The following is a 72,089-nucleotide window of genomic DNA, read 5'->3' as shown; positions in this document are numbered from 1 at the left end:
CAAGAATGATTCTGGGAATGAAAGGGGTAATGTACGGGGAGTTTTTGACGGCTCTGGGACTGTACTTGCTTGAGTTTAGAAGAATGAGGGAGATCTCATTGAAACCCATCAAATATTGAAAGAGCTAGAGGATGTGAAAAAGATGTTTCCTAGAGTGGGGGAATCTAGGACCAGAGGGCACAGCCTCAGAATAGAGGGACACCATTTAGAGCAGAGATTTAGCCAGATGGTGGTAATTCTGTGGAATTCACTGCATGGACAGCAGTGGAGGCCAAGTCAATGAGCACATTTAAAGCAGGGGTTGATAGGTTCTTGATTAGTCAAAATTATGGGGAGAAGGCGAGAGAATGAGGTTGAGAGGGATAATAAATTAATCATGATGGAATGGTGGAACAGACTCGATGGGCTGAGTGGTCTATTCTGCTCCTATGTCTCGTGGTCTTATGGTCTTGTCTTGCTGACCTGATATTGGAATCTATTATTTAAAAAGTGGCATCAGAGCACTTTGAAAGTAATAATGGATTGAGGAGAGTCAACGTGACTTTATGGAGAGGAAGTCATATTTGACAACTCCGTTTGAGGTTTCTGAGTGTATAACTAGAGGAAAAGATTGTGTATTGGGGTAGAGGCAATTGATGTAATGTATTTGGTCTTTGGGAAGAACCTTGATACTGTGGACAAAAAAGTTATAATACAAAATCAGAGTGTATAGGATTTGGGTGAAATATGTTGGTGTGGATTGAAAAAAATACATGAAGAGATTACAAGGGAATACACAAAAATCTGTTAAATGGAGTAGATTTTGGGAAATGTTCAATAGTTCCATTTAATATCAGAGTATGTATACAGTATACAACCTGAAATTCTTGTTCTTCACAGACATCAACAAAAGCCGAAGAATATGTTTTATTTAAATTATGAGAGATTCCAGAAATGCCTTGAGATGCAGATCTGATATCCTAGCTAATGCTTTACAAAAGGCTAATCTGCAGGTATAGCAAGTAATTAGGAAAACTAAGAAAATGTTATGATTTATTACAAGGAGAAGGGAAGACAAGAGTAGGAAGGTTTTGCTTGAGTTAAAATCTGATCTGGAGTATGTTAGTATGAATACAGTGTCAGTCTCTATATTTAAGGATGGATATAATTGTGTTGGAAGCAGTTTGGGTGAGTTGCATTATGATGAAATGTTGGATAAGCTAGACTTGTATCTGTTGGTGTTAAGAGTGAGATGGGACAATTGAAAAATGTGGATTCCCGTGGAATGTGCACAACATGTTAGAGACCATGATCCTTCCCCTTATAGGAGGATCTTCATCAGGAATTCTCAATCTGGGGTTCACGGACACTTTGGTTATTGGTAGGGGTCCATGGCACAAAAAAAGGTTGTGAACCCCTGATCTAAATCAACAATTCTCTTTAAGCAGGAGTCACTCATTTAAGAAAGAGATGAAACAACTTTTTTTTTCTCGCAAAGTGTTATGAGATATTTTGCCCTCCCTTCTTCAAAGTTTAGTGGGAGCAGAATCTTTGAATATTTTTGAAGGTTGAGGTAAATAGACTCCTGATAAACAAAGGAAAGAAAGGTTACTGGGGCAACAAGAACATAGAACTGAGGTTGCATTACAATCAGCCATGATATTATTGAATGGCAGAGCAAGCTTGAGTGACTGAATGATGAGTACCTGTTCCTATTTAATATGTTTGTAAAAGCATGTTGCATACAGGTGAACATAAGACTCAGAAGAAAGAATTTATTTTCTTAAAAGGTTGTGAATCTTTGAATGTAAGTGTTTAGTTATTAAACATAATCAAGACTAAGGTAGATGCCTATTCAGACTAGGGATGTCAAAGGAAATGGAGGGCTAATAATCAATCTTCCATGATCTATATTATGCGGCAGAGATAGCTCAAGCTTCCTGATGACCTTCTTTTGTTTATGAGTTACCTCGTGCTCAGCATTCCTTCACAAAGCTATTTTCAGTTTGCTGATGGAATCTTCGCAAAAATTCCTCACTAATCTCATTTATAGCACTGGAAAAGCTCCACAGTTGCCTGGATGAGACAGAATAAGGCACTGCCATTAGAAAGTTTTCAGTAATGAAGAAAACCACAATACTTGATAAAGATCTCTTCCTCAATGCCCTTTCTCATTTGCTATGAATAATGTGGCTGCTCTGGCGTCTACATGAATAATTTGGCTTGCAAATATAATTTGTGAGCCGTTTACTGAACAGTAAAAGCACTTTTAAGATAAGCTGTGCACTTAATTGCATAATTTTCTTGTGCGCAAATCTGAAGTATCAACTATTTATTCTCCTCTGTAGGTGCTGCCTGACCTGCTGAGTTCCTGCAGCATTTTGTGTGGATTTCCAACATCTGCAGAATCCTTTGTGTAAAGAATAGATATTGAATAACACTTGCAGACCAAGAGAAGTGCTTGGGTATTTTGCATGAACATTGCTCACAAATGAGAATTCTTAACCAAAAGGGTTATTCATGAGCTGAAAATCTATTGTGGTTAAAGCAAATATTTTCTTTCCTAGTCCTATACTGTATATATAAAACATAACTTCCCATTTTTGAAACTAATTCACTGAGCAATAGATGATGACATCTTGTTAGCTTTCCTAATTTGCTGACCTGCATACCAGCCAATTATGAATCACACACTAGGATTGCAAAATTCCCTTCTATTGAAGAACTTTAGAACATCTCATCATTGAGATAACATGTTTCTTGCTCTTTTTTTGTCCAAAATGTACTATTTTACATGTTTCCCACTTTGTATTCCAGTTGCCAAATCATTGCCCATGCATTTAACCTGTCTAAACCCTTCACAGCTTGCTTTTCTTTCTTTCTTTGCACCATCAGCAAATTAGCAAACATTTTTTAATGTCTTCAACCAAATCATTTACATAAATTGTAAAAAATAAAGAAATTGTCTGTGCGTATCACTTTGGCACAATGTTGGTAACATTACAACCATTGCAATGTTATAACCAACATACAACGCTGAGGTTTATGACGCATTGATCAGACTTCACTCAGAGTATTGTGAGTAGCTTTGGGCCCCTTATCTAAGAAAAGATATGCTAACATTGGAGAGGGTCCAGAGAAGATCCATGAAAATGCTCCCTGGAATGAAAGAGTTAACATGCAAGGAGCGTTTGATAGCTCTGGATGTGTACTCACTGAAGTTTTGAGGAATGCGGGGGATCTCATTGAATGCTACCATAATGGATAGAATGGATATGGAGAGAATATTTCCTACAGCGAGAGTGGGGTAGGGGTGTCTAGGACCAGAAGATACAGCTTCAGAGTACAAGGCTATTCCTTTACAACAGAGATGAAGAGGAATTTCTTTAGCCAGAGGGTGGTGAATCTAGGGAATTTTGGAAGACTAAAATGAATACATGAATTCTCTCATTGACTCTCCATTTGGGACCCAAGGATGAGGACCATCATGATCCTTGGACCAGTCAACCTACCACTCCAACGATTTCCTCACTACTAACTTAAGATTATAATTTTCCCAAATTCCTTCCTCCCTTTCATCTCCTGATTTATACCTATTTCTGGGATACTACTTAACTCTCGATACAGAGAAGGATGGAAAATATTGAACTCTGAAAGGAGTGGTGGTGGATGTTCTGCCATCTCCTTGTTTTCCACCATTAATTCTTCAAATGCACTTACTAAAGGACGATAGATCAATATGTTAAATTGTTTTTGTTTTTAAATACACCCAGAAACTCAAACAACTTTTTCATTTCTGGCTAGTTTTATCAAATATATTTATTTATCCAGAACAAAGGTAAGACCAATCAATAAGGTTGAACCATAATAATGTCAAGCATCCATTTTGTGTTTCAGAGTTTCCTGGAAAATCACAATGTATTATGGAAGGTTTTTTCTTAACAATCAATTGGAAACTGATTTATGAGTGGGCGGGGGAGTATTAGTGTATGGGATAGGATTGTTAGAAGTGCAATGGCCATCTTGGAATATAATAATCAGCTGTATTGGAGTCTTAACAGAGGATGGGACTACAGCAGGTCAGGGGGTTAGATCAATTCTGTTTGACAGAGCATTGGCTTAGAGGGTCAAGTGGTGGGAGTTCAAATCTTTGCAGCTTGGTAGATCAGTGAGTATGAGTATTGGGGTAGGCTGCTGCAGTCTGGATTAGGCTAGGATCTTCTGCTTGTTGGAGAGGGATGGGTTTAAACCTGGTCAAGTAAACAGTGAAGAACCAAAGGGAGAGTTAGGTAACTACAATAGATAAAGAGGCCCAACTGAATTAGGTCCTCTTTAGGCAATGCTAAAGTATGCCTAACAAGTCCTGCTTCTTTAGAAGCAGTGGTTTGTACATGCATGGGTGCAATTCCTGCGTTGTACCAATTGTGAGTTGCACCACATCATATACTAAGTCTCTGATTTTCTACTATTTTTCCCTCTTTATTGTAAGATTGAGTATCTTCACCTACAAAAGTATGGCACCCTAGGCATTAGGGTTTGTGGTCTTAAGTCAGAGATTTTTATACATATATATATTTATTTAGAGATAAATAACTACTGGAGGTATAATAATTGAACAGTACTCAAATATCCAAGCAGACCCTCTTGTACAGGATTGATGGGATGCTTCCTTTCAGAAGAGGTGTTAAACTGATGCCCAATACTTTTATACTTTATAGTCGCCAAACAGTTGGTACTAGAATGTACAATCATCACAGCGATATTTGATTCTGCGCTTCACACTCCTTGGATTACAAATATTAAATATTAAAAATATTAAAAATAGTTAAAATTAGTAAATATTAAAAATTTAAATTATAAACCATAAATAGAAAATAGAAAAATGGGAAGTAAGGTAGTGCAAAAAAACCGAGAGGCAGGTCCGGATATTTGGAGGGTACAGCCCAGATCCGGGTCAGGATCCCTTCAGTAGTCTTATCACAGTTGGAAAAAAGCTGTTCCCAAATCTGGCCATACGAGTCTCCAAGCTCCTGAACCTTCTCCCAGAGGGAAGAGGGACGAAAAGTGTGTTGGCTGGGTGGGTCGTGTCCTTGAATATCCTGGCAGCACCGCTCCGACAGCGTGCGGTGTAAAGTGAGTCCACGGACGGAAGATTGGTTTGTGTGATGTGCTGCGCCGTGTTCACGATCTTCTGCAGCTTCTTTCAGTCTTGGACAGGACAACTTCCATACCAGGTTATGATGCACCCTAGAAGAATGCTTTCTATGGTGTATCTATAAAAATTAGTGAGGGTTTTAGGGGACAGGCCAAATTTCTTTAGTTTTCTCAGGAAGTAAAGGCGCTGGTGGGCCTTCTTGGCAGTGAACTCTGCTTGGTTGGACCAAGTCAGGTTATTTGTGATATTGACCCCGAGGAACTTAAAAGCTTTTGACCTGTTCCACTTGCGCACCACCGATGTAAATTGGGTCGTGCGGTCCGCTACCCCTTCTGAAGTCAACAACCAATTCCTTCATCTTGCTGACGTTGGGGGATAGATTATTGTCTTTGCATCATGCCACCAGGTTCTTAATTTCCTCTCTGTGCTCAAACTCATCGTTACCCGAGATACGGCCCGCAATTATTGTGTCATCAGCAAACTTACATATTGAGTTTGATGGAAACTTGGCTACAGAATCATGGGTGTATAGTGAGTACAGCAGGGGGCTGAGTACACAGCCTTGTGGGGCACTGGTGCTCAGAGTGATTGTAGAGGAGAATTGTCCTCTATTTAAACAGCCTGGGTCCTGCCTGTGAAGAAGTTGAAGATCCAGCTGCAGATCTCACTACTAAGGCCCAGGTTCCAGAGCTTAGGAGTCAGTTTATTTGGAATGATGTTATTAAAGGCAGAGCTGTAGTCAATGAAAAGGAGCCTTACGTATGCATCTTTATTCTCCAGGTGTTCTAAGGAGGAATGAGGGGCCAGAGAGATGGCATTTGCTATTGACCTGTTGCTCCGGTAGGCGAATTACAAAGCATTGAGGTTGACCAGTAGGCTGTGGTTGATGTGTGCCATAACCAATCGCTCGAAGCACTTCATAGCAATTGATGTCAGAGCCACCGGTCGATAGCCATTCAGGCATGCACCTTGCTCTTCTTCGGCACTGGGATTATTGTTGCCTTCTTAAAACACGAGGGGATCTTAGACTGAAACAAGGAGCAGTTGAAGATATCAGCAAACACTCCAGCTAGCTCGCTTGCACAGGCCCGGAGAACCCGTCCGGGGACGCCATCTGGGCCCGTCGCCTTCCTTGGATTTATCTTCAGGAAGGCCCTTCTAATGTCCTCCTCAGTGACGATGAATCTCGATGCCACCAGGTCTGGTTCATCCGGAGGGAGCGGGACACTCCTCTTCTGTTCAAATCTTGCGTAAAATATGTTAAGTTCATTAGGAAGAGAAGCGCCACAGTTATTGATATTCCCAGCCTTTTCTTTGCACCCAGTGATCTCACTTGGACCCTGCCATATTCTACTGGCATCCCTTTGGTTAGCCTGGGCTTCCAACTTGGCTCAATATTGCCTCTTGGCGCCCTTAATGGCTTTCCGGAGTTCACGCCTGGATTCCGTGTAGCCACTGGTATCCCTGGACCTAAAAGCCGTAGCTCTAGCCTTTAAAAGGGACTTGACCTCATAATTCATCCACTATGTCATTGACTTCATTGTGACTGTAGAGCAGATTAATAACTCACTTGGGGATGAGATTGAAGTCATAGAAAAGTACAGTACAGAAGCAGGCCTTTCTACCCATCTAGCTTAAGTAGAAACCTCCAAAACCCATCAACATCCTTGTATATTTCCTAGAAAATCTCTGCATTGCATCCCATTTACCATTTTTTCAGCTGATCTAGATCCCTCTGCAAGCCATGATAGCCTTCCTCATTGTCCACTATACCCCCAATCTTGATGTCATCCACAAACTTGCTGATCTTATAATTTCCTGGTTTATGTTAGAGCCTTTCTTAAAAAGCAGAACAACATTGGCTAACCTCCAATCCTCTGGTACCTCTCCTGTCACTAAGAATGATTTAAAATATCTCTGCTAGAGCCCCAGCAATTTCCATACTTGCCTTCCATTGGGCTGAGCGAACACCTTATCAGGCCCTGTGGATTTATCCACCCTGATTTGCCTCAGGACAGCAAACACCTCCTTCTCTGTAATCTGCACAGGATCCATGAAGTTGATGCTGCCTTGCCTCATTTCTACAGACAGTGTGTCTGTCTCCTGAGTAAATACAGATGCAAGAACAATTATTTAAGATCTGCCCTAATCTCTTTTGGCTCCACACATGGATTACCATTCTGATTTTCTGGAGGACCCATTTTGTCCCTTATAATCATTTTGCTCTTTATGTATCTGTAGAATCCCTTAGGATTCTCCTTCACCTTTTCTGCTAGGGCAACCTCATGCCTTCCTTTAGCCCTGGTTTCTTTCAAAGTGTTCTCTTGCATTTCTTATACTCCATGAGAACCTCATTTGTTCCTGCTTCCATATACCTGCTAGGCACCTCCTCTTTTTTCTTAACCAGGGCCTCAGGTTCCCCACACTTATTATCTTTACTTTTTATTCTGACAGGCAGATACAAGCTTTGTACTCTCAAAATTTTACTTCTGAAGGCTTCCCACTTATGAAAGACGCCTTTGCCAGAAAAACGGCCTGTCACAATCCACACTTGCCAGATCATTTCTGATACCATCAAAATTGGCCTTTCTGTAATTTAGAATTTCAACCTGTGGACCAGGTCTATCTTTTTGCATATTTACTTTGAAACTAATGGCATTATGATCACTAGATGAGAAGTGTTCCCCTACACAAACTTTTGTTGCCTGGCCTGTCTCATTCCCAAGTAGAAGATCAAGAATCACACCCCCTTTCACCGAGAATTCTACGTACTAATTAAGGAAATTTTCCTGGACACATTTGACAAACTCTATCCCATCTAGTCCTTTTACAGTTTAGAGGTCCCATTCAATATGTGAAAAATTAAAATCACCTACTATAACAACATTATATTTCTTGCAACTGTCTGCAAGCTCCTTACAAATTTGTTCCCCTAATTCCCACGGATTGTTCAGTGACCTGAAATATAGCCCCTTTAATGAGGTCATATCTTTTTAATTTCTTGATTTATTTATTTATTGATTCCTGGGATGGCAGGACTTTCATATGATGAAAGACTGTATTGACTAGGCTTATACCCGTTGGAATTTAGAAGATTGAGGGGGGACCTTATTGAAACGTATAAAATCCTAAAGGGATTGGACAGGCTAGATGCAGGAGGGTTGTTCCCGATGTTGGTGAAGTCCAGAACGAGGGGTCACAGTTTGAGGATAAAGGGGAAGCCTTTTAGGACCGAGATTAGGAAAAACTTCTTCACACGGAGAGTGGTGAATCTGTGGAATTCTCTGCCACAGGAAACAGTTGAGGCCAGTTCATTGGCTGTATTTAAGAGGGAGTTAGCTATGGACCTTGTGGCTAAAGGGATCAGGGGATATGGAGGGAAGGCTGGTACAGGGTTCTGAGTTGGATGATCAGCCATGATCATACTGAATGGCGGTGCGGGCTCGAAGGGCTGAATGGCCTACTCCTGCACCTATTTTCTATGTTTCTATGTTTCTCAGTTGCACCCATAACACCTCAACAGATGAGTTCTCCAGTCTGTCCTGGCAGACATGTCCATGACATTTTCCCTCACTAGTAATGCCACCCCTCCTCCTTTAATCACTCCTGCTTTGTTGTTTCTAAACAACGGAACCCCGGAAGATTGAGCTGCCAGTTTTTCCCCTCCTTCAACCAAGTCTCACTAATAGCTACAATATCATAATTCTAGGTGTTGTTCCATGCCGGGAGCTCATTCACCTTTCCTACGATACTTCTTGCATTGAAATGTGTGCAGCTCAGGACATTTGTTGCACCATGCTCAACCTTTTGCTTCCTGACTTTATCTGAGTTCTTACCAACATCTGTCTCCACAACCTCTCCACTAACTGTTCTGGCACGCTGGTTCCAATTTCCCTGGAACTCTAGGGATTTTGGACACTTGTTTCTAAAAGTCCTAACTGTTAACTAGTTATTCCACAGAGTTACTGAAGGTGGCAGTAAACCACACTGTTTCACCCAAAAGAACCTTCAATGAAAATGATAATTCAAAGTGCAAAAATGATTACAAAAAAAAAATTTTCCTTTGTTAAAGAACAAATTAAGTTACACACAGATGATGCTTAAGTAGAAACTATGGCAAGGCAAGGGTTAAGATTGAGTGCAATTGCTCCTTGGAAAAATAAACTCCATTTGGAATAACATCTTTGGAACAATATTCTTGGAACAATAAGTGTCCAGCATGAAATACAGAGGGCATGGGCAGCTCAAACAGGGAAAGAGGATAATAAAGAATCTGAGAATGACACATTAACAGTGGACAATAACTCTTCACTAAAAAAAAAGTTATAATTGGCTGATTTTGATAAATTAAATGCAAATGGAAGATTGAATTGCACGTAGTTTTTTTTTATTGGTTGTTAATGCCTGTAAGAATGTATCTTGATTGGTGATTTTTATTCTATGCATGAAATTATGGATCAGATTTAGGCACACAAGATTTCAATTAGTCCACAACTATATAAAACTAACAATTCTGAGCAGAAATTTTAGAGCAGTTTGGTGATGGGCACTGCTGTTCTTCTGCACAAATAAATAGAATGTGATTGGAGATAAAAAATGTTGGATGCCAAAGTCCAACTGAATAGCAATGACACCGATTCTACCTTAGATATGCTACATGTTTTTGCATTTGTAGGAAATTGCTGTTGAAAAGCACGTTTGTCACAATTGTGTTTATATGGTCAATAAAATATGACTTGTGACAGATACAGAGAATTGTATATGCATCCATTACGTTTTAGATATCATAATTCAACCTCTCAAAAGTATGAAAGGAAGCGAAAGCCAATAACTACCTGCATTTAGAAACTGCTAGCTAATCCAGGGAAAGATTGAGGGATTTTAGAACTAGCTATTAATACATCAATGCACTCTAATCAAACTTGAATATTTATTAATTTTATCAACTTTATGTTAAGCCCCAGGGTCCCAGAATAGGATAGATATGTAAACATCAAAACTATGCTTTAGACTTCATCCACATCACCCAAGCACATTGCCACAGGATATAAAATTAAAGAAATGCACTCCACTGACCACATCCAACAGCTAAAAGTGGGTTAAGTCAATCCCACATCCTTTGTCTTGACCCATGCTGTTGAAGGTAACAGGTCTCCAAGAGCTCATCCAGGTATTTTGTAAGTATGGTGAAGGTTTCTTCCTCCACACTCCACTAAGCCCCACCACTCATCTAGAAAATTAATATTTTATCATCTCTCTTCTAAGTCTTTTTACTTAATTAACATTTATGTCCTTTGTTTACCAAGCTTTCTGCTAAGGAAAATATTTTCTTTCTATTTGCCCCTCTAAGTCTGCCATAATTTTCTTCATCTCAATTCAATCTCCCCTCAGCACCCTTGTAAAACTCCCAACCCATTCCGTTTCTCCTCATTAGCCTAATTCTTCAGCCTGGCAAAATTCATGGGTAACACTGTGTGAGATGTGATGCTATCACAGGTGTGATAGAACCACTATATTCAATGACACAGCAACGACAGAAATCAATATACTAAAAAATATGAATTGTTCTTAATTATTTTGGCCAAAAATAGTTAGGAGATAGGTAGTACAATAAAGTATAACACTGGAAGAACATGCAGAACTGTAATTCTTTCATCATTATTGTCATAAAATGTTCTTTTCACATAAAACACTGGATATCATAATTGACAATATGCAACATGATATAATTGTATTGTACAAAATGCAAAGTAAATTTATTATCAAAGTATATATATGTCACCATATACAACCCTGAGATTCATTTTCTTGCAGACATACTCACTAAATTTATTATAGGATAATAACTATAATGGAATCAATGAAAGACTGCTCCAACGTGGGCATTTAATCAGTGTGCAAAAGACAACAAACTGTGAAAATATAAAGGGAAAGAAATAGTAATGAAAAAAACAATAAATATTGAGAATGTGAGATGAAAAGTCTTTGAAAGTGAGTCCATAGATGGTGGGAACGTTTCAAAGATGGGGCAAATGAAATGGTTCAAAAGCCTGATGGTTGAGTGGTAGTAACTGTTCCTGAACTTGGTGATGTGAGTTCTGATGCTCCTGTACCTTCTTCCTGATGGCAGCAATGAGAAGAAAGCATATCCTGGGTGGTGGGGCTCCCTGATGATCGATGCTGCTTTCCTGCGACAATGCTTTATGTAAATGTGCTCAGTGGTGTAGAGGGCTTTACCTGTGATGGACTGGGCCGCATCCACTAATTTTTGTAGGATTTTCCATTCAAGGGTTTTGGCATTTCCATACCAGGTTGTGATGCAGCCAGTCAATATAGTCGTCACCAGCTATAGCTATAGAAGTTTATCAAAGGTTAAGATGTCATTCCAAACCTTTACAAACTCTTAAGGAAGTGGAAGCCATGCCTCTACATTGTACTCTGTAAAAACTACTTCTATTTCCATTAAAAAAAATGTTCCCATCAAAATCCAAATGCATACTTCAAGTGACACCTCAAGTGTCTTATATCAAAAGCTATCCAATAATTAAAGACATCATAGCATATTTTACTGCTTTTAATCTAACATTGAGAATAAACTGGCCAAGAATGAGAACCATGTAATAGCCAATGTAAAACGTTTCCAATTTTTAAAAAAATGAGCTTTTTATTGATTTCAGCGACTGTTTTGATCATTTCCCTACAAGTAGGTATCAAAGTAGTGAATTTAAAGAGACAGGGTAGATTAGCACCTAATCATTACAACCATTCTGCAGACTCCAGACAACCTACTAGTGAGGTCAGATGGCAGTTATAAATTATCATTATCTTACAACTTTATTGATTTAATTTGGGTTGAATTGTAAAGTGTTTTCTATTATAAAACTATATCCAATGCCAGTTTCTGCTATAAGGAATTTTCTACTTTTTATGTATTCTGTGTTTCTTTTAGCCTTCATTTGCCTAAGAACGGCCAGAATCTTGGTAAGAATTGATGATGTGCTCAATACCACAAGTAGAAAATCTTCCTTAAGTTTTCTAGGCAACTGTTTTTCCTTGTGTTTTATTATGGAACAAAGCATGAAACCCCTTTATAACATGAATTGAAATGCATTGAAAACCAGTAGATAAAGAAAATAATGAGGAAACTTTAGCTCCTTTAAATGAGAAACTAACAAACAGCTTATTTTTTTTTGCCAAATTGTATTAAGTTTGCAGGAAAATACCATCATGTTTGTAACTCAAAGGTCAATATGGAAGCTGTTAACTTGCAATTTCCCAACTGCACACTGTGCTTACATTGGGTTATCTCCCCACCAAACCCATACGATAACTACGTGGGAATATTGACTCTGTTCGTTTGAGGGGAATAGCTACTGAGGAGGAAGATCAGACACATTTCTACTATTATTTGAACTCACTAAATTTTTTTTGATGCTGCATCACTTTATGGTGCAGAAACTGCACTGCAGAAGACAGCAAGGCTCTGCAATGGGTAATTCAAACTGCTCAGTGAATGACCGGAACCAGCCTGTCCTCCATCAAAGAATGCTAGTAAATTTATATTTACTGTGTTCTTTATAGTTATTATGTTTTTTCATGTTGCATTGGATCTAGAGTAACAATCCTTCCCTCTTGCACTAAAGAATGACCATAAATAATCTTTCTTCCATGGCCTTCTGTTCTCTCCTATCTGACTTCCCCTTCTCCAGCCCTGTATCTCTTTCACCCAATTAACTTCCCAGCTCTTTACTTCATCTCTCCCCCTCCCAGTTGCACCTATCATCGTGTGCTTCTCTCTCTCCTTCCCCACCTTTTAAATCTACTCCTCATCATTTTTTCTCCAGTCCTGGTGAAGGATCTCAGCCCAAAACGTCGAATGTACTTTTTTCCATAGATGCTGCCTGATCTGCTGAGTTCCTCCAGCACTTTATGCGTTGCTTGGATTTCCAGTATCTACAGATTTTCGCTTGTTTATGATAAACATTTGGAATGTTGAGTCTTCAATCTGGACTGATTGTTTTAATGTTTTCTTAAATACCTTTGTGCTTTAGTCTGTTTCATTATTTTAATTGCTTGGAGTAATCACTTTTCAATATTTGTTAATGTCTGAATGACTGAGACATTCTTCAACCTGAGATGCAAGAAGTTTTGCCAATACTGGATACCTTAAACAACACACACACAAAATGCTAGAAGAATTCAGCAGGTCAGGCAGCATCTATTGGAGGGAAATTAACAGTTGATGTTTTGGGCTAAGACCAACTCAGGACCTAGGGTTGCCAACTGTCCCGTATTAGGCGGGACATTCTGTATATTGCGCTAAATTGGTTTGTTCCATATGGGACCGCCCTTGTCCCGTATTTCCCCCGCTAAGGTAGAGCGTTCCAATGAAACCGTTCGTAAGCCGAAATGGCGCAAAGCGAAGAAGCAATTACCATTAACTTATATGGGAAAAATTTTTGGGTGTTCCCAGACCCAAAAAATCACCTACTAAATCATACCAAATAACACATAAAACCTAAAATAACCCTAACATTTAGTAAAAGCAGAATCGGGAAGATTATGCCAAAACCAATTTGTAGAGAAAAAAAATTGGCACGTACACACATGCGCATGTCACGCATGTGCACACAGGTGCCCGTGCAAGGATTCATGGTCATGGTAGTCGTTCTTGGTGTAAACACAAGTGTCCTGTATTTGACTGCTACTTTTGTCCCTTATTTGGGAGCGAGAAAGTTGGCAACCCTATCAGGACCAGACAAGAAGAGGGCAGAAGCCAGAACTAAAAAGATAGGGGAGGGGAGGACCACAAACTAGCAGGTAACAGGCGGGTCCAGGAGACAGTCTGGTGGGGCAGGGCAAATGAGAGGGCCATAGAAATGAGGAAAAGCAAAGGGAAGTGGATGCCAGAATTTGGGCCTCCTCAACATCAGTGAGACATGACACAGTTTTGGGGACTGCTTCATTGATCATCTTCTCTCCACTGGCTGCAACGTCTGGGATCTTATGGTGGCCACCTATTTCCCATTGCCACACTGGCATGTCTGTTCACAGCCTCCTGCCTCCTGTACTACCACAAGGAGACCAGACTCAGGCTGGAAGTGCAACACCTCATATTCCATCTTGGCAGCCTCCATCCTGGCAACATCAACGTCAAATTCTCTAACTTGCCGTAACCATATTATATATAAAACTCTTTGTTTTCTCTCATTCAGGAATAGAATGGATTTTGTCTTGAATAAAGTCAAAGTCAAGTTTATTGTTACATGCGCGAGTGTAATGAAAAATTCACTTGCAGCAGCATGATAGGCATGTAGCATCGTACTCTGTAAGTGGTATTCACAAGAAGAATATAAATTAATCATAACACAATTTTTACAAAATGGGTAATTTCAAGAGAGCAATCTAAAGCCAGGAATGTACAATATACAAGCAAAGGCAGAAGTTTTTATTTTCCTAGTGAGCAGTTTGCTTCTGGAACAGAACACCTTAACATGTGTTTCCTGGCAACCTTCTGAAGGCAGCTGGACAATTTCCTGTGTCTGAACTACAGAACATGAGTTGTGGAGTAACTGAGATTTGTGATATATTCATGAGGTCCTGCAACTTTGCAGAACTATCCTAATTGACTCCGAGTTGTGGAGAACAATTTCCCTAAAATGCTTGGATGGGATTTTTCACCATCCCCTGCAAAGATTCTGTGAGAGGTCTCAGCCAGTGATGAAGTATGGGATAAAGGAAGACCTCTTGGCACTTTTGTCTGCTGTCCAATGAGGTCTAATGGAGACTAAGATGTGCAACGTCAGGTAACTAAGTGGTACCATTCAACTACCATTCCTTACAAAGTCCATTCTTACTAGGAGGTGTACTGGTGAGCAATTGGTGTTGGCATGTGGTCTTAATAAGGTCTTCTGCAGAGGTGGGGAGATGGAGAAGTATTTTCAATTTCATGCCTAAAGATTCCTAGTTCTTAATTACACATCCTTCAACAATTTAAAATAAACATTGTCATTTGTGGCTCCGGGTGGGAGGACATGAATATCAAAGCTTTCTACAATAACCACTTGATTAAAAACATGCTTGCTGTTCCACTCCTCCATCAACTCTGTACACTAATATTCAAATGGGTCAATATAACCTGAGCTGACTGATTAATTATGTATTAACTTCCCTGGGAAAATTTAAGATACTCTTATGATTAATTACTATCTAAATGACCTAATGATAAATAATTAAGCAGCTGTCCTTTCTTCTGAAAACCTGTCTGTAAAAGAAAAAACAAGATAGGTTGTTGTTACAAAATATTCTTGCATTAAGTGGGAATGATTCCATTCAGTCAAAGTGGAATATAACAAGTATGTGCTATAGATTATGAAAATGTTAACTTAATTTATTTCATTTGAAAATAACTTGTTCTTACTAATTGAATAGTAACAATTGCACTAGCTTTTTAATGGTAAGATCCAGTAGCGTCAATTTAGGTCTTTAATTTTGGATAACTAGTCTAGGAGGGGAGAAAATAGCCTTCCTTATCTCTAAGCACAAGAGATTCTGCAGATGCTGGAAATCCAGAGTAACAACATACACACAAAATGCTGGAGGAACTCAGCAAGTCAGGAAGCATTTATGAAAATGAATAAATAGTCAACATTTCGGGCCAAGACTCTTCATCAGTATTGGAAAGGGAGGGGGAAGATGCCAGAATAAAAATTTGGGGGGAGGAGAAGGAGGATAAGCTGGAAGGTGATGGATGAAGCCAGCTGGGTGGGAAAGGTAAAGGGCTGGAGAGGAAGGAAGCTGATAGGAGATGAGGGTGGACCATGGGAGAAGGGGAAGATGGTGTACCAGGGGAAAGCGTTAGGAAGCTGAGGGGAAGTGGTAAGACAACAGAGTGGGGAACAGAAGAAGAGGCAAGGGGGAGGAGAAAAGTGAAAAACAAATTACCAGGAGAAATTGATCCTCATGCCATCAAGTTGGAGGCGATACAAATGGAATATGATGTCTCCTCCACCCTGAGAGTGGCCTCATCATAGCAGAAGAGACGGCCATGGACTTACATGTTGGAATGGGAATGAGGGTAGGAATTAAAATGGTTGACCATTGGGAAATTTCGTTTTTGGCAGATGGAGCAGAAGTGCTCAACAAAGCAGTCCCACCAATGTAGAGGAAGGCGCCTCAGGATTACTGGATACAATAGACGACAATTGGGATCATGAGCTGAAAAGCCCTTGAAAGCGAGTTCATTGGTTGTGGGAACATTCCAATGATGGGGCAAATGAAGTTGAGTGAAGTTATCCTCTTTGGTTCAAGAGCCTGATAATTGAGGGGTAATAACCATTCTTGCACCTGGTGGTGTTGTAGTGAGGTACCCGGAAAATGAGTACTGCTTTCCTGCAACAGCATTACATGTAAATGTGCTCAAAAGTTGGGAGGGCTTTACCTGTGATGTTCTGTGTCATATCCACTACTTTTCGTAGGATTTTCCATTCAAGGACATTGGCATTTCCATAATCTCATAAAATCACATTTACCAGCATTTATCAGCATCAAGATCTAATCCAATATGTATATCAGGCCATCAGGTGCTTAGCTTCCCAATATGTTGATGACTGTTAGTCTGACATCAACAAAAGGAAAGGAAAATCATTTGTACAGCATCTTCCACGAATGTGGTCTCAAAGCACCTTACTATAAATTTTCAGGGAAATGTGGTGAATGGTTAATGCAAGGCAACAGTTCATGAACAACAGTGTGGTAAGTGATCAAATGGAGACAAGAGACTAGATGCTCGAATCTTGAGCCACACACATGATGCTGAAGGAACTCCTAGCTCCTGGCACCATTTCCTCTGTACTCTATCAGCCTGTCACCCCAGCTCACCTGGATCCAGCTGTTGCCTGCCACCTCTTGCTCCACTTTTTCCCTTTGCCTCTTTATATTGGCTATCTCCCATCTATCTCTCGTCAAGATGAAAAGTCTCAACTCAAAACGTTGATTGTCCATGTCCCTTCATAAATGCTGTCCGATGCACTGAGTTCCTCCACCACCTTGTGTATTGATCAGTGATCAAATGCATTGGCATATTTGTGTACGCTGGGGGATTCTAGCAGAATCAAATCTTAAATGGGCTGAATGGCCTAATTGTGCTCCGCTGTCTTACTCCTTATGGTCTAATGTTCCTTTTCCATATCTTAGTGCTTGCACAGATTGCATTCCTCCAACCTCTTAATGTCCATTAATCACTAATGGCTCAGCTCATTGCCACTTCTGTTTAACACCCAATTCGTCTATGATCCGTTTTCCGCACAATGTCATACATATATTGGTCTCAGCTTTGGATAATTCTCTGGTTCCTTATGTCTTGGTAAAGCAATCAGAATTTTTTTTTTACCTGGTGAAGAACTTAGTCAAATGATTCATTAGAAAGATTCCCAGCTCCTGATGGTGTGAGTGAAAACATTCCCATTTATGGCCGACTTGTGCTTAGCCCACTGCCCTACACTCTCTACACTCATAACCGAGTGACTATGCACAGCTCAAACACCATCCATGGATTCACAGATGACACCAGTATTGTTAGTAAAATCTCAGATGGCAATGTGGTGGTTTAAAGGAATGAAATAGATTGGCTGGCTGAGTGATTTTGCAAAAGCAGCTTTGCACTCAGCAAAATCAAGGAGTTGATTGTGGACTTGTGTTAAAGTCAAAGTCAGCATGGTTTCTATGAAGGGAAATCTCGCCTGACAAATCTGTTAGAGTTCTTCAAGGAAGTAACAAGCAACATGGATAAAGGAGAGGTAGTGGATGTAATTTACTTAGATTTTCAGAAAGCATTTGATAAGCTGCCTCACATGAGGCTGCTTAGCAAGATAAAATCCTATGGTGTTGCAGGAAATATACTGGCATGGACAGAGGAATGGGTGACAGACAGGAGGCAGTGAGTGGGAATAAAAGGGACCTTTACTGGTTGGTTGCCGGTGGCTAGTGGTGTTCCTCGGGGGTCAGTATTGGGACTGCTACTTTTCACATTGCTTGTCAATAATTTAGATAGTGGAATTGGAGGCTTTGTGGCAAAGTTTGTGGATGATATGAAGATAGGTGGAGGGGTAGGTAGTGCTGAGGAAGCAATGTGATTGCAGCAGGACTTAGAGAAACTAGACCAATGGGCAAATAAGTGGCTGATGGAATACAGTGTTGGGAAATGTATGATAATGCATTTTGGTAAAAGGAACAATAGTGTAAACTATTATCTAAATGGGGAGAAAATTCAAACATCAGCGGTGCAAAGGGACTTAGGAGTCCTCATGCAAGACTTCCAGAAGGTTAATTCATAGTTTGAATCTGTGGTAAAAAAGGCAAATGCAATGTTGGCATTTATTTCAAGGGCAATAAAATATAAAAGCAAGGGGATAGTGCTGAAGCTTTAGAAGACAGCAGTCAGGCTGTACTTGGAGAATTATCACTAGTTTTAGGCCCCATATCTCAGAAAAGATATGTTGTCATTGGAGAGAGTCTAGATGAGGTTCACGAGGATGATTTCGGGAATGAAAGGGTTAACATATGAGGAGCGTTTGGTAGCTTTGGGACTGTACTTACTAGAATTTAGGAGAATGCGTAGGGATCTCATTGAAACTTATCAAATGTTGAAAGGACTAGATAAGGTGGATGTGGAGAGGATGTTTCCTCTGGTGGGGGTATCCAGAACTAGAAGGCACAGGCTCAAAATTGAGGGGCGACCTTCTAGAACAGAAGTATGGTGGAATTTTTTTTTTAGCCAAAGAATGGTGAATCTGTGGAATGCTCTACTACAGACTGCGGTAGAGGCCAAGTCCGTTGGTATATTCAAAGCGGAAGGTGATGGATTCCTGATTGGAAGAGGCAATGAGGGATATCGTGGGAGGGCAGTTGTATGGGATTGAATAGGATCCGGGATCAGCCATGATGAAATGGCAGAGCAGACTCGATGGGCTGGATGGCCCAATTTTGCCCCAATGTCTTATGGACTTCAGTAAGAAGTTAGAACACACACCAGCCCTCATTGAGGGGTCAGTGGTGGATAAAGTGAGTAAATTTAAATTCCTGGTGTTAATGTTTTGTAACTTCAAAACATTAAATTAATTCAAAGAAAACATGGGAGTCTGGGAACGCAGGTCTGGCTTCGAGTCTACTTTAAGCAAAGTGTGCACATATAACATGCTGGTGTAATAATGTAGACAATTAAGATATTTTTACATAAAACTCAATTATTTGTTTAAACAAACAAGAATGCTTGATCAACATTTACAAAATTACTCAAACGTTACTGTAATATTAAATACACAACACTGGGTGTCAACATCTCTGAGGACCTGTCAAGGGCATAACTCACTGATGCAATATCGAAGAATGCATGCCAGTGGCTCTACTTTGTTCAGAGTTACAGGAGGTTAGCAAGTTTCTATTGATGGACAGAGCAGAGCATTCTGACTGGTTGCATCATTGCCTGGTATGGAGACTCCAATGCACTGGCTCACAGAAGGCTGTAGAACAAGGGTTCCAAATCGTTTTCATGCCATGGAGTCTTACCATTAACCGTGGACCTCAGGTTGGGAACTCCTGATGTAGGAGATGGTGGACTCAGCAAGCTTCATCACTAAGGACCATCACCAAACAGAAGATACCTTCTTCTCATTACTACCGTGGTGGAGGAGATACAGGAGCTTGAAAATCCACACTCAGTAACTGAGAAACAACTTCTTCCCCTCCATTATCAGATTTCTAAAAAGGTGCATGACCACCACCTCACTATTCCTTTGTTTTGTACTACTTCTGTACTTTGTAGATTTTTAATAGTTTTATGTCTTTGCATTGTATCGGTGCTGCAAACAACACATTTCCCATTATATAAGACAGTGATAATAAATCTGATTCTGATTTGTCCTCTCTGCTGACACCAGATTATAAATATTAAAATATATAAAATACTTTCAAAGTAATGTTATGACTAGGTTAAATGTATTGCTACTTGAAACAGGGCATGAAATTTGAAGCTAGAAAGGTTTACGTTCCTCTAAAATACAGTGCATTCTATCAGCAATCCTTGTCCATAAATCACAACAGTCTGGGTGCCCCGAATTCTATTGCCTGAATAGAAGCTGAATCACTATCAATTTGATCTCTGTAAAATGCTTGCATGTTCTTATTTCCCTATAAATCAGTTTTGACACTCTGCCTCCCTAACTTCTGAATCTGTTTTAACTTTATATCTGCCTACATGCCCTTTGCTCCTCTCACATTGGCCTAAATTTTATTTTTTTATGCTTTACTTGTTTCTGTATTGGTATTGCCTTCAGTAACTATAATCACACCGTACTGGACTCCTCTCCTGCCTTTAAAGGCTTATATACAACCATCCAGTTCATCACCATTATCTCCTCCCAAATCTCCTATCTACCTCCTTTGTCAATCATCCTACCCATCTCCCTTTTATGCAGTGTCCACTTCTTCAACATCTGGCAAAATGGTCTGAGTTGTTTTGATTAAGTGCCATAGAAATATTATATGTGATCAAATAAATCTTGTACTAAGTATTAACTCTATAATGAATTCATCTATGTTGAAGAATTTCCACAGGCAATCTCTAATACAGTTTTTCAGCTGAACTATCGATCATGGACGACGATGTAGAACAGGAGGGTTAGACTGTGAAGGGTTAGGTTAAAAGGTCGGCACAACATTGGGGCTGAAAGGCCTGTATTGTGTTGCAGTTTTCTGCATTCTATGTTCTATGTTCTAAAAATACTTCCCCATTGCTGGATTTGTTTTGAAGCATAACAACTCATTGTGCTCTTTGAAACAGATTGACTCTTAATATGTCACAATTATCCCTTTAATCTATTCAGTAAACACACGATATTCATTCTTAAAACTGCAGTGCTTTTAAATGACACATGGTGGCTCCCGGGCTCCATTATAATATAATTTACAGCTTCAATGGTTTTGAAAGAAATACTAAATGAAATGTACAAAATGTCAAAATCATACACGGAACACCAAGCAATGTTCATATTCAAAGAGAAAGCAGAAATGAATCCCAAAGCTTCATGAATCTTCAAACAAAATGTAATCATTCTATTTTTAGTAGTACTGTTTCTTAATGCAACATCTTCATTTTCCTGTAAAACAAGACAATCCCGTAAACTGATTTTATAAATCTGCGCTGCTAAACTGGGTGGTGGGAGAAGACAAGATAGAATGGAATGATAGTTTCATGGGGTCAGGTAGTTTCAATCAGTGCTGTGTATACAATCAGGCGTGTATAATACAGTATTGGATATGTCACATCCATGCCAGGACTACCAGACTTAAAAACTGTTACTGTCCCCAAGCAGTAAGGCTGATTATCACCTCCACCCATTAACTCCACCACTACTTTATTATTCTCTGTTGGTCACCTTATGTACAGCCCAGTGTTACTTTATGGACATACAATCAATTTATATAAGCTATGTATGTATTTATATTTACTGTGTTATTTGTCATTTGTATTTTTGTGCTGCATCGGATCTTGCGTAACAATTGCTTCATTCTCCTTTACATTGTGTACAGGAAATGACATTGAACACTCTTGAAACCTGAATAAATTATTTGTTTTTACAAGAGCAGCATATAGCTGTGTTTGTTCAGCGCTGTTAGTTTTATTTTGTGCATCCCTGAATTTCCCGGCCTGATGAGTATCTGTGAAATTACAGCCTTAACTTGCAGACTCAGCTTCCACACAGAGTAGACACATACACTTACTTAAACCAGAATTAACCGCGTTAGGCCGGCAGTATCCTCACCTACAACTGCAGGGAATGGTGAGAATTTTACGTCTGAACCTGAGATACAAGTAGCTCTGAGATAAAGGAAGATATTGTTAATAAAAATGTTAATAATGAAATCTTCACTGTATAGTTTTATTTAAAATGATCTGTTTAGGAGCCTATGCATTCTGCAATAGAAGTACATTATCATACAATATATTTAGGAAATGCAGCAATTGACTCAATATTATATTCTTTTAGGTTTAAACAATGATATCCAAACTATTTTGGGTTACCATCCCCTTGGCTCCCAGACCACAATCCCACTGCACCTCTTTCCCTTTCTGACTATATCGTACAAACTCTTAAAAATAATTGATTTATGATGCACAGTGAAAGAAAATAGGAACTGCAAATTCAAAGCAATGACAAATAATTGGAAAAACCATTCAAATCAATTTAAACCTATAAATGTATCTTTAATTACAGTAAAATCAATTTTCACCTACAATTTTAATGCTTGCAGTACATTAGTAGTCTAATTATTCACTACGTTAATTTTTCACCTCTTAATGAGGTGGACGGGCTTGGTGCAGTGATATCAGCTTCTCAAGGTCAGGGTGAACGTCACTCAGAAGGAGTCTCAGATCCCCAGGTTCAGTAATTTGCAGACTGTTTCATTGCTTTGAATGAAGTTGGGTGACTGCAGTGAAACCACGCTCCACTAATTATGGTGTTGAAAAGTCAATAAAGGATACCTTGGCCATTGTGAACTCAAAAAAAGCACTATTAAGAACTGGTGCCCTCTCCTCTTGATGGGCAGCACATTTGAAGCACTCTGGGGGGGGGGGGGCAAGAACTTTACTGAACTAGATACAAACCACCAGAGAGTGAGTGGAAGACAGCATTCATAACGCCCACTGACCACAGTGAATACCAGGTGACGACTTTCCAACAGTCTAGCCGTTTTCCAAGCCTTCATCAATGAGATCCTCTAAGACACGCTGCACAGATATGTCTACCTACCGACGACATCTTCATCTTCTCCAAGGACCCCCAAGACCATGTCTGCCATTTCCGTTTAGTCCTTCAGCTTCTCCTTGAAAACCAACCCTACTGTAAGTTAGAGAAATGCCAGTTCCACAGCCCAGTCATTTCCTTCTTGGGTTACGTCCTTTCACCCCAAGGCATAACCGTGGACCTAGAGGAAGTGTGCTAGGTTGTTGAATGGCCCTGACTGCATTCCTTCAAACAATTACAATGCTACTCGGGCTTCTCCAAGTTCTACCATCGTTTAAACAGGAACTAAAGCCAAATTGATGCCCTTCTCACCTCCTTCACCTCCCTCACCAAATAATCTACCTGATGGATTAGCTGGTTTGTTGCCGCAGACCACATTTTCAAGCAGCCCAAGAGATCCTTCACCACTTTCCCCATTCTCCGCTATCCAGACCCTTCCGGACACTTAGTCGTAGAGGTGGACACATCTGATGAGGGTGCCATGGCTGTCCTCTCTCAGCAAGGACCAGGCAGGAAGACACACCCTTGTGCCTTCTTCTCACGCAAGTTCAATGCTACACGGCCATTATAGAGTAGGAGATGGAGAGCTACTCGCCAATAAATGGGCCTTGGAGGAATGGAGGCATTGCCTGATGAGAAACACCAAGCTCTTTCTGATCTGGACTGACCACCAGAACTTTGTATTCATTCTACAATCCCATCAACTCAAAACCCATGCCATCTTCACTGGGCCCTCTTCCTCAAGCAATTCAGCTTCATCATCTCCTACTGACCCAGCTCCGAGAACTAAGGCGGATGGCCTGTCATGACAGTTTGACCCAGGTGAAATGTAGATCGACCCTCAATCCATCATTCCATCCTCTCAGATCCTCGCCCCGATCATCTGGGACCTTGAGAACCCGATCTGCCCGAACCTTTAGCAAGAGCTTGCACCAGCCGGCTCACCTGACAGTTGCATGTACTTGCCGGCATGCACTCTAAAGCACTACAGAGGGCCTGCTCCTCACTCCTCTCCAGCCATTCAGGCACACAATGGACCCTGGAGTTTCTGCAATGCTTGTTCTGGGGGCCCACCATGATCGCAGATGGTCATCAGTTCATCACTGCCAGCCTTCAACGTGCCCAGTCCAATTCACTGTCTGCCCTCTGGGCTCCTGTGGTCCCTGCTGGACCCTTCACCCTCACGGTCCCAATACGTCACTTCTGAAAGGGCCATGGTGACCGTGACAATGGTGGACCAGTTCTCCAAGGCTGCCCACTTCATTGCTCTCTGCAAACTTCCGTCAGCTGTTGAGTTAGTGGACCTGGCTCTCCAACATGTTGTTCGTCTCCTCAAGGACATTTTGTTGGACTGGGACCACAATTTGTCTCCTGGAAAGCCCTTTGCTCCCCCCTCTGCACTTCAGTGAGTTTGCCCTCTGGCATTCATCTGCAGACCAATGCTTAGTCAGAAAGAGCCAATCCAGCAACTGGAGAAGTTTCTGTGATGCTTCACTGCCTCTAACTCTTCCACGTGGAAGAAACACCTGCTCTGGGCCTAACCGCCCTCCACAATCAACACACCGCCTCTGCGAGGTATGTCACCCTTTGAAGTACTTCAACCTCCATTGGCTCCTCGGTGGGAAACCACAATGGAAGTCCTACCTGCCAGGGCCCTGGTTTGATGATGCTGGAATGCTTGGAAGGGAGCATGGAGGGCCATCCAAGCTACCAACCATGCTCTCTACTGCCAGGCTAACTACAGTCAGTGCCCAGGCAGATTACTCTGGCCTGGGGAGTGTGTCTGGATGTCCACTCAAGTTCTATCCCTGCACACTGTTTCAGTGGTCCCTCAAAAATTACCTAGTCACCTAGCATCTCCAGCTGCCACCATCGCCCAGGGTCACACCTACCTTCAACATATTCTGCCTGAAGCCTGGTGCCCACGGACCATTCAACCCACCTGAGCCTGCACCTCCTGAACCAAGAATGGTGGAAAGTGATCCAATGTACATGATGAATGGTGGATTCACATCATTGTAGGCAGGGTGTGTAGTATCTGGTGGACTGGGAAGGGAATGGCCAAGAAGATAGGTCTTGTGTGCCATCCAGTTTCATCTTGGATCTATCGCTCATTGATGAGTTCCCCTAATCCCGTCCAGATCACCCTGGGCTGTCGGATGCCGGCTGTGGGAGAAGGGTTCTGTTAGACCTGCACAGGCAGGCACCTCTCAGTTCCCACCCAGCTAACAGGAATCACCTGCCTCTTGTTCCTAACTCATCATTTAAACCCAACTCTCATCCACAATCTTTGTTCAATCATACGATTGTAGTTCCTAGCCTCCTGTTACCTTGTTGCCTTGTCGTGTCAAGCATCTGCTTTCTCTAACTTTGTGGCCCCTTGTGGCTTCTTATTCTGCAGTTTATTAGTAAAATGTCAAGCCTCCTCTACATTTCCTGACAGAACCTTGCCAAATCCATAAACACCACATCCACAGCTCTGACTTCCTCAAAGAATTCAATCAAGTTCATGGGGCATGACTTGCCCCACTCAAAGTACCATGGTGACTGTCCCTAATCAGACTATGCTTTTCCAAATGCTCGTAAATCCAGTTTCTAAGAATTGTCTTCAACAGTTTGCCCACTTGAGGAAAGACTTGCTGGTGTATAATTCCCAGAGTTATCTTTATTATATTTCTCGAACAAAGGAAGAACATTCACCACCCTCCATCTTCTAGTACAACCCCTGTGACTAGTCAGGATGCAAAGATTGTCACCAAAGTTGAGGCATCACTTTTCTCACTTCCTGTAGTGACCTAGGTTACATAGTGGAAGCTGTGATAAAGATGGAGACAATGGATTTGTCAAACCTTATCATGCAAGTTCTAACAACTTGCAGTGTTTTATTTTAGTGTCATGATCTGTCATTTTGGACGAATGCAAGATTATTATTTCTAGTTAGATGGTAAAAGATGGCAAACATTGATAAAATGTCTTTGACTCTATGCATGAAGCCAAATCACAATTGGCTGTCAGTGTATTAAGGATGCTGTATGACCTGGAAAAATATTAATATCATTTAAGTACCATGTGGGAGGTGATAAGAAATATTATGCAGAGGAAAAAGGCAAAGCATCAGCATATACACAAATATTTGCCATACTATTACATCATAAGACTGTAATCAATACTTCTTTCTTTGGCAGTTTTCTGGTCAGTCAGCAACCCGATCTTTTAGAAATCAGCAGTCATGTCAACAGATGTTGGAGCATAACAATTTGCTCTGGCAATGACAGGCTGAACACTATAATTAACTACGAACATCTTGTATTTTGGGGATCAGTACCACAAGTGAATAATGCAGTGGACCTCGTTCCTCAGTGATATGAGATGTAGTTTTCCAACAAAATATTGAAGGAGGAGAAGTCCGAGATCATATTATCTCTACACCAAGTAATGGTATAAAGGGACAGAACTGCAGTTGATACAATAAAATGAATTCTCATTGGCAATCTCAGATACAAAATATCACAAGATAACTGAAAAAAATACAGGAAAGTCTTCCTCTCTCTGGCAAATTATTTTTTCTAACTAGTATTAGTGAACGAAGATTATTTGATCATTATCTCTTTACACTTTGTGATAGATTACTATTACAATCTGGGAGCTGTATTTCCTAAATTAAAAAATTTCCAGACTCCAAAACGTTAAGTTGGTTGGAAAATACTTTGCAAAAATCATAAAAAGCTCTATGTAAATTTGGGGTTCCCAATCTTTATTATGCCCTGGACCCTTACCATTAATCAAGGGGTCCACATCATCACTGACCTTTCATTCACATAGCATATCTGACAATCTGGTCTCTTCCTTTTGTCTGATGTGTCTGAATTGCAGGAGAGTTGAGGAATGGGATGGTAGAGTGCTTTAGTACTGGTATATGCCTTGTGAAACAAAAATAAAAGCAAATAATGCAAAGAGCATATATATCCTGGAGAACCATGTATAGTGTGCCTTACTTGTGGTCAAGTCTGTAGATATAATGGCTATGGTTTAAATAAATTGAATAGTGGTTAATTAATATTGAATGTAATGGGTCTGTGATAAATACAGGCAATATTATAAACAAATAACACCTGGAACTTTCAACCAGTTTGTAAATTTATATTTGGAGCAGACTGAATTGATAAATGTCTTTAGTAGTGTTGTATTCTATGTATGTTGTTGTAGCACTGAAAATATATCTTTTGAGGTAGTCCCCTGGCATTGAGGAAGGTTGGCTTCCATTGTAGTTCTGCAGGCACCAAGATCCGATGCTGGATCCTTAGGCCTGGCTGGTGGTGGTTCAGTGAATGGTGAACGTTGTCAATGAAACTATTGTCCTCTCCTACCATCCCCATGTGTTCTCATCATAGAAACCTGGGGTCGTCTGAGACTTCCTGCATGTTCCTTTTCCAGTTTGAGTGGACAGGGCCAACAATTTCCATGCATCAATGAAGGTTGATTTTCTTGTTAAGGGAGGTTTTTTCTTTGTTTACCTGGAGATCTGGCATGACAATGCTCAGATTAGGGTATTTGCTTCAGCAGTCTGGTGTCAGAGATGCAGACCAAAAAACTATGTTCAACAATAGTCAATTTTGTTTTGTCACTGTGGTACTTGCACTGTGGAATGCCAAGGAGTTTTAGCTTTAGGCACAGAAGATAAGTAGAATGAACAAGAATCTATTGATCACTTCATTCATTGGATCAATGAAGCCAGGAGAAAATATTGGCTTATTTTCACCTGCAACGTTAGGCAAACAGCATTTGGCCAACAAAAAATATTCAAAGTCAGATATGTACTAATTCAAAACACTTCACTAAATGTATTTTTTTTTAAGTTTATCTTTGTTCCTTTCCTTATCTTGAATGTGCTGGGATCAGTAAAAAGTAAGGGCATCACAGCTTCATTTATGGGTTATACAACCAGTGGGTATTGGGTTAATAATCAGAAGCATGGATCCCAATTAATTCTCTCTCCCCTAAGCTATTTGCAACTCCAATCCTATTGCCTTGGCTGAGATTAGTTAATACAGCACAGACTTTTGATTGAACTGGGACATTTGTCATCTGTGCCCTTTAACTATTCGTTAAACAACCCTGCATTGAAGAGGAAGCTTGACTGACACTTCAGGAACACTGAGTTTCTGGAGGTGCCACTTTTGGGCTCCGATGCTACAAAGAGACACCATCTGCCTGCATTTCTGAGCATCCAAGGATAAGTGCAAGCCTCCTTCAGCTCATAATCTCAGGTTGCAATCTGCATGACACAGATCACACCACCAGCTTAAGTAAAAGGGGGATGCATTTCAAGCAAACTATAAAATTACAGTACAAATCCAATGATGCTGCCTCCTGATATGACTTGAAACAAGAGCATTATTTCTCCTGGCTCTGAAAAGGAGGAAGGCTCATTATTTACCTTTCTAAACCATTGTGAGTCAGCACTGAATGAAGTTGGCACTATCATTGCCAATTTAACATGACTTTTTTTTTAAAAAGATTCTATTATCTTTATTCCCTTCAGGCTGAATTAATTGTCATGTTTTACATTGTCAGTCAGGAAGTGTAGTTTGCAGTTCTTCACATCGGATCCCTTCCTATCATGGTAAAAGTGTTATCGTCTTGGAACTGCTGGCTACCAAAGCCATGAAGGCAAAGATGAACACACATCTCCCTTGGCTGGTAGCCAAGATGTAACGCAGCAGGGAAGCTAGATTTAACATTTTAATCTTGAGAAGGATTAAAGAGTCTTGTACTTCATCATAATCAAGAGCAGCTGCGACAGATTGTGGGATGCCAGATAGATTTTTTGTCAGATACTTAATCGGTCATCTCCACAATATCATCATGGTAAAGATTATGAAACGACCCTTGTCAGCAAGATGCTCTTAAAACATCTGCTTGTATGTACCTAGGCTGGTCTGAACTTGAGCACTTCCTGCTCTAAGAAAGAAATTAATACTTAAATATCTTAAAGCAATAATTACAGCTATTCACGTAACATCGTATTCTTTTGATTGGCTTTTTTTTCAATTTTTTGCTATTATTTCAGGAGGATTTAGATCACATGTCTTTTCAGTACTACTCCTAGGCAACAAAAATGATTTAGGAGAATGTAACTAATATTTCCCTTCTCTGGTTGAAGACACTTGCTACCTCATGATGGAAACAAGCTTGAAAGGAGAGGAAGCTTTGGCTATGAGTTTGTTAGTCAGTGTCTCAGTGTCCCCAGGATTGGGTAGACCCCTGTATTGTAACAGTAATGGAGCTGCTTATCAGGAAGTGCAGCAAGTTATAGAGGAAATCTCTTTAATAATACAACCAGGAAGGTACTCCCATGGTGTTTTTTTGGGGAAGGATATTCAGAATTTAGATTCAGTGATAATGAAGGAATGCTGATATATTTCTGAGTCAGGATCACTGTTCCCTAGAAGCTGTGTAGGTGTGTGGCCGCACAGCAACCAAAATGCTCCCACGCACATAGTCTTTGTTGCCACCTAGGTGGAATTGGATGCAGCTAGAAAAAGTTTATGAAACATTAAAGATTTTTTGTTGTATTGTATTTCATACTACCCTCCAATTAATAAAATCAGAATCATGAGATTTTTAAAATTTCCTTTCTAAATATTCATAGTATGCATATTACAAAAACAAACATTCAGAATGCCGTGTGGTTTTCAGGCTGTGTAAAAATTTCCGGCTCAGATCAATGGTTGGTCCACACAGCTCTTTAAATGACAATTAGAGGGAACATTGGGCAAGATATTGTTCAGCTTGGAAGAGAACCTGTAGATGATGTTGCTCCCATGTACATGAAGCCCTTTTTCCTCTCGCAAGACAAACATAGATATAAAACATTACAGGCCTTTAGGTTCATAATGTTGTGCGAACCTTTACACCTACTCGAAGATTGATCACAACAAAGAGAAAATCTGCAGGTGCCTTCATCAGAGACCCTTCATCAAAACTGGAGAAAAATAGATGAGAAGTCATGGTAAGAAGATGGGGGGGGGGGGAGGGAGGGAGGAAGGGAGGAAGAGATACAAAGTAGTAGGTGACAGGAGAAACTGGGAGAAGGAGGGGGGGAATTAAAGAGCTGAGAAATCAATTGGTAAAAGAGATAAAGGGCTAGAGAAGGGAGAATCTGATAGGAGAGGACAGAAGACCATGGAAGAAAGTGAATGAGGAGGAGCACCAGAGGGAAGTAATGGGCATGTAAGGAGATAAGGCGAGAGAGGGAAATGGGAATGTGAAATAGTGTCCCTTTGTACCCACACATCAGTGAGGCCATGACGCATAGCTCTTCTTCTGCCACCTCTGCCTCTGTGCCTACTTCTCTGGCAAGGACCCTCCAGCCCACACCCATGACCCTTTCTCCCATCTTCAATCCTCCTCCTCTTCCTTCAATAGGTCTCACAAACAACAGATTAGACCAAAAGCTCTGGTCTTCTGCCTGCTCTTTGATATGTGAACCGATGATGAATGGCTTCTGTAGTATTGAGGCTCTCTGCACAAAGCTGGAATAGATCAGCCACTTGGCACTATTGTTGGAACAAGTCTGTGAACAATTCAGCTTTGTCTTCAGCATTCACTGCCAGGCCTCACAATTATTAAGGATAGTGATGTCCTTTTAACCTCTTCCTCCCATTGGCAGTTTAATTATCCACTGTTGTTCATGACTAGATGTGGCAGTGCAGCAGAGCTTTCAGTCTAATCTGTTGTTTGTGAAATCTATTGATAGCATGCATGCCACTGCTGTCTTTAACACACATTGTTTCCATGTAGCCTCTTCTGCAGTCTGGCATCACAGTTTAGGTGTGCCTCATGCTGTTCCTGGCATATACTTCTCCATCCCTCACTGAACCAGGATTGATAGTAATGCCAGAATGTGTGTTAAGAAATGGAAAAGTTTTTAAGCCTCAGGCCATTCCCAAGGGTCTTTCTTCAGTCGATGAAGTAGTCACTGCAAAAGTTACAGCAATCTCCCAGGAACAACAATGTGATAATGGCCAAGTAATTAATTTAAGTTATTTCAGTTGTGTGATAAATCAGAGCAGATATTTACAGGAATTTGACATTGGTGTTCTGCACGGGAGGTTGAATAGAAGAGATAAAACAAAGAAATAAATAACAGATTAGGACTATAGAGTAATTGAATCGTTATGGCAAGTAAGGCATTTTAGTCCTTTGTGTCTATGGCAGCAATTTGTCACTAGTGATGTTAACAGCGATATATTCAATTTTCATGAAAGCTCATAAAAAGCAAAATATGTTGTAAGTTTGAAATAACAGCAGCAATTGCAGGAAATACTAAGCGAATCGGGCTGTATCTGTGGAGAAAGACACGGAGTTGATATTCAGCTTGAAAACCTTTCATTCTGTCATTGTTCTGATTTAAAGCTATTAACGTAAAGCACTATTCTCTCTGCACACATGCTGCCTGACACAGCATTTTCTGTTGATGTTCTGGAAGGTCATCTTCTGTTGGATGAAGTAGCCAGGTTTGGACTGACTGGGAATTTATTATAATGTTGTTGTATAATCAGCGTTCACATTTGATTTGAAGAGAAAACCCAACCCTCCCAAAAAATGTGAAGTGTTTGGGAAATCTTAGACTCCTTAATGATGTCAACAGCTTATTTATAATTGAAGGGAATGGGATCTAACATTTATTCTATCAGTACAAGGGCAGATAAAAACATCTCAATGTTTTCATTAATTGTGTACTGATTCCTATGTATGTTTAGGACTCCCATACCACAATAACAGAATTTGTAATGCTATAAATCTTATTCCAAAGCAGAAATGTTATTAATATATTCCAGAGAAGGAATTGGATTAATATTAAAATATTTTTTCTGCTGATACTTCAGATGGTGTGTAAGAAGTTACCAGCTCCCTTTTTCATATTGAACAAAAGATTTCTATATTAAATAAGTAGGGGCTGCCTTCGTTAGGCTTGTACTTCCTCTGATGGACAGGTTGATTGGCCAATGCCTGAGAAAGAATTACTGATATAAAATTAATAATCAAATCTATCAAGAAGAAAAATAATTCAATAATATGGAACTAAGGAGGAGGTTACTTTGTATGTTAACTTTCAGTTAAAGATTTAACTGAAAGTTAAGTATACTTCACCTGATAAAGAGATGCATGTCGTACTACTTTTTGTGTTATCTGTAGTGTTAGTTAACATAAGTAAGTTTAGTATAAACATTGTTCTTCATATTATGCACATAAATATTCCTGTTTTATCCTGTTCAGAAATATTTGTGAGAAAACAAAAACATACTCAGGGTCAGGCAAAAGGGAAACATAATTTTGCTGACAATTAATAATCACAATTCTGTATATTGTTACAGAAGATAAACTGAACAAAGGAAATATGAGATCAGTGAGGTCAGTGTAACTGCAAAGAGAGATAGTCACTAAACACACAGAGATTCTTTTACTTTCAGCTAGGATATAGTGCCAAATGTTTAGAGACCAATAATAGATCAGCCTTGCTCTTACCTCTTCATAATCCAATAAAGCATTTGACTGGAGCTGTCAATAGTACCAATACCCTGTTAAAGCGACATAACAGCCATTTGAAATCAGATCACAGATGTCGCAATTATAGTTTGTCTGGAAGCAGGGGAGTATTCTATTATAAATGATGCTCACATAGCTGAAACATTTTAACTCTTTCATGACCTGAACCAACTATTATACACTCATAGAGTTAATTGAGAGACTAAACTCACTGTGTTGTGGAATTACTATGGCACAGAAGGAGTTTATTTGACCCATTAAATATAATCTGGCCCTGTTGAGTAATCCAATCACTTCTACTCCTCTGTTGGTTTCTGTCAGGTGCCTTGCATTCCCGTTTACAAGCTCTGATTAACCCTGTTTCCACCATGCTTTCAAATGGATGCTTCCAGATCATTTGCACTCTCTGCAAGATTAAAAGAAAATTCTTCTTTAAAAAGTTGAGTTCTTCATTTTGCTCATTTAAGCATAATAGAGGGGAGATACTTTAGTAAATTAAGACCATAAGATATAGGAGCAGAATTAGGACATTTGGCCCATCAAGTCTGCTCTGCCATTTCATCACAATGATCCATTTTCCCTCTCAGCCCCAGTCTCCCGCCTTCTTCCCCCATCCCTTCATGCCCTGACTAATCATCAATCTATCACCCTCTGCCTTAAATAGACCCAATAACTTGGCCTCCACAGCCACCTGTGGCAACAAATTCCACAGATTCTCCACTCACTGGATAAAGAAATTCCTCCTCATCTCCATTCTAAAAGGACACCCCTCCATTCTGTGGCTGAGTCCTCTGGTCTTAGACTCTCCAACCAGAGGAAACATTCTCTCCACATCCATGCTATTGAGGCCTTGAGGTGAAGATGATTAATTTTTACTTCATAATTTGAAAAATTTGATTTTGACTATCAAGTAAAATCAATTGTCTTGATTTTCCATTAAAGTAAGTGAGTTTATAAAGTAAATTACATGGATCAGGAAATCCACACCAGAAGTTTAACCAGTGTGGCAAACGCAGACAGGAGTGCACATTAAAACAGTTCTGGTTGATAGCTGTTAAGTGTTGCTCTCATTCCTTAATCACATTTTTATTGTCTCACATTGACTGATGATTGAAAGCTTATGAGAGGTTATTGAAAATTTGACAGCAGCATCAAAAGATAAAGGTGGGGTTAGTTTAATACCTCTGGCAGGATAAAATGAGACAAAACAGAATCTTGCCTATTTTCACACAAGTCATTGTAGTGTGAGAAAATAATTTATCTTGTTTATTTTTTTGTTTTGTGATCAGCAAAATAACTTTGACATTTTCTACATTTAAAGCAATTTTATTGTCTATTTCTGGACACCAAACATCAGTCAGAATCCTTTAAGAACTTTAATAAACCAGACTTATTTAACTGAAATTCAGCAACATCTATCGTCATTTTTTTTTTCTGGTACTAGCAACACTTCACAGAGGTGGGACCTGAACTCACAACATATAAGTTTCTGGCCAAAGGTGTAGCCAGCGGGATGTTAACCCCGATAAACAAACCCACAAATGTAAGTCTACAAATGTTGATTGCTACTTTAAATTTATTTAGGAGCTATTTGCTTTCCCCACCCATGACACAGTTTTCCCCTCCCTGTCACTGAAACGCTAATGAATGGTTTCTTACCTCAAGAGTTCAGCATACAAAATCAATTGCCGTCAACAAATTCCCATTCAACCATTACTCAAGTTCTTGCCATGGAACACGTCCAAACAATTTGCCAATGGAACAAATTTGTAATTCCCAGCACTTCTTTGCCTGTCTTGTGATGTAAACAAAGTCACCAGAGAGACACTGAAGCTAGTGGATATGGAAGTGATTTATTCAGCAAAACGAGCAACAGGCATCATATTGAGACACTCTTGGAGGAAGAGGGCTGCTCAACCTAATATTACATGACATTTTAATATGCTAACAATCAAAGGTAACAACAGGACAATTCTATAGTCACAATGTATCTACAATGCTTCGTTTGGATTACATATAGTTTTCAAACACCTCCTTCTCCACGTCCTCACTCCAGACACCCAAAATGAATCTTAACCTCCACTGACTCTAGGCTGCATTCATATATATGCAGGAATTGTTCTGAGCTATGTTTTAAATTCAATCTACCATCCACTTTCAAATCTGAAGATTGGGGGCTGGTGAAGTTAATATTTGCCTTATACCTGAATACACCCTAACATCCTGTAAACTTGGCATACCATTAATTCACTTTCTTCCCCAGCAATTCCTGCCCTCAATAACTCATTGACAATAAACACCCTGCACCTTAGACTCAGGCCCCTCAGGAAACTTCACACTTATACTCATCAACAGTAGTTGTGCTTCCAGGCAATGTATCTAATGCTTTGAAACTTCTTCCCCAAACAACGCCTCTTTACATTCTTAAGACTTCCTGCTTAAGTTCCCTCATATCTCCTCTCATGGCTCAGTATATTTTTTATATAATACAACGGTATAGGTCAGAAGTTCACCTTTTTTTTTGCTATGGAGCCTTACCATTAACTGGACCCCAGGTTAGGAATCCCTGTTATAGATATTTTCAGACATTTTCTTAGTTAAAAAACACCATGTAAATCATGTTTATTTCTGTTTTTAAGCATGTAGAACCCTTGAATTTGTACTTGGAGAGTAATTAATATAGGTTAAATCAAATGGAGGTTCATGTGAAGGACAGCTATAATGTAACTTAGAATACCAAACATTCAATTTATTCTAACTTGGCTATTATTCCTTCCATTGCTCTATATCTTAATGATGCCACAAGAGGCAACTTTGTACTTTAATGTATTGGTGCGTATTTCATGTGTGTTCTTTTGTTGCGCAAAGCCATTTTGAAGCATTTCTAATTTTGCAATTGGTTTATCTTTGTAACATCTTCTTCAGCTATCATTATGATCCTGGTGTGTTCCTCTCTTCAGTCTGTCTCTCAGCAGCTTTTATTCAAGGCTCTTGACTCCAATAGTGATGCATTCTGCTTCCCTTGATTTGATGTTCAGTTCAATTCATGCTGCTTTCATGTTGAGGGTTTGATCTTCCCATTTGCCGCCCATGAGGTTACTCTACTAAAAACATACCATCTACATAATCTATCTCACTTTCATCTCACCACTTTAGACTCTGTTGATTTTCACCTAGTGATCCTTTTACTTCTAGAAACTAAGAACAAAATTCAAACAATTCTGCCTCTTTCCAATTTGCATCAAAGAATTCAATAGTCTGTCCTATGCTTCACAATTTTATACGAATATTTTATACTTTTCAATACTTTAATAACATTAGTGATAGTGTATATATATAATCCAAGAATTTTCATGCACTCTTATGCCATCAAAGATACTCATTGAAAGTCAACAGATCTTTTACTTGTTCGCTCGACTACGAATATAAATCTTAAATTGATCTACTTGGATTGAAATATTGCAGCTTTTTCCCTGAGAAGCTGAGTATTCGCTCAGTTACCACACATATAATGGACTATATTATCATAGCAGTGCAATGGATTTGAAATATTTATTAAGAAGTATACTCGCCTTCCAAATTTCTCTTGCATATCTGATATATGACTGGCCTTAAGCAATTCTGAGTTTGGCTATCTATATGAATTGAATGCTTTATCATTTTACAAGACTTCATACGATTCCAACGATCCAATATTTCTGCCTTATTTTCATTTTAATTGCTTGCTATAACATTACTCTGCGATGATGGCTACACTTTTATGGGCAGCATCTGACTGGCTAATGCTGATCGTTTGATTTAATCATTTAAACAACAGTGAATCTGGGATGTGCCTGGAAGTACTGTCAAATGAGGCAACCCTATCTCTGGATTCCACATGGACAATGGAAACCAGCCTTCCTGGAATTCTTCAGCAGAACAATGAGGAAATCACCTCTTGGAACCTGTGGGTCTTTGGATTTAGAGAAAGAGGAAGTTATCAGAACATAATTAAATAATTTGAAGTCTTTAGTTGGCTTTTAATAAAAAAATCTTTTCTAGGTGTTTGCAAATAAAATGATGGGGCATTTTATGTATAAAAAAACTGTAACAACTTATTTATTGTACTCCAAACACTGAATACAAAAACTGTGGTAACAGAACTTAACGTAATACGTCATCACATTAGACCAGCCTCTTAACGTGAACCCCAATTTAATGTTGGTGGTTGTAAATTATGTACGTTTCCGCCAAATACATTACCCAACACAGGCATGCCGCCCCCCCCCCCCCCCAGAATTCACTAAAACTGGCATTGTGAGCCCATACAGAGCTCAGATGAACCACCTGGCTCGGGTCCTATGTTCCATGGGTGTTCCTTCACCCAAAAGTCGGCAGTTTCAAAGTGACTGCGTTGGTCGATATGTTCAATAAATCTGGAATTGTCCCAGAGCATTAGGGTCATCAGTGCAGGTTTTCACAAATAAAATGGCATGAGGCATTTCATGTTTAAGAAAAACCATAACAACTCATTCATTGTACTCCAAACCCAGAACACAAAAAGACCACATCAGACCAGCTTCTTAAAGTGAACCTCAACTCAAAGTCGGTGGTTGTGAATTACGTACATTACCCTACAGTTTCATCATTCTTACTTCAATATCACAACATCATCATGAAGATCTTTGAGAAGCTGGTCATGGCACACATCAGCTCCAGCCTCCCAGACAACCATGACCCCCAGTAGTTCATCTACTACTGAAAAAAGTCCACAGTGATCTCACTAGCCCTAAACTCATCCCTGGATCAGCGGGAAACAAAGACACTGACATCAGATTCCTATTTATTGACTAAAGCCCTGCCTTTCATACCATAATTCCAAACAAATTTATCTCCAAGCTCCTAGATCCAGGAATCATCAATTCCCTCTGCATCTGGATCCTGGACTTCCTGACCAACCGAATACAATTAGTAATGTTATAAACCAGCAGCAACAGAGATGAATTTGAGTCAAGTTTTTTATAAAATAAACAATGACATTCATTAAACTATACTCAAATAAACATGGAACAGTTAATGAATGACTAACTTAAACAGATGTTAACAGTGCTATGCCTCTATAGTTATCTAACAGTCGAACTTAATGACAATTCTTAACAGATCTTATTGAAACACAGTCTTAAGGTGGTAATTTAATAAGTCCAAATGATTCCTGAAATATTCAAGAGGAGAGACTTCCCAAACCAGCTTTGGACCAGTCCCTGAAGTAAAGACGTCACTGCTGATGCTGCTCCCAGCCGAAATGCCTTATTCGAAGTTATGACGCAGAATACGATTTCTCAAAGTAACTGACCTTTTAACAAAATGATCATCACACAACCCAAACCGTGTCAGGGTTAACGAAACGTGCGTGCCACATATGGACGGTTCCAAATGTCAGTCACCCCCGTAATGCGCCAAATGCCGCTGGTTAACCCCAATCCTTTTGGGGTTCGTTCGGAGCTGGGGATTCTTCACTCTCACTCTTTCTTCTTCTCCGATGGCGTAACTACCAATGGTGAACTCCCAACAAAATGAACTATGCAACAACTGGGGTTTTCCCTTATATACCAGTTGGAACATGCCATCACATCACCCCACTATCACAAGACAATTACATCATTCCAAGGGCACGAGACCATTACATCATTTCAATAGCATAAAACAATTACATCATATTCACAAGATACTCATGGGACAGGTAACAGTAAGGACAGGCATAAGCACCTCTTCCATTATTGTCCGCAACACCGGTGCCTTGCAAGGCTGCATCTTTAAAGCTATATTTAACTTCCTGTTCACTCATAATTGTGGGGCCAGATTCTGCTTGAACTATTTTCAGGTTTGCAGAGGATTTCTCTGAAGTGGGAGTATGGGAAGGAGATAGAGAGTCTAATGGCATGGTGTAATGAAAACAACCTCTCTCAAAGTTAGCTAAACAAAAGAGCTAATCACTGACTTCAGGAAATGGGATAATGTGCACACCGCTACTTTTATCAGTGGTGCTGAGGTGGAGATTATCGGGAATATAAATATCACCAACACTTTGTCCTGGTGCAGCCATATAGATTTGGTGGCCAAGAGAGCATAGCAGAGCCTCTACTTCCTCAGAAAGCTAAAGAAGTTCAGCATGTTGCTAATGATCCCCAACAATTTTTACAGCTCCACAGAAAGCATCCTATCCAGATGAAAGGCAGCAAGAAAGTACAGAGAGTTGGAAATCATGAAAGCCAGTCTACCATCTGTTAACCCTGCCTACACTTCCTGCTGCCTTGGGAAACAGCCAACATAACGAAAGACACAAAGCATTCTGCAGATGCTGGCAATCTTGAGCAATGCTCACAAGATGCTGGAGGAAGTCAGCAGGCTAAGCTTCATCTATGGAAGGAAATAAACAGTTGATGTTTTGGGCTAGACCCAATTGATCGACCTGAATTTCCCCTTCCATCAGGCAGAAGGCATGAAATCAGGCACCACAAGGCTCAAGGGCGGCTTCTATGTGGCTGTTATAAGACCCTTGAAAAGACCTCTTAAATGATAAAGTTGAACTGTTGATCTCTCAATCTACCTCAACATGACCCTTACACCTTATTTAACAACATTGCACTTTCTCTGTAACTGTAACACAATATTCTGATTTTTCTTGTTGCTTTCCTTCTGTGCCATCTCGATGTACTTATTATGGAGTGATCTGTCCATGTGGCATGCAAACAATAGCTTTACGCTCTATCTCAGTATGTATAACAATAACAAAACAATTGCCAATAACATGCAAGCTTCCAATTTTTTATTTATTGATTTATTGAGATGCAGCACTTCTGGCCCTTTGAGCTGCACCACCAAGCAACCTCAATTTAACCCTAGCCTAATCATGGGACAGTTTACAATGACAATTAACTTACCTACTGGTACGTCTTTGAACCGTGGGGAACAGCTCATTTGAATGGAATGAGAATACATCTGACCCAAATTAAGTGGATTCAAATGTTGGCATGGAAAACTAAATGGATAATAGGAATCTTTTAAGTTGGACATACTACAATTATCCTCAAATGCATTTCTACAAGAGGTATTGCTGCCAAGTTTCTAAAAAGATCCATAGATTCTGATCTGGAAACACAAGTGAGAGTTGGAGTACAACAAAAACAATCTTTTATTTAGTAAGTTGATCCAATTTTTGTCTGTTGGTTATCTTATCTTTTGATTATTTAGAATAATTAAACCATGATAGTAAACTGTCCATATTTAATCTGGAATTTAATAAAGCGTGAATCCAAACTTAACACCTAGCAAGCATTTATCAGTTCCAGCTATGTACCATTGGTCTATACAGCAAATACCTTCACATGTAAATCCTTAGACCTCCAGCTTGGTAAAAGCTATGAAATATACCATTCTGTCCACTTGGCAAACAAATTTACATTGTTCTTTGTTTTTCTAATGAAACACGATTTAGAGATATGCAGAATTTGTGCTTGTAAGTATGGGTCTCAGAGTAAAAATAAATAATTTCTCAAACACTGAACAGAGGATATTCATATTGCTTGTCAATCAATGCAGGTATAATCAACATCAAAGATTAATAACAAAAGCATCAGAGTGAATGTAGCTTTCTTATTTGGTGAGCATATCTGGAACCCATTTTAAACTTTACTCATAGAAGAGTATAAAGGACGTGAACTTGAGAATGTGAAAACAAAGTGGCTAATTTAGTGGAATGAAAAGTCAAATGGCCATTGAAGTTCAACCTAGAGATGTTATAGGATAATGCACATGGGAAGGACAAACAACAAATGGGATTGTAAAATTACTTTGAAGATCATGGATGAACAAAGAGATCCAGAATGAGTAACAAAACTCATTGGTAGTCCTGAAGAGCAAAATTGATGAAGATCCAATAATTTCTGTGGCATGAACCTCCATTCTTCTGGAGTGAACTATTATTGGTAGTCAGTTGAAGTAAAACCCTAACATTAAGTACTAATGATACAAGCATGCCACCTAAGAAGTATGACATTGGGAGGAATCTCAGAAGTGGACAAAATAATGTTTCACTAAAGTTCAAACAATTTACAGAAATCATAAAGTAGAAGCTGAGATACAATTAAAAAAAACATTTTACAAATGATTTCTTATTACTTTATATTTTAATGGCCAGAACATGTTGATTTCTTTGTCTGCCTGACAGTATCTTCCATGCCAATCCCATAACTGTATTAACTTTCTCTGCCTTATCTTGTTTTGTTCCTCAAAGGTCGCAGATAATTTTATAAACACCAATGTACAATTATTGTCATGGAGTAGATGAACAACCTCAGATTAACAGAGAAATGATACAATTTTGATTTTGACATGTACACAACACTTCACACATACATTTCGTGAGTTGAGTCCAGCTCAGGGAATGTTAACTGAAATTATTGGAAGCATATTGCCCCTGTTATTTTAACTTCTCTGTTTCACCATCATTATTTTGAATTATGCAATAAGTATCCCATTTTCAGGGACTTTGAAGAAACTTTTAAACATCACAAAGCAAATTCAGAGGAAGTGAAAATGTCAACAATATTCAAAGTATGTGCCGTGCATTAAAAATAATCAATTTCAGCTGCACTTACCTACACTACAATTTAGTATATATAATAGATGACTAAGAATAGATACTGAGCAGTAAGCCTGACTTTCCATTAATAAATGAATGGCTGAAAGTAATTCAGAGGATCATGGAACATACAGTAGGTGGTCTGCCTGCACAGGTGAGAGTTCAGCTATTTATCCTGATCTTATTGCCTAGGCCAATTCTTATGTAATCTTAGACATTAATTTGATAGACTTTAACTGCACCTTATCCACTTTTTCCCAGTTGCATAATCAGCAGATTATCTTTTGGAATAATGCCAATTCTCATGCTAAGGAATTGCACTGAATTTCTTGGTGCATTCTTTACAGCTCTGAAGGGCAGACTTGGATCTGTGTGATAGATTTATGGTGAATCTTAATTCCTACCGCTGACAGGAGTTTGAACTGGAATTCCATTAGATTTCAAGTATTTCAGAGCCTATTTACAAACAAGTTCTTACAGAGTGCAAATTTACATCAGGTTGGAGCGTGGTTATATTACAACCCTTGTGAGACTTCAATATATTCCAACAAAAATATTAGATGTTAGAAATATTTGTTGTTAGTAGAAGTTGCTTTGAGTAAAATGGAAACTTGTGAGCTGACTGAGTTCGAGCTTCCCATATTATCACAGGGGAGCCAGAGGTGCTGATAAGAATGATTTGTGGACATTTTTCACATTAACGAAAGATTCCAGTTCCTGGACGCAAGATAAAAAGTAAGCTATTACCATTCAAATAGAAAGTTCAGGTAGAATTATTTCATTTCAATTTACAATTAAATACTATGAGTTTTGAATGAATAGATTGAAAGGAAGCATTGTCTATTCTCAACAGAGCTGGGTAACAAGGGTCAATAATTTAATGTAATTGGCAAAACAAATCAAGGAGAGTTTTTTTCACTGAATTAACTTGTACCATCTAGAATGCACTGGTTGTGAATGTAGCAGCAACAAATTCAATAGTAAAGTTTAAAAGGGAACTGGATATGTGATTGTAAAGAAAATGTTTACAGTGCAAAAGGGAAGGACTGGATTTAATTAAAGAACTCCTTTAAAGAGTCAGAATATGTTGAATTGCTTCATTTAATGTTGTCTTTTTCAGTAAAGTTAATATATTGAACAAACAATTGATGGCGGCACCAACACCAACTGTACAAGCAATGCTAAAGCACTAGAAGTATTTCCAGACAATATGACAATGAAAGGCATGTAACTGAAATAAGTCTTTGTCTGAAGCAGAGGTTGCCAACCAGGGGTTCAGAGATCCCTCAGTTAATGGTAGAGGTCCATGGCATAAAAAGACTGGGAACCCCTGGTCAGAAGTGTCTATCTTGGTTATACATAAGAACTTCCCTGATTCTCAACATTTCTGATCAGTTTCGTTCCACCTGAAATCCTCGATTACAGTTCTAGTTGATTCTACTGAAATACTGATGTCTAAAGAAGCTATGCCCCAGCTAGTCCAACTGCCATTGCTGTTAAGGAGCTTAAACACTGGTGAAAGCTTCTGGTGCCATAAACCATTCAAGAACTATTAAAATTAGCAATTTCATACAATTAAAAATGTACTGGGAAAAATACACAGATCAACCAAAAACTCATTAAAATGTCCTAATTATTTTAAATTAATCAAAATTAAAATAATACAAACCATTTATAATTCACCTTTCCTCTTCTTCGTTGTTATCTTTAAGTGAAATGAAAGGAATTGCTGAATTTGAAGTAGATCCAGTCTGGTGCAGGTTCAACAGATGATCTCTTGGAGCAATTAAAAGTCATGCAAGTTTCACAGGGGATTGTTAGAATTTCAGTGGAAATATTGGACTAATTTTGAAGAAAGAATCCAATTTGGATCAGTAAAGAAGCAGAATCTAATTAATTTCATAGAATAAAATATAAGTTTTGGCAGAAAGCCATGTTTTGTTGTTTTTTTTGCTCAATTCCATTAGATATGTTTTCAACTTTAAAGAGACGCATTATTTTCTTAACTACAATTTGAAAGTGTCACGTTATTTTCTTAACTGAAGTTAACCTGTGTGAGTTAATAGTGAAATACATCATGTGGTTCACCCATGACCGAAGTATTTCTGATTGTACTGTATTTGATTGGTTGTCTCCACAGCAACCTACACCTTCAAGGACTAACCTTTTCTTAGTCAGAACATTGCTTATTTTCACCACTTGAGGAAACTGCTTTGAACGTCTTGAAACAGGATGATAACACTTAACGTGTAGCTTTCAAAAACAGATGAGAGTTGAAGCTGTTCAGTAACCATGGTAACAGCTTCTAAATGATGCTGTCTCTTCTGGCTAAAATTAATAGAAAGCTCTCATCATCATTGCCTTCTGCCACTTGCTCCTTAATAAGATGAATTAGTGAAGTAAGCCTGTAAAAAAAATTTTGCAAAATCTGACATTATTGTCTCTTTAGATGTCTCATAATCCTCCATGTCCTCTTCCATGTCAGAAAATGGAATGGTATGCAGATACAATTTCAGTTTGCTTTAGATCTAATAAAGAAGCATCACATGTGATGTAATTCCAGCAGAATTTTTGTAAGAAAAATTCTGGATTTGGAAAAAAAATTGGGCTTATGATATAAGGCATAAGAACTGAGTAACAAAAACAGGGAATAATGCATTTTTCAGTCATATAAATTTTAATAAGGCCTGTATTCTTAAGGGAATCTTGATTCTTGGGGTTTAACAGAGCATTGGTTGTCTCCATCTAGTTTTACTTTTGTAAAGAAACGTGATTGTCTTGACTGGAATTTGGCACAACTATAGGTGAAGAGTTGATAAGAATGAAAGTAACAGCTAAAGAAATTATGAGAATCGGAAGTCAAAATAGAATTTTTAAAAACGGAAGCTTTCTGTTCTGGTGTGTCTCAAGTTGCTGAAAGGTCTTCAGTGTCAGAGCACCACAGAAGTATTGCTCTTGGATCCCATTTTAGCTTACACCTGACACAAGAGCTGCAACCCCACTGATTTCAATGCGGTTTTAAGCCTCTGAAGAAGAGAGCACTGGTGAAGACAAGTTTCATTTTATTTATTGCAATTTTATATCAAGCAAAGCCTCTTCTCTTGGGTGCCCTTGCTGTCAACTACATAAACCAATTTTTAAAATGAAGTGAATCATCAAAAGAAAATAAAATATGTTTGTTTTCACTGAAAACTGTTATAAATAGTTAAAAGTATTGAATAAAATAGAAATAATTAAAATGAAACTTGCCTTCCCAATGCCTTTCCTCTCAAAACACCTACAGGTTGTATTGAAATCAATGGAGTTGCAGACTCTGTGCCAGGTCTAACCTGCTGTAAAATCTAAGAACAATTTCAAGTTTAACTAATGCAAAATCTCAATACACCTGAGTTCTGCTGCTAGATTCAATTAGAAATAGAGATACAAATAGAGCAAATTGACAAAGGTGACATCCTGAATCTCAGTAAGTTCAGGAGTGTACTTATTAAAAACTTTTGGAAATACTATTACTCAAACAATTGAATTAGAACTTTTCCTGTCACAACTATTAGTATTTACCAAGAAAGTCCTTGCTAACATTAGTTTTAATAGCAGAATTGTTTCTTGCAGTCCCCTAAAAAGTTTTCTAACTTCATATGAAGATAAAAATTCTGCACAATAAGTAAGGAAAAAATATGAAAGTGCAGATACTGTATGATGGAAAAATATTAATATAGATATCTGGGTCCAGGCTCATAACTCCCAGAAGACAGTACTACAGATTCAAAGTGCTTTTATTATCAAAGAATGTATAAATTATACACCTTGAGATTTGTTTGCTAGACAGGCAGCCATAAAGCAAGAAACTCGAAGAACTCGATTTTAAAATAAAAGGAAGACTGTATTCACTGTACAGAGAAAGAAGAAAAAAGCACACACATCATGCAAATAATAGAAGCAAACAACAGCATTCCCAACGAGATGGTTAGGATGCTGAAGGTGCCTTGCTTGCTTGCTTTCATAGGGACAGTACTGATTTGGACATTATGGAACAGCTGCACAAAACATTGGTTACTGCACACAAGGAATATTGTGTGCAGTTTTGGTTAACATACTACAGAGAGGATGTGGCAGCATGATAAACTATGCAGAGGAGGTTTACCAGGACGGAAGACTTTACTTACAAGAAGAGATTGGACAGGCTGGCATTGTTCTCACTGGAGTGCAGGAGGCCTAGGGGTGACCTTACAGAGGTTTATAAAATTATGAGGGGCAAAAATAGGGTAGATCATCACAGTTAAAGTTGGGAAATCTGTCACTTGCACATTGCTTCAGCTTCCAGAATATTGAGTTCTTTTTACAACTCTGATACTAATGCAACGAACCTAAAAGTACTTTTAGTGCAGAAGTACTTAAAATTTAAAATACTCCTGAAGAGTTTGATGGATCAATGCCACTGCACTGTGCAATATGTGAGTTGCAGGCTGAACTGAAATTTATGGAATTTTTGAGCATTGCAGCAGGACGTTTAAATGCTTGAGATACCAGTATCTCGCATTGAGATTGAGGTATATAAGTTTTATATATTTTGACGTGGGGTAAAATTCAATGTTTAGAATTCTGGATTGTACATTGAAAAATGAACAGGAACCTCTTTAGCAGCGGTTGGAAATGAGTGATTATGTAAACTAGGACTTTTTCACTCTCTAAATGTATACCGATTACAATGATGAAAAGCAACTGACTGGGAACACGACCTGTTTATAATGTTGCTTTTCACTTTTGTGTTGTACAAGAATGAATGAGCGTCAAGGCGGTGTAAAGGGCTCAGAGGACTTATTGTTGACCAAAATAAAATCAATGGGAAGGTAGCCAAGTTCTCATTCGGGTGTTTGGGGTGAGTTTGCTTTCCATTTAGCATTCAATTTCATAACATAAGCCTTTGTAACTACTGAGTTATGGCCAAGGCACTTAATAAAAATGAAACCTCATGAGGAAAAAACAAACTGGAAGAGGAACTCAATGGGCCAGGCAACATCTGTTGAGGGAAATGGACGGTTGAAATTTGAAATTGATACCCTTCAATCCAAATGAAAAATCTTGATCCATGATGTTGTCTGTTCATTTCCCTTCACAAAGGCTGATCTCAATGTGCAATGCCTCCAGACTGATTGCAGCTGTTAAGTGACCGGCCAGTAGAATACTCCGCACACAATTCTTTCCTTGGCTGTTGTTTACCATCGTTGTTCACCTGAGGGCTGTAACTGCCACTGCATTGGGCACTTCTTCAAGGAAATGATAGCTCAGTCAATTTTTTTGAACTCGTGTTATTTGTTGCATGTGTAGGTGATGTGGATTATAATTTTGAAAGTCGTGATATAGACTATTTTCTAGAGTGTGGGAGTCAATGGACAATAGGTGCAGGAGTAGGCCATTCGGCCCTTCGAGCCAGCACCACCATTCACTGTGATCATGGCTGATCATCCACAATCAGTATCCAGTTCCTGCCTTATCCCCATAACCTTTGATTCCACTATCTTTAAGAGCTCTATCCATCTCTTTCTTGAAAGCATCCAGAGACTTGGCCTCCACAGCCTTCTGGGGCAGAGCATTCCATGTATCCCCCACTCTCTGGTTGAAAAAGTTCTTCCTCAACTCCGTTCTAAATGGCCTACCCCTTATTCTTAAACTGTGGCCCCTGGTTCTGGACTCACCCATCAGCGGGAACGTGCTTCCTGCCTCCAGCGTGTCCAATCCCTGTACTCACCCATTAGCGGGAACATGCTTCTTGCCTCCCGCAAGTCATCTGAGGTAAGAACCAGCTTTGCAATTCAGCACTAAAGAAATTGTAAAATACCTTCAGAAATATAAACATTGTTATACATATGTGAACCTCCCACAACTTTCAATGGTTTCACTGACAATGTCATCAGATGCTAATTCTACACCCCTGAAAGTTATTACTTGCATACAATATTGTTCCAGATCATAATCTGGGAACTAATAACTATATAGCTTATCGAATTAAGTATAAAAAATTTAAAAAGTATAAAGTATTATTTTGGGTAGATGGGGCTCATCAGCAATGGTTGGCAGCTCATCGAGGAGAAGGAAAGCTCCGATCTCAAACCTTTGTTGCCTTGGGGCTATACCCACTCATAGTAAACGCCGAGGAAAACTCCTGAGCTGTAATCCCCACCTTGAGTTCAATGCTGACTAGCAACCCCTGTGACACTGTTGGTACCAAACTGTGTAGGTCTCTGCCGTTCCTTTGGATTCATCAGCGATGTGGAGAGGGAGAGCCTGCTGCATGGGCAACAGCTTGCCCTCTATATTGTACTGTTCTGGCTTGCACATCACGTAGCTAGCTAGGACGTAACATCCATGGTTGACCCAGACCAATGGAGGGCCTTATTGAATTATAATGGGTATCATGACTTCAAATGTAATTTCAGTTACTCCATCTAAGGCAAACTGATTCTGATCAATAGTTACTCTACGAAGGCTAAATGTGGTAAAATTTGGAACATTTTAAAATATCTCCACTGTTACCTATTACAGACACAGGAGATTCTGCAGATGCTGGAAATAAAGAGCAGCACACGAACTGCTGGAGGAACTCAGCAGATCAGGCAGCACCTACGCAGTGGAATAAACAGTCGATATTTTGGGCCGAGAATCCTCATCAGGACTCCTGGGTCTCAGTCCAAAACGGTGACTGCTTGTTCCCCTCCGTAGATGCTGCCTGACCTGCTGAGTTCCTCCAGCACTTTTTGTGTTGTTCCGCTGTTACCTTATGCTATTTTTAATCTAAAACTGTGGTGTCTTTTACATAGAAAAATGTTCTAAGGTGCTTCATTGAACATTTTTAAATGTTACTTGATCATTATTTAAACATTATTTTTAAACAACTTTGAACATTATTTTTAATAAAGTTAAAACAAATATCTGACAGCGATTAAAATGGAGATATTAGAGAAAATGACAAAACAATCTGATAATATAGGTTGGTTTGTAATAAATAAGTAATTAATAAATACGGGAAACCAACAAGAAGAATGTGGAACAGTCAAACGGGAGAAGAAAGTTGAAAAGAGGGTTCATTAAGTGTTTTCATAATAATTGAGCTGAGGCTTGGCAATGTTACAAAGGTGAAAACGGGAAATAAATTGCCTTATTTATTCTAGATTTTATTCTGTGATACATTTGAGGTTAAAATGTAAACCACTTCCTCATAACCACATCTGCAGACTTCTTTCTTTGTGGTTTATGGCATGATTCTTCATTGGATTTGGTTCCTCAGAATGTCTGATGACATCATTAAATACCATAGATGGCTCTGAACTGTCAGGATGAATATAACATTGGGATTCACAAATTAAAATTAACAAGGGAAATCCCATACCCAAATGAATCACTAGATCTTCGTGGACTGTTTTCTTTCAGATTCCTTCCAAATAATTGAAGAATCATACCACTTAGAGTCTTAGAATCATACAACATGAGCCAGGCTCTTTGGCGCAAATGGTCCATCTGAGATGCCCATCCAAGCTGGTCCCATTTTCCAGCATTTTGCCCATTAATTCGTAAACCTTTTCTGTCCATATAGCTGCCCAAATGTCTATTAGAATTTGTTACTGTACCTGCTTTAACCTCTTCCTTTGGCGGCTTATCCCACATACGTTAAAAATGCTGCCCCACAAGTTCCTGTCAAATTTTTTCTTAAAATCAGTCCCTGAGTTATTAATTTCCCAATCCTGGTTAAAAGACGAAGTGCATTCACCATATCTGCGCCCCTCAGGAGTTCTTATATGCTTAAGTAGATATGTGTTGAAAGAATTCAGATGTTTTGCAGAAGGTTTGCCCCAACAAAGCAATGAACTCCCTGCTACTTACAGCAAGTTTGGCAGCAGGGAATCATGCTAATTGATATGCTAATACAGAGACTTAAACAAACAGATCTTTTCTCATAGCCACCTAGTTTAAGGATGTTCATAATACAGTACTGATCCAGCTAATACTTCAGATTGCAGGCTGCCAGTTGCTTAGAAAGCTTATTTGATTTATGAGGTTGTTAAGTACTAAATCCTTCTGTATTTCACAGCAGTCTTCACGATGTAGTTGAATAAGACCCATTTAAACATCTTTTACTGACATTGACTGACAGTTTTCATTGACTAATTAACCAAATCCTTAATTGTTTGGATTGGAAGTGAAATGGTGCTCAGAGAAATTTAATGGAAGCAAATAAAGAGGAAAATATAATTATATTAATCATAAATGGTACTTAATCTTCAACATGTTCAAACATATCATTGAACATGCTTGCTATTCCAATACTGTGAGGCGTGATTAAGTAAATACACACATCTAATTTGCCTTCAGGGCTTGAATTTGTAGCCAAGGATAAATATACTAATATCATAGATATTTGTAGTGCAAGTGGCCTTTTTGGTAAACTGTGTGAGATAATTGCCATTAGCTTCAAATAAGGTCCTGAACATTGCTAAAACATTTGTTAAAACAGTTGAAGTGGAATAGGCATGTGGCTACAGAAGAGCTGAGCTCGCCTCAACATGACAACAATTGCAGCTGTGAAATTCTGCCAGAATAATTCTTATTGAAAGCAATTCAGTGTGTGAACATATGTTCCCAGCACATTGAAATTCTAAGTATTTGAATTCATAAAGCATCTGAAGGGCAGGATGGGAGTGAATACTTATTATTTTCCCCCAACAGTTTAAAAATATGTAGCAGAAAATTATAATAACATTCATAAATCATTGAGGTTGCATTATGCATGTTTCTAGCTGGCTATCACCTCCTAAGATGTAGTACATTAGAACAGATAAAAAGAATTTTCAATCTAAAAAAGAGGGGATTTAAAGCAAAGCAACTCGTGACAACTTTAATGTAAGAATATAAGATTGGACAATAACAACTAACCTTTATCTAGCTACTTGAACATAGTTAAACACTGCTTGCTGAGCAATTATCAAACAAATTTTGACACTGGGCCACATCAAGAGACATGGGAAAGAAGTAGATATGAAGGGACATTGCAGAGCTAAGGCTGCTGGTTGTGGAGCTCAGGCAGAACTGGAGGGATGTCAGCGATCACAGATGGTTTTGAAGATGTTGAATTTGACACAGGTAAAGATGAGAGAGATGACAGAAAAAGTTGAAAGCAAAGCCAATGATTTTAAAATCAGCAAGCAACAATCTTTTGTTGAAACTCAGTACATTGAGCAGCATTTGTGGGAAAAAAGGAATTGGTGTCATTCTGGGTCGAAATCTTCCATCAGGACCAGCTGCCAGTAGTCAGTCAAGCCCAGTGAGCCTTTCTGGAGGGTCTTAACCCAAAATATTGACAATTCCTTTCCTTCCACAGATGTTGCTTGACACACTGAGATTTTTTTTTTCCCAGTAGGTTGTGTTTTACTTTAGATTCCAGAATCTACAGTCTTTTGTTGTTTCAATTTTCAAATGAGGCCTTCTCCTGTTAGATTTAACTGTACAATTGTTGTTTTCTTTACTAATCAATTGGGAATGTCAAGTGTGCAATAAACGGCAAAAACATTATGAAATAGACAGTTAAGGAAGAGCAAATCTCTGCATTAACTGAATGAGCAGAAGTTAAGTTCAAATTTAATTAACATTCAACCATACATGAATACAGACAGTGTTCCTCTGGGTCCAAGGTGCAAAACCACCTCAGTTCTCAGCAGTCCCCCAGACGAATGTATGCACGCATGCATGCATTCCAGCTTGTCTTCCACCAGTATTTGCAGTATTTTACATTGCTAGAGTCCTACAGGGTCTTTTAATCGCAAGAAAAATGTCCAAGACAATTACCCACAGTCAGACTGCATACTGCCGTTGTGCAACAACTCTGATGTCTTTCTGTAGCAGGCAGCAACACAGACCGCACCTAATCCAGTGCCTCCAGCTCCTCCACCAACGAGCTATTTTCCAGTGGGGTGGACTTGCAGTACTTGAAGTTCTTAATGTCCAGCATTGCCTGTAATTGTAAAAAAGATATATTTAAAAAAGACACAACACCTTTGGTTGGTCCCGGAGAGGCCGCTGCATCCTAGCAACCGGAATGGGAAGAACAACATGATAGTTGAATTGAAGTGAGGTGTAGGGAGCTTCAAAGAAGACTGAAACAAAAATCAAAAGGCTCTGCAGGGATTTCATTGAGGTGGTCCTGCTAGTGACATTTCTGATGACACTGCCAGAGATGCTTTTGGTGATGCTGCCAATGATACTTCTCCTTGGGAAACACCCCTGTATCAGACAGTCCTCCAAGACAGTGACACCATCTGAACTCCGAGGAACTGCAGGATGGACATGACTCTATAGCAGCCGCTAGTGACTAGAGTGAGGATGACAATGATGAAGCAATAAGATTGGCAGCTATGTCACAGTTTGCTTCAATGAAGACCAAGGGAGTAATGATACACTGGAAACAAAGAGGATTTCTTATGGCTCTAGGAACACCAATCAAGAACAGCCAACTAGTACAAGCACTTTGGATGCCTACAATTGCCATCAGAAGTTGCTTTATTAAAATGTAAAAGCCTCTTCAATATGCCTACAATGGAAATCATGGAACAGGCAGCACGGAAAGAAGTAAAAGAAGTTAAAAAGTTTAGAGGATTGAAAGAAGCACCGAGTCCGAGTACTGAATACTGACAATTGGAATCATGGAAATGAAGTTGAACAGACAAACATACAAAATGAGCTAAGATGGCGCCAAATGGCTGCCTCTTTGAGCTCATCTATGTAAACAGCTTAAATTCCTCTCTTACTAACGTCTCTTGTTTTTCCTTTCCAAGGTGGCTGGGGTTCTGTCGAGGTCCCTGATCTACAACAGCACTCAAAATGTGGTTGTTCACAGCGATGAGTTCCAGGCCAGTGAGTAATAATTTCAGGTTGTTTACTGCATACATTCTCTGACAATACATGGAACCATTTGAAGTATTTGAGAGATGCAAGCTCAGTGCTCTAACTGGGAAAAGTGGTTCTGGAAGTTAAACAGTGATGCTGCTATTAAACCTATGAAACATTATTCTCAAGGGAGACGTAAATATATGATGATCTTGTCTCCCACATTCTGTCCTAAACTAGATCATTTATGTGAATATTATCAGCATGATTTAGGAAATCATATCATACCTGATCCTATTCATATCTTATCCGGGGATATCCCTATATCTGTGTCTAATATTCATGTCAAAGCATTCAATCATGAGTTCACTATGCATAAATTATAGATGGCATTGTTTCCTAAAGGTTGTTATAGCTGGGTATAGTAGTAGAGATAGGCTCCCACTCCCTATTAAATGCTCCCTATGGGGTCTTCAAATAGCTTCTGCCAACCAAGTCCAACTCCTGGCTTTCACAGTTGACTTAGCTATTTAGCCTGTCAGAGCCATTTCTACTGATAGGAGAAGAGACAAAGGTGGGTTTCTGGTGCTTTAAAACTAGTCACTTCGAGCAGATGTGGCTCATCAGCCATGCTTGGCAGCTCGTCAAGGAGAAGGAAAACTCTGATTTCAAACCTTCGCTGCCGTGCAGCTATACCCACTCATGGGGAAGCCTTTGGGAGTAAACCTCAAGGAAAAATCTGGAGGTTGAGATCCTAAGGCAGTCCTACATTGACTGGCAACTCCTGCAATGCTGCTGGTGCCAAACAGCATTGGTCCCTGTCATTTCTTTGGATTCATCAGCCAGATTGAGATGGGGAGCCTACTACATGGGCATCAGCTCGCTCTCTATATCATACTGTCTTAGCTTGCATGCCACATAGACAGCTGGGATGTAACATTCATGGCAAACTCCAACCAATAGAGCTCACTATAAAATCTACCCTTTGCTTGATTTCGGAAGGTACCATTCCAGTAGGCATAGTTCATGCAATTACGCAACTACATTGGGTAATGACTCTGGAATTTTCATTGACAATGTCCATCATGAAAATATTACAATTCAACAAAGCTCCTGTCAAGTAATAAAGAATGGTGCAAGTTTATGGAACAATAAGTACTTTATGTGCAGAAATAAAGCTTACACCTCTCTTCCGAGTAATTGGTTAGGATCTTGTTATTTAGGGTATGACTTTCTAGCTATGAGACATACACAGCCCTATCTTTACCTACCAAGACTAGAAGTAAATGAGACATTTCAGAAGGAGGTCATTTTGCATCAAATTTATTCCCATTTTATGGTGTTGCAAGGAACATAAGAGAGGTTACAATGCTGCCGCAGCTTTAGAAAGGGTAAGCAACGACACTGCTGATGCCTCGGGCAAGGTAACAACAGAAATGGTTGCCATGCGTAAGATGGTTCTTCAAAATCATATGGCATTAGATCTTCTCTTAGCAATTAAGGGGGGAACATGTGTGATTATAGACAAGGAGTGTTGAACTTACACGCCTGATGGGTTTGAAGATATAACTGATTTGGCTGATTATATTCGTAAAGAAGCAGCTAAAGTACATCAATCTGATGGATGGGATTTCTTTGATTGGCTTCATTTAAGTCTCAGAAGTTGGGGTTACTCAATATTATGAGTCATATTATTTGCCCTGATATGTCAAAATAATTACATCTTCTTGAGTCGTTTAAGCATGATCATTAATAGAATAGTTCAAACTCACCTAAGTTTGCTTACTAATCTGCCTGACCGTGATACAATCTTATAGTCATAGTCATACTTTATTGATCCCGGGGCAAATTGGTTTTCGTTACAGTTGCACCATAAATAATAAATAGTAATAAAACCATAAATAGTTAAATAGTAATATGTAAATTACGCCAGTAAATTATGAAATAAGTCCAGGACCAGCCTATTGGCTCAGGGTGTCTGACCCTCCAAGGGAGGAGTTGTAAAGCTTGATGGCCACAGGCAGGAATGACTTCCTATGACGCTCTGTGTTGCATCTCGGTGGAATGAGTCTCAGGCTGAATGTACTCCTGTGCCCACCCAGTACATTATGTAGTGGATGGGAGACATTGTCCAAGATGACATGCAACTTGGACAGCATCCTCTTTTCAGACACCACCATGAGAGAGTCTTATGAATACTTTAAGAATACATACCCTTGTGTATTTCCAAACCTAGGTAGTTTTCAATTATTTTATACTTAATGTAAATACCATTAAGTTTTTCTGCCTCTGAATTTTCAGATGTAATGATTCTAAATGGGTGATTTAGAATCAGAGGAAGGATTATTGGATTAGACTGTAGGTTTGTTATTTTCTTTGCATTTTAACAATTAATTGCCTGCTTGTGTTTTATATAACTACTTATGTACAGGTAACTGTTTAGTATTTATAGTATTGTCCTGCCATCTTCTTTAGTCCTTTTCCCCATTCTTTGTTCTTAGCCACTAGCTTCTGCTCCTGTTTCAATTCTCTTTGTTCTATTAGGGTTTAGCTCCCGTTTAAGATGGCACCACTGAGGTTGTGCAACAGCTTACTGGTAGTTCAAGAGGCAAGAAATGTGACTAAAAATATCACTATTAACACATCTTATGAGGTAAATTGTGGTATAATATCATCACAGACAATGAAGAGGCGAGTGGAGGTGAAGCTGACTCGAGGGACGAGCCGTACTGGTGCATTGCGAGGTCAGGGCGTAGCATGTTTGAGACAATTTCAGAGATGAAGATTTCGGAGATGGAGTTGGAATGAACGTTTCGAAGAGAAGTTGAGGCGAGAAGTTTTGGTGCCCGTCCACCTAAATTGGGTGTGAGGTTGATTGCTGTAAGCTCCGAGCTGATTTGGAAAAGCCAGCGATAGCTTTGGGCTGGGCAGCAAGATCTAGGCACTCTATCAGGGCCTGGTGGGGCACGACGCGGTGTTTGAATGATTTAAACGCTGACCTGGATAGACTGGAAAGGCTGGGTGCTGGGACTGGAGGCGAAGGTTGGGCCAATTTTGCTTGCTCTCTTGCAACGTTCACTCCTCTCTCTGCAGTGCTGAAGATGTGAGTCTGCTCCCGCTTTGTGTCTGCAAGCTTCATGGTGCCTTGCTCCATGAAATGATGAACTAACTCTGAGGCTTTGGGCCTACTCTGGCTGCTCTGGGGATTTGGGTCTATGGACTGATTTTGATTCAGAATGCTGTTGCTTGTTTCTATTGTTTGCATGATATGTGTTTTTTTCTTTCTTTTGCTGTGCATTGAGTGTTGGTCTTTCTTTTTTTCAAATCGGGTTCTTTCGGGTGTCTTGCTTTGTGGCTGCCTGTAAGCAGACAAATCTCAAGGTTGTATAATTTATATATACTTCGATAATAAATATACTTTGAATCGTGAATAAAACGATCATGAAGGAACAAGTTTTATGCTTCTTTCTTGACTTCTGAAAGAACCTTGATCAAAAGCATTAGAATCCAACACCTTAACTAGAATCTACAGTGGGTCAGCAAGCATAGGGTGATAGATAAATGGATTTGAACACAGTCCAATTCTGATTCTAGCTTTGGAATTTCCCCTAAAAGTTTTGCCACTTCCACTTTCCTTTTTATTCCAATGCTTTTTAATATCTTTCTCTTGGCTAAGCTTTTCTTCACCCATTCTAACTTCTGATTACATGGTTTAGAGTTAAATTCTATTTCAGAGTGAAAACAAACCAGACAAGCACCATGATGCTACAGGAGTGGTGGAATACTACACAGGGATGGTGGTAAGTTTGAACGAAGTTTCATTACTGTACCTTTGGAAATTACTATATGTTTTGTGAGCAATGGTGAAAAGTGGGAATTGTTAGGTGAGAAACAGGCAGATCTGAGAAACAATTTCTTAGCTGCAATGAAAGAGAAGAAAAGTGAGAAATGTGACCATGTAGATGGATAGGGGAGGTGAAGTGAGGATCAATAGAATCAGTTAGGGCTTTTATAAGAGATTTAAAAGGTGTAAAAAAGAATAATTAGGAAGATTATGGAAGAGAAGTATGGATATGGACCTGGGTATGGATTATCGTGCTGCTAGAGTTCCATCCTAAAACAGAAAACAATTTCACTATTGGTTTCTTGTCCTTAATGTAACTCCTTAGTTATCAACCTCCATCACCATTCAGAGCAATTCATTCCAGACATTGCCTGTTTTTTTTTCAGTGAATTAGTTTTTCCTGATCCATTAATTCACCAATATCTATTCTTCTTCCTATGTTGGGGCCATTGGGTGCAACTTGTTGATAAAATGAGGGATTTTGAATACATCAATAAGATTCCTTTTCTAAGTACCATAAGCATAAAATTATAGAATCCATAACTAAATCATTACTTGCAGACAAATCCCAGAAAAAAAAACACCCATTTACAGAATTTTAAATGTAGTGTGAATAGAGAACTGTATTATTAATCAAAACACTCTTATTATCTGGCTACCCAGATGAAGTATGACAAGTTACCTAAGAGACAATTGGCTTTGATAGGGAGGGAAGAAACACAAATGTTCCCCTGCCTGAAGGTGATCGAATGACCCCTTGCAGATACTGGATAATCCATGAATGGTGAACAAGACTTGCACACCACAAATGTGGGCCTTGGTATCTACAGGATCTGCACTAGCATGCACAGAACTCATTCAGTATTCATAAGTGGAAGTCCACTATAAGTTCAAAAGACTACCGATACTTTTTGGCCCTCAGGTGAGAGTTCTGATAGATGAGAAGACATGATTTTATACAGAAAGGTACTAATTATCATTTAAATTTATCTAAATGAAGCCCCGGGAAACAGACAGATGTCAACATATAGTCTCGTGCATGAGTCACTGGAACATGTTTTTGCACAGGTGAGGGAGAACAACTAATTCATTGTGACTTGAAGATTTGAGAAATTTCAAGCAAAATTAGGTATGTTTCACAGAAATTGAGACCCCTCATTGCAACGATGCCATGAAAGCATCCTCGATTTGATTTATAAATAATGTAGAAACTACATAAAAACATGGAAATAATATCTAATCCATAACATGTGCTCAGTCTGGGAGGCAGCCATTTTAATTTCTCACTCATCCACTGGAAAGTACAGATGATAGTAAGTACACAGCACCAAGGGACAAATAAGATACAGATTAAAAATAAAACAACTCAGTTTTGACAATCCCCTGTATAATACACAGGCAAATTTGGAAGTCAATCAATTTCCAATAATCCCAGAACAGAGCAGCCTTATCCTTTATATGCCATCTAATTGATTAGGATTCTAAATCTAGTTCCTGAGGTTTACCAAATTTGGCTTGTCTGAACCTGAAAGCAAAATACAAGCTTGATGTTCTTGCAACTTTCAAAGTAAACAAAAATATTAAATGGGGCAGAGAAAGAGCTGACATCTGACAGCAAGTTTAGAAGACTGTCACACCATTCTGGGAATGAATTATGATTTTTTTCTGATGGAATGGTTACCTGCAGATCTGCCTGAATGACAGGCTTGGTTTCCAATCAGCTGAGCAGTGTCCCAGAGAAGGATATAAAACTTTACCTGTAGGTACTACATACAGTTGGTGTGGAAACTTTCAAAGTTCTAATACCTGGTTTAGGGATTGAGGCTTTCAACATGCCAGCATGGCTGGATGACAGATCCTCAATAAATGTTTGTACAGGGTGGAGGTTGGATGTAGGTTTAGAGTACAAGGAAAAAATAGGGAAGATTTTCTGATACACAAGTAAGTGTTGTAAAGGCAATTATATTTACCTTGACACCAACTTGAACTTTGGGACTTCCTGACTTAATTGAAAAGAGCTAATGAAGGCTGAACTATGGATAGTTAAATCTGAAGCTGACGGGCCTATTAAATTAAAACTACTTAACCATCTGCAAGAGGGTGTTGAATTTATGGTCATGACCACCAGGTCACGATTTTGTTCTCTTGGAATTTAGCCAAATGAGCACTGGTCGAAAAGTCACTTTATAGTCTCTGTATTACACTAACTACACAGAAGAGATTTCTCTTCTATGTTGAATAAGCTAATTTCAATAGGTGTGAGGCTGATGGCAGCAAGCTGGAAAATTCACAAGGATTACTGCTCTTACGTGTTAATCAATGAATCACATTAGACATGAGAACAAAAGGAAATAAGGACTTTGGATTTTTTTCTCTGATTGCTGACCAAAGTTCAATACTCACCAGACAGTGTTTCACATCCATACACTGGTACCTATTGCCTTTTGGATGAACATTAAGCTATTACTCCTATCACTGCCCTGTAAACACTTTAAACCACTTTTAATAAGGCTGTTTACATGCTGGTAGTAAATTTATGCAGATTTTATTCGTATCTGTACTTTAATCTCAACTTTATTTTTTATACAATTCTTTATTCTTTATAATTGTTGAATGCTGTCTCTCGTTCCATGTTGGCACCAACACACCGCAATAAATTCCTAATACTTGTAAATGCATATGGCAAATAAGACTGATCTTTGGTCCTTGAGTTGATCCTAAAGCCAATCTATGTTAGAAATCTCCCCAAAAAATCCCATAAATGTTATTCAAAGGATAGTTCACTTCAAAGCCCTGTCTCGTTCTCAAAGTCACCTAGCAATTAGAATTGCCTAATGATTTGCCATGTATAAATTGGTAGCCATGTTTCTTCACAATAGTGATTACAATCCACAGAGTAATTAATTGGACACATGTTACAAGGTGTAGAAAGAGTATGTAAGTAAGTATCTTTTACGGGGAAGAATGAAACTATTCATCAAAATTCAGCATGCCTGAATTAATTGCTTGCCAGAACAAAATTTCTATGTCAAACCTACCCTCTGTTTGATCTGCTAGCTGCTGAAGCGCACACGATCCTGAGGTGACCACGTCCTCAACATTGTTCTCCTAATTCTCATTTTGCAAAGTCAAACCATGTTCGGAATTACAAAGTGAGTGGTAGTGCCCCGGGAGGTGTTGTGGAACAGAATACAGGTACATAGTTCACCGAAAGCAGTCCAACCAGTAGGCTGGTGAAGAAGGTACTTGACAGGTTGGCTTTCGACAATGAGAGCACTGAGTATAAGAGTTGGGCCATTAGGAGGCAGTTGATGATGAGGCCACACTTGGAGCATAGTATATCTTAGGGCATATTCTGGATTTAGGGTATGCACCAAAAATTAACTTCAGCTAGAGAAAGTGCAAGAAAGCTCTATGTAAATGTTTCCGGGGTTCAAGAGCTGAGTTATAGGGAGAGGTTGGACAAGCTGCGATTTTACTTGGAGACAGAGGAGCGACTTATAAAATTATGATGGGGCATTGATAAGGTGAAGGCACACAGCCTTTATCCCAGGGAAAGGGAGGCAGCAAACAGAGGTTTGAGTGAGAGGGAAAAGGTTTAAAAGGGACCACTTCACATAGGCTGTAATGTGTATATGGAATAATTTGCCAGAGAAAGTGGATGAGGCAGGTATAATTATAAGGCATTAGATTACTTGTATAGATAGTAAAGGTTAGAGGGATGGGACCTTGGTCAGTATGGATGAGTTGCCTTAAGGGCTTGTTCCTATGCTAATACTCTCTGATTCTATGAGCATCATATATCATTTATATGAACTCACTAAAGGTTAAACATTTTCTATACATCAAAATTATATCAAGATATTCACAAAATGCAAAAGCAAAATATTCTAAAACTCAATTCAGAAGACAGAAAGGGAAGACCTTAGAGTTAATTATTCCTTCAGTTGAGAGATGCCTTTTCTTCTTTAGTATTCGTAAAATGAGATGTTTCAAAGATTAAGGGTCAGTTTTAACTTTATTTGTCATATGCACATTGAAACATACGATAAAGTACATCGTTTGTGTCAAATCAAATCAATGAAGATTGTGCTGGGCAATCTGTAAGTGTTGTCACGCTTCTGGCTCACATAACTCACTAAACTTAACAGTACATCTGTGGAATGTGGGAGGAAACTGGAGCTCTCAAGGGAAACCCACATAGTCATGGGGAGAATGCACTAACTCCTTAAAAACAGCAGCGGGAATTGAACCACAGTCTTACAGTTGGTGCTGTAAAACATTGCGATAACCGCTACAACTAGTGTGTCGTCCTCAGAAACTCAGAGTAATCCATTAATGTGCAAAACGTGAATAGGTCTATGAAAGTACTGTGGCATATTCTTCTATGGCTGCTTCCTGTTGATCCTGATAGATTAAAAAAAGAAACTTTTATAGTGTCTTTCATGGCTTCAGGATGCTTCAAAGCATTTCACAGCCACCGGAACAACCTTCAAGCAACAGTTCCTGAGTACTGTGAAAAATGTGGAAGCTAATTTCACAGCAAGATCCCACAACCGATCAGTATGTAACCAGATAATCCATTTTAGTGATGTTGTTTGAGGGATAAGGATCGATTAGGTTTATCAGTAGCCCTTGTAATTACTTGCAGCTAGCTGAGCAAGAAGACAGGATACTGGTTTAATGATTCATTTTGCCATTTTGTGTGATTGCTCAGCATTGGGAAAGTACTATACTGGAATGTACGGCGAGATAAAACATCTTCTTTGCTAGGGAAATTAATGATGGTGTTTGTTCGCTATCTATTTTTGCATTCCGGACTTCCATGGCTAGGCACTGCAGTGTGGACTTCAGTAAAGTACCAGAGATGAGGTGCCTGTACGTCAGCGTTACAGTAACCTTACTTGATGCATCCAACATGGCACCATTTACTTCAATAGGATAGCTGATCTTGCTTTGGGAGGCACAGTTGTAAATCAATTAGTGCTGTTGCTGTACAGCCCCAGGAACCTGAATATTATCTGTTGGAATCTACACATTCTCACTGTAACTGTGCAAGTTTTCCTGGGTGTTCTCATTTCCTCCCACATCCCAAAGTAGGTTAACAGCCTGTTGTCATTTTCTCCTGGTGTTCGTGGGTCAAAAATGAATCATTTCATAGTTTGCACTGAAGATTAAAAATGAATAGTTTCTACTTTCTGTGGTGCTGTTCATCATTTTTTTTACTCCATCTTTCTGAATCCTGAAATTCTAAATTATTCTTACACTTTTGAAGAAACATAAAAATGTCCCAGAAGAAAATCTGCATTTGAGTTATGTGGTGTTCTATCCCTCTGTAAAACTTGAGTGATCAGAAGAGTTTGCAATTCCAATATTCAGTATTTAGTGTGATGTGAAAAAGGAAACCACTGGAAGGTCCAATGGGAGCTTAACATTACAGTTAGCAAATTCGTGACTGAATGGCAAGCAGCTGAGCTTTTAAATTCTTGATCATATTTTAATCAATAAAATACTATATAAAACTAACAAAGAGCGAATTTAAGCCCAATTCAGAAATGTTACTCTTTTTGAAATGTAATTAAACCGCAGTAGCTCTTCAAGAAGTTCAAATAAAGGTTTATTTTTAAACAACACCATCCTCAAAATATACCGTTGGAAATAAGTCATTTACTTAGTTTAATAAAAATCAATGGATCACAATGTTCCAGTAATAATAGTAATTTTATATTATGAGAAAGAAAAAGAAAGAAATCATTCTCATGGCCCGTATAATAACAAAAAATAATAATCATGGAAGACAAAGTGTGTAATGTGAAGCACAATATTTGAGATTATTAAACATAATTGGACATTTTGCTAGCTGGCCATAACTTTTACAACCATGAAAAGTGATATTGACACTGAGCTCATCAGATAGCTAATGCATAATTCACCTTTGTCTTTCATCAGAGATCTCTTTAAGAAAGGCTGACTGACTGGAAAGCTTGGATGCCACAGTTCTCATGTGCCTTGGTGTGTCTCAGCTTTACTTCAAGTAATACAGAGTCTTTGTATGATATTAAACTCAGTCAAGCATTAACACTGGATTAAAATTAAGCAGTGTCATTGTTTAATGTTCTAATTCAGCTCTGAATTTTTGTTTCTCCCAATAGGCTAGAAAAATTAATACTTTTTTCTCAGATATGAGTATTTTGAGTTACAAATTTTCTGCCTGTTTCTGAAAAGGTCTCCTGTCTTAAAACTCTTAAGATGCCAATAAAATGTCTTGTTCAATTGGAAAGAGGGTTGTGAAGAAGAAGATAGCAGTCTTTCGATTTCCCATCCAGGAATGCATTTTGCTTTAAAAATAGCATATTTTACATACCTGCAAATTTACTTTTTGATTTAATATGCACTTAACCTACACATTTAATGCCATTGCAGCATAATGAAAATTTACCCCTTTGTTTTATTAATCCAAGTCTGATGTTGGGCATAATTTTCTTTAACGTCTTTTGTTCTTCTATTCAGAGCTAATATAAGTCCCGTCATCTTTCTGATTGAACTACCTCTCCAGGCATGCTTCACGTTTCTTTGACACTCCGAATTGAACATATAAAGTGTATTCCTGAAAGTTTAACTGTTTTACAAAACAAATAATTTTTTAAATTTCTTTTAAGTTCAAGTTCTTGGAATTTGACAATGTTGGTGAAAATTCATATTAAATCCCAAGGTGGCTGAGTAAACTGTGCAATTAGGGGATCCTTTTAATCTGAGCAGAGGGAATTGGATGGACGCTACCACTTGCCCAACAGCTAAGTTTTGTGTCACAGCTTGACTTGTGCAAAACATTCTCTTCCACTTATGGCCAACTTACTGCCATAATTCAGCAAGAACCATTGTGAATGTCACAGATCGCTGTTCAGACTTAACAAAAAAAATTAAAATGAAATGCTGGAGGGCCATTTCTTTGCAAAATCAACTTAACTGTTTGGCTTTGTAATCCTGCCTGGGGTATTCTGCTTTGCTTTATCAGTCCCCAGGATTTATAATTTGTTCTTTACAATCCTTTGGCATAGTGCTTTGATGATTTATGCTTTGTTTCTACAGTCTTAGTTTCTAACAGGGGTTCTCATCCTTTTTTATGTCATGGGCCAATACCATTAAGCACTATGGACACCAGTTTGGGAACCTCTGGTTTAGAAGAGAATTACATTAACTTTCTTGGGTTCCTCTTCAAAACAAACTGACCATTTAGTTTTATTCTGTGTTGAAGTTCATAAAGAAGCTTATATTTATAAGGAATCTTCAAACATGTCCTAGAATGCTTTTCAGCCAGTGGAAAATTTTCTTAAATTTCCAGATGTAGGCAATTTGTGTAAGGCAAGTTCCACAAACAAAAAAACTGATTGTGACCAGATAATCTGCTTCCCCGATGCTGACAGAGGGAAGGTATTGTCTGCAATGTAATAGGAGATCTCTCCTCTTCCTCTGATGCCTTGACTTCTTTTGTACTCACCAGAGCGGGGGGGGGGGGGGGGTCTCAGACTCACACATGAGTGTCGACCTTGACTTCAGTTCCCAAGTCTCTTGTGAACATTTTGTGTTCCGAGCACCAACATCCATTGCTGATGCAGAGAGCTTTATCCACAAGGTGAGGCTAAGTATCATTTCTATTGGTGGCAACTGAGATATCTGTGCTATGAGTAACTCAAAACTTTTGGCCAATATGAGAGAAGAGCTTGATGGTACCATTCAAGTAATACATTAACCTGGCTGGCCTTATATTCTCACTCCTTTTCAGTGTCCTAAGGGTTATAAGGGAGATTTTAGCTTTCAGGTACTGAACTGTAGAGTTTAATGGCTGTTTAGAACGATGGAGAATGGCATTACTTTAAGCCGGGATCTGGTTAGCACAGGCCAGTGGCTCCCAGTGGAACCCTCTTTGATTGTCACCACAATTAGAGGGAGTCCGTGAAGCTTTAATAATATTGAGATATCTTTCCCTTGCCATGTCAGCTGTCTCAGGTAACCACACGTGCAATCCCAGAAAGCCCCTTAAAGGGAAGGGCCTGTGAAGTCTTCAGGAGTTAATGGATGAAAGCGAAAATCAGCCATTGTAAAGAAAGTTCAGGAACTACCAACGTAGTTCCAGCTGTTGCGCCCCTAATCTCATATTCCACTTTGTTTCAGTGCATGAAATGGTCGGCAAGCTGGCAGGTCTCTGAAGCTGGGACTGATGATGGGTTGGGAGACTGAGAATAGGCAGGCTTGGGTGACACCGGTTTTCAGTTTATTTTTGGAGCTATTTTCTTCCTGGATCTACAAGAGTGTAATCAAAAGAGAACATGACTCATTTTTGAAGCAATTATTCCCTACAGAGAGAGCATTTACAGTCCATATAGTTGGCTAACTTGTCCCAAAAATTGCAAATGACTGCAGAATTCTGATTAGCATGATGGAAGGACTAACAACAACAAACAGGCCACCTATTACAAACTCTCTCCAAGATGGCAGCAACTAGAGCTACAACATTAGCATGGCTGGAATTGACTTGAGCTGATTTCATGACAGCTTAGGCTGGGATGAGCAAACTGAAGATCATTTACCACTCTCCATAAAACACTTCAGTACCGCAGAAAACATTTTGGAAGCTGCCATGAGAAAGCTTTGCATCAATAAGATACATTATTCAATTAACATATTAATGCAATACATTAATGAAATACATGGATATGTTAGTGTCAGTAGCTAACGGAAAGTCCAGAGGGCAATTAGATAAAAATGTTAACAACAGCTGCCTGTTCCATCACACTGCCAGAATTTACTGGGGGTCTTCTGGCCTTGAACTGGCGTCAACGTTACATTTGCACAACAGATTGTTGAACGGTTGGTGTAATGCATCTGGCAGAAACTCCAGTGTAAAACTGACAAATTCACCAAAGCCACCACGTGGGAAGTTAAGTGTGTAAAACAAATCAGTTGTATCCACATCACAGGTACTTAACATCAAAGTAAAACAAAATATAGAGGATTCCAACTCATTTTTTCTTCCACTCTTGTTAGTCACTCTTATATACTTTGGCTTGGAAATTTCCTTTTAAGCAAATGTATTGTTGTTTATAGGCAGAAATTAGAAGGAATTACAATGGAAAAGAAAGATAATACTATGACACTTCGATTAAAAAAAGATATTTTAAGACTGAACTTCCACTATGCTGGGAAGCCTTACAATATCTACAGGATATCTACATAGATATTAGCAGTTGCATAGTTTTCATCATGTTTTATGACTTTTGTTAGGCATTCCTACATTGAAAAGAAACACTTGAAGGTAAATCCTGCGGAACAAACAATTTAAAGGATTATGCTTAATATATTTCCATATTCTGCCATAACGGTACTACTTTGACCTTCGTTGGTATCATTACGTGTGGCTACTTCACAGTTCCTTAAAAAGGGAAAGATGTGCCATGGCCTGATTGTTAAACATTCTTTAGTTTTTCTTACTGTATGAGTCATGGGTAAGCACAATATAAGTCAGAGTGTATAGAGGGAACTACGCAAGTGACTGTTTCCAGAGGTTGTGGAGTTCCCTTGTATAATTGCAATTTACTCTTAAATGTTTCTCAATAGGAGTATAATGGAACATATAGTAATGCCATTTGATTTATGTCTGATACATTGGCTTAAAAGAAAGTCTCCAATCCAAGTGAGCAGAAGAGAATAAAAAGAGAATGGAAGGAAAAGTAAGCTCTAGTTGCATCTTATTTATTTGGTGGTCAAACTGCTTTAATGCAAAGTGGCTGATTTGTTTTACACCCTTTAATGAGATCCTCCTAGGTTCCAGCTTTGGTGAATCTTTCAGCTTTACTTCGGGATCATTCTTCTTATATGAGTGTATGGGGTAGAAATCTATGAAATGACCTATGAATCTAGAAATAAGCTATGCAAGAACTTGAGAATCAGCAAAGATCTCTGTCAGGCATGCATAAATGCCTCGTATAAGAAAAGAGCTCACTGATTCTTTGGTGATTGCAACATGGATGGCCTGAGCCCTGAAAGATGGTTTTGGCCTGAAACGTAGACTATTCAGTCGTTTTCATAGGTGTTGCCTTTAGCCAGCCGGTGGTGTAGTGGCATCAGCACCGGGATTCAAGGTGAACGGTCCTGAGTTTGAATCTGGCTGGCTTCCTGAACACTTACCATCCATGTTGGTTGAGCGTCGCGCTAGCATGTCAAATGGTACTGTAATGCCAAAAAATGCCATCCGATGTGCGAAGAAGAACAACAAAAATGGCTGCTGTCTGACCTGCTGAGTTCCTCCACCATTTTGTGCGTGTTGCTTCAGATTTCCAGGATCTGCAGACTTTCTCATGATCTAGTCTTCTCCTGCTGTTCTCATATTCTTGAAGAACGTACTGTTGGAATTGTAAGTTATTTCCCGTATTTGCAGATTTTTGCTCCAAGATGTAAATGTATCTCTCCTTGATCCAGGAACAGCAAGTCAAGTTGTCTGAATGCCTTCAAGGGCATATATTCCATTCCTTTAGGCATGTTTGAACCACAGAATACTTGAGAGATACCATAATTTCTCCACTCTATGCAGTCATTTTAATCAAGGGGAATTATACCATCACAAAATGTGTTAAACATGCTTTAAAATCAAATCAAATTCAAGGGAAGTGGAAAAAGAATCTAAGAAATGAACAAAGAATATCAGATAAAAATATATAGATTTTTAACCACCTCCAAGTAAACTAGAAAGTAGATGTAGGGAAATTAAATCTTTACTTTCAATGAAGGCTCCCTTTTTACTAAAGTACAGGAAAACTCTGATAATTTATCATGCTCAGACTTTGATTGTGCCGGACTGTTAGATTTTCCTGACTATTGAATGTCATTTCCATTAAGACCATACTTCACACTCATTTTTCTTTTGAAGACATCTTACACAACATGAGAATAAACATTATAGTGAGCCAGGTAAGTTTAAAGGGATCCTAAAAAACTGGGACCCCAGTGAGTCAGAAATATCACCCAGTTAACCAAATGCCAAACCGTCCCAGGATTTCTAAAAGTTTTATACCGCGATATCAAAGTTTTGCTGTACACAAGGTATTTATTTGAGGATGTAGTAAGACCATATGACGTAATTCTATGTACAGGGCAATGTCTGGGTGAGACCAATCAAAATAATTAAAAATAATGTTAAAGACAAAAGCAAAAGTAGTAGATTGGAGGTAAAAACCTATTGTGAGGGCAAGAATGAGGAAATAAGTAAATATCTGTGTGAACTATGTGAAATATTTGAAACAATAATTAACAGAGAATAGTAGAGGTATGGTCCACTAAGAGTTATGAGCAAAATCAATTGAAAAAGATAAAGGCATACCTTAAGTTCTTATACAAAAGGAAAAGATGATACGTGGGAAAAGGAGGTGAGGAAAAAGGTAAAACAAAAACAAGCAAAGAAAGAGTAAATGTAAGTTTAAATGATCAAAGAAAATGTAAGAAATTGTACAAAATAATAGCAAAAGAAAAACCCATAAAGAGGCAAGATCACTTAACTAAGGGTGTGCAACATTAGTTGACAGCTACCAACTGAAATGGTTGGTATGCTGGGTTGTTACTTCTATCTCTGAAAAATAGTATCATGATATTTGAAAGATGGAAGATTAATCAATATACTAATCAAATTAGGCAAGACAAATCCTGGATGTTTTTTACTCACAGATATTAAACAACACAAAGATAGCGGAGACAATATAAAATTTTTAACCATCTTTAATAAGGTGTTCCATCCTAGAGATTCAGCAGACTAATGGTATTCCAATATTCATATACAGAAATAGAACAATACTGAGAAAAATGTAAACCAATAAGCTTAATGCCAGTAAAGGGATAAATAACTAATTGTTAATCAATTATCTATTAGAAAAACACTTGGAAACTGATAACAAACAAGAGAAAATCTGCAGATGCTGAAGGGTCTCGGCCTGAAACGTCGCGTGTACTCTTTTTCATAGATGCTGCCTGTCCTGCTGAGTTCCTCCAGTATTTTATGTGTGTTACTTGGAAACTGATTTTTCTTTAGTATAGTCAGCACAGATTTTAACCTGGTTTTGTTTGATTAAACTTATTACATTTTTTGGTAAGGAAAATAATAGTGGAGAAGATGAATGCAGCACTAATAACATATTTCAAGTTTCAATCATACAACAGATCTGGGATAAACTAAAGATAAAATGAGTTCCAAGAAACTGGCAGCAGAAGGTAGAAGGTGGACAGGTCGGAATCCACAAGAGCTCAGTTGACAAAAGTAATGATTCTGAAGGGTGAATGAGGATGGGAATAACAGAAGTCAGTGTGAAAGATATGTAAATACAAAAAGCAGAAGTATTACCCAAAATAGCCAAAAGGGGTACTGAAGCCTAGAAAAGTCAAATGCCAAATCTGTCTGAATTAGCAATATACAATGAAAACTCAAGGAACGGCACAATATTTATATAGGGTGCATTACAGACTTCCAACTCAACTGTGTGTTCGGTCACTTCAGATAATCAGCATTTACACCTTTTACTTTGCATATTTCCAAAAGCATTCATTTTTTTCTTCTGCTACTTCCGATGAAATCTGACACTGAGTGGACCTTATGGAACCTACACTGGGCATCAGTAGGCAGATTACTAATGGAAGCTCTATTGCTGGTACCTTTTGTTACATTGTGAAAACGTATGGAAGATCATAGGAAACTAATTGATTGGGTTTGATTAGTCCTGCTTCTTTTTAATCTGGGATTCTTCTTTGTAATCCTTGTGAGCTGAAATGTCAGGATTATCATTTGACAGGAGACAAATCAGGTTTTGGAGCACAAGCCTTCAATGATCTGGAGAGCTTTCTGGAGCTCAAACCTTTGCTACATCCATGCATTCAGAATGTTTCTTAACATCATGAGAAATGAATCGATTTGTCTGAAAACTGACTTCTGTGATGTTTGAGGTATAAGGAGGAAACAGACGGGTCATCCACTTAACATTCCTGTCTGAAGATGGCTGCAAAACTACTAGCCTTGTCATTGGCTCTTCATTGCTGGTTTCCACCATCACTGAGAATGGGACATACACTGGCCTCTTTGGGTGAGCTGTTTAATATTTCCAAAACTATTCACCAATAATTGCAACGAGACAACAGAGATTTTGTCTGATCCATTGGTATTCAAATTTTTTTTCTTGTAATCTTTTGTAACTATGGAAACAAGCACATCAAACTAAACAGTAAAATACACTCAGTTGCTACTTCATTAGGTACAGAAGGTACCAAATATATGTTTGTGGTCTTCTCCTGCCTTAGCCCGTCAACTTTAGGGTTCAACATGTTGTGAATTCAGAGTTGCTCTTCTGCAACTCCACTGTTGTAACATATGGCTATTGATTTACTGTCACCTTCCTGCCAGCTTGAACCAGCCTGGCCATTCTCCTCTGATCTCTCTCATTAACGAAGCATTTTGCCCACAGAATTGTAGCTCACTGGATTTTTTTAAAAAATTTTTTAGCACCGTTCTCTTCAATCTCTAGAGACCGTTTTTCATGAAAATCCCAGGAAATCAACAGTTTCTGCAATACTCAAACCCCCCTATATGGCACCAACAGTCATTCCATGGTCAAAGTCAGTTAGATCACTTTTCTTCCCCATCTTGATGTCTGGTGTGAAAAAAAAATAACTGAACCCCTTGACCATGTCTGCATGCTTTTATGCATTGAGTTGCTGCCACATGACTGGATGATTAGATATTTGCGTTAATGGACAGGGGTACAGGTGTACCTAATAAAGTGGCCACTGAATGTATATTACATTTCCATTAATTCCTAAAACTAGATTTTGCCAGTTTATTGTGTCATCCCACCAGAAGGTGTCATTGCATGACTATAAGAGCAGAGGTCTTGAAGGTAATTCTACAAGTTGTTCTGCTTGTGCTTATTATAATTTACTGAGACAGTAAAAAGTAATATTCTGCATTATCATGTGGTGAAACATCAAAAGTAAAATTATAGCGTGGCTCAACATGATTACCGATAGGGTATCTATTCCTGAACAATTTGTCAAAGTAATCGGCCTGACAAGAATTGGAGAGGTCATCACATCTTAATCTGATATACCTCACTGATATATAGACAATCCAATGAAAGGACTCTGTTTCCTTCGAGAATAAGATGTTGCCAATTTTGAAGCAAGCTAAAAATCAGATTCTTTCTAAAGCCTTGTTGTAATCTGACGGCAAAGAAATCTGAACATCTGGTTCTTGTTTTGAAGATGCCAGATGCACTGTTTCAGACTACATTACTTGTGCTTTGACTTCATTTCTTCTGTCTACTATTCAGTTTGAGGAGATTTCACATCGAACGCCAAGATTTGTTTTACATTTTGCATTGTATCTCTTAAAGAAAATTATATTCTTTAAAACAATCTGTGAAAGACAGCTAAAATGGTAAATGAACTACAAATAAATTAGGCAACATATGAAATGTGTCAACAAATTAAATAAAAGTCAGTACATTACAAATGTCGGAATAATGCACAATAAAATGATATTGGGCACTTTGGTTTAGAAGTTGCCTTGATCTATAGAATGCAATTGTATGGTTAGAGGTTTTGTGACCATAAGTATTACAAAACAAATTCATAGCTTCACTTGTTAAAACTGCAGGTAATTACAGTAATATTTAAAAGTCACATTAAAACATTATCTTCCAAAGATCATAGCGAAATGCAAGGACAAACTTAAGTTATTTTAATTTTTTTTTGCCTTTACAATTTAAGGAAAACCTTTAAATTCATAGAACATCTTTTAGGCAGATGCATTATTCACAGAGAAGTAAAACTAGCTACTGAGATGGCTCAAAGGACTGTATCATGATCTACCTCAACAATAAGATCAGTCTCATTTGAATTCACCATGCCTTCTCCACAGGACTTCTTGCAATGCAGATAAATATTACTGAAATTCTCACTGAATTGTTGTAATGAACTTCTGCACATTGGGTATGATAGTTAGCAATTTGAATGATATTAAGTAATTCAAATAGAGTTATAAGGACCTCTTGTCACAATTGTTCAGAAATGATGGTAGCAGGCAATGAAAATGGACCTGAATCATGCTTTCAAGCAAAGTTCAAAGTGAATGTATTATCAAAGTATGTATATGTACCATATACTACTCCAAGGTTCATTTCTTGTAGGCATTCACATTAGAACAAAGAAATAATAGAAAAGAATCAATAAAAAACTACTTACAAATAACCAATGTGCAAAAGAAGACAAACTGTGAAAACAAACAACAATAACTGAGAACACGAGGTGTAGAGTGAGGCCATAGGTTCAGTGCTGAGGTGAGTGACATTATCCACACTGGTTCAGGAGTCTGATGTTTGAAGTATTGCACTTTGATTTGGGAACTGTAACAGTTTTGCTTAAGTGAGAAGGAAGACACCTACAACCTACAAGCACAGCCAGTATGCCAACAACCAGCCAACAACAGTATGCACAGTATACAAGGACAGCCAGTATGCCAACAACCAGCCAACAACAGTATGCACAGTATACAAGCACAGCCAGTATGCCAACAACAACCGGCCAGCTGCCTGAACAGTAATGAATGCAAATTAGCAGAAAGTGCAAAGGCAATATAACTCTCACCTGTTTTCTCATTATCAATTTTGTCATTGATGCAAATAAGGACTTGTACTGAAGCAAGTAATCCATTATTTTTCAGGTTTTCAGAAATGAAATCTTGAAGTGAGAGAAACATTCAAGCTTATCGCTGGGCAATTACAACAAAACCACTCAGTGAAACTGCAAACATATCAAGTAATAGGAAGATTGGAAATACAGCAACCTTATTATTTAAAATATTAAATATATGATCAATAAAATGAACGGGCTATTAAAGCAGGCCTGTTTTCCCGGTATGGCTATCTTTGGTACTGGTTTCCCTTGGTCAAAAGGTTTCTCAGTTAAAACTTGCCTCCATGCTTAATAACTGAAGAATCACACACACACACCACTGAATTAATCATGATCTTCCTCAGCATTAATATCATTTGAACTCACTGTGCCTTCTCCATAGAATCTCATTAAATGAAGACCGAAGCAGCAAGCAATCCAAGCTCTCAGATATTAGGATGGAAAAGGTGTCATTCAAAGGCAAACCTTGATCATCAGATTCAAACACTAAAGCTTGTTTCCACTTATAATTAAATGTAGGAAACCAAATATTTCTTCAGT

Source organism: Mobula birostris, chromosome 31 (assembly GCF_030028105.1).
Source record: "Mobula birostris isolate sMobBir1 chromosome 31, sMobBir1.hap1, whole genome shotgun sequence".
Classification (NCBI taxonomy): domain Eukaryota; kingdom Metazoa; phylum Chordata; class Chondrichthyes; order Myliobatiformes; family Myliobatidae; genus Mobula; species Mobula birostris.
The sequence above is the reverse complement of the archived record's forward strand: the minus strand, read 5'-3'. Positions refer to the sequence as shown.